Below are 70,051 nucleotides of genomic sequence, written 5' to 3'. Positions count from 1 at the left end.
ACGGCTTTATGTGGTCTTTTCCTCAGCAGCATATTTCCCTGCATGCTCGCCTATACTGAAGACATTCTTGATTACCAGGGTATAAAGTGTTTATTGCACCATAATAATGACAAAGTAGCGGCATCAAAGCCAGACGAGAGGACATAACCCGCGCGTGTCTTTTTTTTTTTTTTTTTCTCCCCAGGATGTGCAACCTCAGTCCTGGTGACAAGCGCGGGCATGGGAGAGATGGTGATGCAGGTTCTGGTTGGCTCAGTAAGTTGAATATCTATCGTCATTATTATAGAAAGAGAGTGTGTGTGTGTGTGTGTGTGCGTATGCAGACGGGGAGGAATGGGCCTATGATTGGGAAAAAAAAAAAAAAAAAAATAGACCGACAGAGATATAGAATCATGTTTAGTGGTTTAATATTGCTGTCTCCTCCCAAGATTATTCAGACCGAAGGCAGCTACAGCTTCCTGCTGTGCGGAATGATAATCGCCTGCATTGGTTTTATCGTCTTCATTGGTCTCCTGCTGTTCCATCGAATGCACAGAAATTACCTCACAGGTACACACGTCAACCACAGTCCTCATACCGCTACTTGTAAATCACTATTTGTAGGCTTCCTGGGAGTTTTTGTCGGCTTTCATTACTCATCACCGGCCCTCGCCAAACCCCTATGCATTGTAACAGGAACGTCGAAGAAGTCGGCCATGGTGGAGGAACCCGCGGCAGAGCAGAACGGTTCGGCCAGGGCAGAGCAGATAGAGGACAAGGAGGCCAGCTGAGTGGGGAGGGGGGGTTGCGGGGGGGCAGCAGTCAATGTTGTAGCCTTCCACAACTGTTCTGGAGTTTAAGTGTTACAACAATCACCATCAACTTTCAAATCTTTTACCAAAACCCCTCAAATAATATTGTGTGAATGTACGTATGTTGTGCAGGAGATCTTGGATTGTTTTAACATCATGTGCTTTATTCGTTTAATTGTAGATTTATCCTCTGTTTGTGTCGCGTCAGGGTTTGACTTCAATATTTCAACTTCTTACCTGTAGAAGAATTGACACGTTGGTTTGTTTTAATCATTGTTTTCATGTATTTCACCCCCCCTGTGTCTTTTGGCTTGTGTATATGCAGTAAATTATGTGTAATAAAATGTTATGCAAAAGCCAAAAATGTAGTTCTGACTTTTTATTGACTGGAACAGAAAAATAAATGTGGTTACTGACGATAAACTATCAACAATACAGGTGTTTGTTTTCTTTCTTTTAAAAAGTCACTTAAAGAGGCAGGCTGGTTTAACCCTTTTTATACATGAAGCTAAATGTCAAGACGGAGAAATAAAAACAGAGAAAATGCTCAAACCAAATAAGATTAAAGGAGACGAGGAGAGACAGTGATGCAGGAGTGGCGTGAAAACACAGTTAATAAGTAAAAGCAATTGAACTCCACTTTATTTCTAGAGCACTTTGAAATCAGCTTTCAACAAAAGCCGTACCTGCGTAAACCCATAAAACATCATGAAGCTCAATGTCAGGACAGAGAAATAAAAACAGAGAAAATGCTAAAACCAAATGAGATTAAAGGAGACGAGAAACAAGACAAAATCCGACAACAATATGCAATTATAAACATAAAAGGGATTAAAAATCACACTCGGGATCCGAGTTTGAATCACAAATCCAGACTTCACTTAAGGGCCATTGACATATAAGTTGAGTTCAAATGTAGGAAAGTGACCAAAATCACACTCATGTCGCTTGAACAATCCTCACTTTGTTTCTGTAAAATCTTGCAGATACATTATTCAGTACTACTGTTTGCGAGTTGCATTGGTTGTGTGTGTGTGTGTGTGTGTGTGTGTGTGTGTAGTTTCCAAATATGGTCACTTTCCCGGTGAGGGGTTACCATCCATCCAGTACATGGAAGGAAAGGACTTTGCACTCTGGAAAGTTACCATATGACAGAAAGTTAAAGATATTCATCACATCCTTAAAACAGTAAGCCGGTCAATCTGTAACTTTACCTTAACATTAAGAAGAAGAGTCTGTGAGAACTAGAACGGCGGCACATGGTCGAAGTAGGTTTTCCCACTGCTGCAGTAGCGCAGTCTGTGCTCGTGTCTGTTGGGCACAGGTATGTGCTGTTAGCCTGTCTAGTGCACAAGCCATTTTTCATGCTGCTGGTACCAGAACGGCTGCCGCCTTCACAAGCGGCGCTCGCTCCGGTGATTGAAGAAAGGCAAGTGGCAGGAGAGGCAGCGGCTGAAGGACTCCACAAATCATTTGTATGTGTTTATCCTTCAGGGCAAAGGTGTCAAATCGTGGTCTGGGAGGGCCACCGTCCTGCTCCAAAACATCCGAATCCACAAAGTGTTTCATCACCGAACTCTGAAGGAAATATCCGGAACGTGTGCGTGGGGGCTGCGGCCCTCCAGGATTAGACGCCTCTCCTTTAGCGTGACGGTGAATTGAAGCCGGTCACATCTGAGACGGGGCAGCAGATAAAGCACAACTCCTTAAGCCTTCGTCGGGAAGTGAACATATTTAATAACTCTTTTCTACATTTTCATTAATAAGCTGACAGCAGTGTTAATATGCATGACAGGGGCTTGAGCCTGAGCGCTGTGCTTATAAGACTGTTAATAATATGACCTCAGTGGCACTCGGCAGTGTGTCGACAATCTTATCATCTAAAATGATCAAATATGTGTGATTTCAGTCAGTTTATGTCTTTTCAACAGATATCGAAGATTATAAAGAAAACCGACGGGTGTTCAGAAGTGATTTTCCATTATTACATACGTCCCCATTATCAATCGCCCATATTGAGGATTTTTTATGGAATTCACTCTGTTTATATTGAGAAACGCTTGTTCTTGCTTATATTGATTTTGGACCATTTTTGTTTCCCATTAATAATGTAAACTTTCATCAAAGTTGGCTTGCTTTGAGTTCTGGTGAGATTGTGTTTGAACCAGAAAGTGTGTACTATGCAGTTTAATTTCTTATGTGCCTTATAAGTAGGACAAGTTTTGTTATTGTTGTCGTTGTTAAGGAACCCAAACTGGCCAACCTGATACCCACAATCTGATTAAAATTTGAGACTAAGTTGAATTTCCGTGAAGGATTTGTTCCAGACAGAGAATTATTGTTAGATGCATTAAAACTGACTTAATCAAATCAAAATGTATTTGAATAGGCCTTTCAACAGCCCAAAGGGAGACCAAAGTGCTTCACAGCTTAAAAAGCAACACATTTACATAGAAAGGAGACAGCTGTAAAATATACAATAAGACTGTAAAAGTAAACAGCACTAAAAGAAATAACATAAAAAGAATTGCATATCTTTTGACAAAAGCCATTTTACCCTTCATTATATTACAGTTCATCAGAGTCTCTAATGGTAAGTAAAGTAATGTCATAATTAAAAATATGTATGACAAGTAATATCAAAGTATTGGAACTTAAATAGACAATATATCAAACACTAAATTCACAGTAATTTGCTGTATTGATAACAGATAAAGAGGTGATGGACTCTGAGGATGAGTTTGAGTGCCTGTTATAATGCTGCTGCTTTATGCAGTGTGGGTGGTTAAAAACATCAATAAATAATCCTCACATTTGGAATACTTGTTTTATTCATGAATTGGGTAAACATGTATCCTTTGCTGAGGTGATACACACTGTAAAAGTAAAAAAAAACCCAACATAGATTTATCTGAATCTGCTTATCTACAAAATTGGACGTATAATGCTATTTTTTCTTCTTTTCTTTGCCGAACCTATCTTGTTCACGCAAGAAAACCACAGATTCTTTTCTTGAGTGAAAGCGATGCACTTCTGGCCTTCCATATCCACAATACAAAAACCTCTAAGGTTCCCTCCTTTCAGCCACACAGCCAGCAGGGAGCGACGTACGCAGCATTTTAACTGCAGCTGCAAACTTAAATTCATCCCAAGACCTCCACAGTGTTTGCTGATAACCTTGTTTAACCTTGCCTATAGAAGGAGGAGTGACATGAAATGCGTAATGCAGCAGAAAAAAAACCAAACAAACAAGCAAACCTGTCCCTGTCATGTTGCCTGCAGTAGCACAGACGGAAAACTCAAGTATTTACTATATACAGAATACTTAAAGCATCTTTTACTGGGTATAGAGATGGAAAGACATTTTTAGCTCAGAGGTATTCCAGCACAGCCAAAGAGACTGTCCTGTCAAACCATAAAACACGCACCCGGTGTATGTGCTACCTTGAAGCTCCTGATGTTGTCACAGCACACCCACTGGTTTGCCTTGTAGGCATATGGCACATCCCGGGCCCGGATCCAAACCCCAGTTGTGCTCCCTCTTTCAGAAAGCCACAGATCTGTAATTTCACAAAGCAATGCATCGATGACAGCCTCAAACTGCATTAAGTGCTTCATCTGGAAGTGTGTACTTGTGTGATTAACCAGCCTACTCTGTCAGCATGCATGCAGGGGAATGTCAGTGAACAGTAATCCATTGAATATTCACACATATAGAGCAAAAAAAAACAAAAAACAAAAAACAAAAAAACAAAAAAAGGCTGCATACTTTGAAACTAAGCATGTGCCTGCTTCTTGTACGCCGTCTATTTTCAAGGAATTTCTGCACCAGCAATAGGCCTTACTCTTGCTATCAGCAGGGCTCCTGAGAGTGAAAGTGTTGCTGTGTGTAGGAAAACCAACTATCTGCTTCTCAGCTGGAGCTCCCTGGATTTTCCACAAGATTATGGTATCAAACTGGAGGAGGAGGAGGAGGAAAAAATGTAAATCCACACATCTCATAACTTACAGATGAAGAAAATGCAGCTGGGTTGTTTTTTTGTTTTTTTCCAACACTAAAACCATCCATCGATCTACTTTCTATCCCCTTTCCACTCAATATAATGCCGAGTAAAGTCAGGGTAAACATCAGGGCGTCACAGGAACAACACACAATAGCAACACGTTTTAGACTTATCAGCGAAACCAACAAGAACATTCTGTGACTGTTGGAGAAAGAAAATGCTCTCTAAGGACATTTATTGACATAGAAAGACAGGGAATTATGTACAAAAGTTCTGTCCCAGAAAAAGGGAGGGATCTTTTTTTCCAGTTTTTCCAAGCAAGTAGTACCATCACCAGTTTCATGACTTACGGGGGGGGGGGGGGTCTCAAACTCAAGCACTTTCAGTATTTGAGTAATATAAACAAAGCACAATTATCTTTGTATAAAGACTGCAAACATTGAGTGCAGAAAACTTTCCAATAAACCTGTAAATAATTAAAATTCTGGCCAAACACAAGGCAGCACTTAAAGTCGACGCATTACTGCATAAGATTACAAGCAAATCCTTAAAACTACATTTTACACTTCTTCTACCGCAAATGACTTTTTCTTCTTCTTTGTCTGCTGCTGATTTTGGGGTTAATCTGAGTTGTGTTTTTTTTTTTTTTTTTTAATGTGAATTTGTCATTATTTGAAATGGAAAATAAATGGTGATTTGAATTATGCTTTTGACATTACGCAGGCCAGGAGTTTACGATCCCTGATTTATGGGTTTTTAACCTTTTGGATGATGGAGGAGCCAGCTGAGGCAGCAAAAATTAGGGCACACCCAGTGAACAGCATCTCTAAACGGTTCCCGAACACCACTGGCTCACTTTGTGTCACTGTGTGTGATTGTGGACCTACATGTTACACACCACATGTACAATAATGTGACGGTAAGGCACTTTGATTTCTTAATTTATAGAAACGCATGATGTAATCTGCATACAAAATGTTCTCAGTTCCCAGTTTAAATGAACATTAATGTCTCAGATTAAGACATGATGGCCCCCGGGTCATGGGAGTCATGAGTGACGACATCGGTTTTCAAAACATGCGGGGCTCCACCACTGGGGGGCGGCAGAGAACTTCAGAGGGGCTTAACAACAGGAAAAAAAACTAAACAGTGAAATAGGTTTTATGGGCTGTGGTCAGCTAACTTCTAGTATGCTTGAAACATTCATTATTTTGTATCTACAGTGTGAGAATAAATTAAATTGAAAGGGAGCAGAGAACAGCTTGAGAACACGATGATAATTCCTCTGAATTTGGATTTTTAGATGAACTGACTCCCCAAGAAATGTGATGTCACATGCACATCACCCTGGGTGTAGTAAATCAACATTTTAAAAAGTAGTTCAGAGTGTTTAAAGGATATTTACAGTTGCTTTTTCTATACATCACCACTACACCTCCACGTACTTTCTTGCCAGAAAAGGCAGAATCAACGGCGTCCTTTTTCTCGGAGACGCTGTAACAGACATCAGTGGACGGGCCTTGTCGCTCTGCTTGGCCTCACTCTCTCCTGTTGAATGCCAACGGTTATAAAATATTAAGGAGTGAACTTCAGATTTCACATTCGGTGATTTGTAATGTTGTTAGCTTGTGAGCTGGACACCCCGCAGGGATTTATCGTAGCATTAAGTCATATTTGCTGTCAAGTGTGAAATTATTTAAACCTCACGGAGGAAAAAGTCAAAGACATTGCAAACAAATCTCCAGGAAAAACAAAGAGTCGATGTGTATCCTGAGCAAGGCTTCTTTTTTTTTTTTTTTTAATCTTGGCTGGGTGCTTCTAGTCAATGTCAAGCTCATTAAATTCACACTTCCTCGGGAGTGTAATGGCTGAACTGACACGGGTCCACCGGTTGGTAGAGCTGGAAACCATTTGTGAGAAGCTAAATCTATTAAAGGTAAATCTATTAAAGCAAAGAAGCCTGGAATGAACATGAAATATGTAATTTTACACTATAGAGTGAAATTTCCCTCAGCAAAGAGACGAGTCCATCCATTCATTTTGTTTCACTCTCAGGAGCAATTCACCAATCAGACTCGGGGGCAGGTTTTTGGCCTGTTATGAGGAAAGCGGAATACCTGGAGACATGAAACCTCCACTCAGAAGGTTTCCTAAAAACCAGCCTGGATTCAAACAAGGGATGTTGTCATCATGAGCACGAGACTAGAGGGAGTAATATTCAGATTGAATGTGCAGCAGAAGAAGTCACAATGGTTTTATTGTTACTGTTGCCAGGATTACAACAAAAAAAATGCATTTTTCTTAACTGGATTAATTAAACATAAGTCACAAAAGTATAAAATGAAAGAAGGGAAAAAAAGTTTTCAGATTTGTATATCAAATCACGAGAAATCTAAATGTATCTTAGACTTTAGTCTTTTCCTCCACAAAACCAAAAAACACAGGAAAAAAAAGTTCTTCATAGTATCGCCGTCCAATTATTGTCTTCTTTTGGTGTCATGTTATGTCGGTTTGATTTAGTTACCCGTTAATTACAGTTGGTAAACCTTCCAGTTTGAAGTTTTCGTGTTCTTCCTGTTCAGCGAATGTGTGTATAACATATAATCTGAGTGGTTGATACAGTTATTTCTAGTGTGGGAGATTATTAAAAGAAACTGCATTAAAAAAAAAAGAAAAGAAACAATGCAGGCTAGATACAAGATTATATCTTGCATCATTTTATGACTTTGAGTCTGATTTCCTGTAACTGGGAAAAGTTATTTTTGAACATAATGAGGAAAAGCGTATTGACGTCATGGTGGCGTAGTGGTTTGTGTTCTCGCCTCACAGCCAGAATGCTCAAGGTTCTCTTCTTGTTTGCATGTGATGGAAAAGCTGCCCTGCATTCACAGATAGTCCGCCGGGATTAACTTTAGGCCTCTGCGGCTTATAATTGGATAAAGAGATGTATATACTGTTCAATGGATAGATGGTTTACATCAGGCCCAATTTGTGCAGCAGCAAAGCTGTATGTAGGGTGAACCTTTACACACACAAATATACTTCATTTAGAACTAAAACATATGATGCATGCTGTTTGCAGCAATAAAAGAGACATAAACACACACACGGGTTGCTTACCAATCTGTGTGTGCAGCGGGGCCGGATCTGTCAAGCGAAAAAGCACGCGGTTGTTTCAGAGCTGAAAGAAACTGCAGAGGGAAATTGGTTGAAATTGTATGGTTATGCATATCAGAATCTCGGACATACCAATTACCGAGCGCTTACTGCACATAAAACTGTTTCAACATACTGCGGCACTGCCTCACCTGCCAGGAACAGTACTTTGCCGATAAGTACCTCCTACAAGAGGGTCTCGTAACACGTTCAGTTCCCTTTCATACACATCCAATTTACTGCAAAACACACCTGCCAAAATGTGTTTATTTGAAAAAAGATTGTTTCGGAGAAGATTATCAAACTTAAAGAGACTATGTGATTACTTCTCAGGCTTTCGGGCATATTCTCCACAGGCACACTTTCTCCTTGTCTGAAGGACTCATTTATCCACGGCAAATACAATTCAGAGTTCCGCAAATAGGCCTGAGATTTATCTAAAACATCGCCACAAGAATATAAAAAAGACCGCTGGAGGACTAGGTCACGAGTGTTTGTTTGGAAAGTGAGAACATCATTTACCAATTACACCTTAACTGGCAAACTATATTGCCATGATTAAAATCCTCATCGAAGAGATCATATTAATTAGGCTTGATACATCGAGACGCAGCAAAACAAGATGACAGACAGGTATTTATGGAGGCATCGGGGATATGAAATATGTCTTTCGTCTCATGCAGTAAATTTGATGTCACTATTGAGCAGTGACACCAGACATTAAAAGTCAACCCACACAAACAACAAGCAAAATTGCCTTTGAGAACCTATTTCGACTTGCGGATACGTGATGATAAATATATTTGACAACGCTAATCGTGCTGAGAGCAGGATCGTGATATGTCATGAAGAACGATTTGCATTGAAACCTAAAGCATTCACGGGGGTAAATGGAGAGCTTATCTAATCATTTAGCTTCCATTACATTGTAGCCTTTATCTTTAACAACGTAATATTTAAAGATACGCCGGTGTCAGCGGAAAGCACCTTGGCTGAGTCACAGCCTGGAAGCAGAACTGATGCTGCTCGGCTTTCCAAAACAAATCTGTCTGCGTCTCATTGAGCAACGCGCAAATGCAAAAAAAAAAAAAAGTCAAAGAAATGTCAGGAGGACCGGGAGTGGGCCGTTTCATCTACCCACTCGTTTTCTTTGTTCCCATTTTTTTAAAGAAAGAAAATCCCATTTAAAACATCGCTAAGTTTATTTAATCATTTCGGGACAGTTCATTTGGCAGCCTAATTGAGAATTCTTTCCTTGAGGTGCAAAATAAAGGCACATTTTTCATTTATTAGACGCACACTCACATTATACATTGTTCAATTACAAAATAAAGATAATCCGGCTCTTCCAATGGTATCCTTAATATTCACAAACCTAAAATGAGCCCCGTAATAGAGCCTCAAAGCTACTGCTGGAGCGATAAGTGACTGCTTTAGAGGAGGTTTTTAAAACATCATTGTGGTTGTGCTGTGGGTGTTGCAGTGTTGTAATCGTATTGCTGACGTTGTCGCAACCACATGTCACCGGTGCAGTTCTGTTTTTGTGTGTGTGTGTGAGCTGACCTCACCACACCAACCAAGCTACAAAGGTTTAGCTCAAAAATCATATCAACAGCTTTTTTTGATTTAAGGGAGGAAAAAAAAAAAAAGTATTGTTTTTTTTTTTTTTTTATATGATGCAATTTCAGTGTCTAGTGTTGTAAATGTCAGTATGCCTTGTGGGAAATGTATTGTGTATTTCCTCCCATTGCCCTCCAACCCTGTGATATTTGCTTTCTACATATTTGGCTATATGTGTTGTTGTTATGATGAAGTTGAACTTCCAGCGACACGCGTCCGATTGGCGCTCCGGTGTCCATCTGAGTCCTGGGAGGGCGACTCTGGGTGCGGTTTGGACCGTCCTCATATAAGATAGGCTCTCTACAAAATGAATAGCTGGTGTAGAGAGAGGATGCCCGCAGAAATTTTAATAAAAGATGATTTTGTTTGTTAATTTAATCCCCCACACAGCTTTTTTTTTTTTTTTTTTCCCAGCCTATAGCATCTTGAACTTACAGATTCATCTTCTTCCATCTTTTTACTGTGTTATTCAACTTCCCAGCAGACTGTGGGGCGAAGGCGGTGTACACCCCGGACTAGTCAGCGGTCCATCGCAGATCAAACCCCTTCTGAAAAAATAAACAGACAAACAAACAACCTAAAGGCAATTTAGATTGACCAATTAACCTCAAAACCATATTTTGGCTTAGAAAACCCCCAAATGCAAACTACGCACTGAAAGGCCCCCCCCCCCCCTAAGCCTGGACTTGGAGTGCTGATGTTGTTCCTGTGAGGAGAGAGTGATAACCACTACACCACTGTGCAGCTCACAGTCTCAGCGTCTTCAACCTCCTCGTGAAAATCCATGATTTTGAGATGAAGGGTGATGTGAGGGGAAGTGCCATCTGCTGCAAGAGTGATCGTTCCTCCTGTGGATGAGGATAGATCTTCACGCCTCTGGCTGTATGTTTTAAATGTAGACACGCTGCTAAATCAATCCGGGAACACTCAGAGGTTTGATCTGATTATTCTGAACGATAGATAAGGATTTTTTTCCCTTTTTTCTTTTTTCCCTCCCAATCCAGCTGGGAGTGAAACAATTTCAAACAATGTCAATTCTTCCAGAAAAATGCCAGAATGAACTAAATAAATAAGTAAATCAGTTTTGTTGTTTGTTTGTTTTTTTTTTTTTTTTATAGATAGAACACATCATAAAGATCAAGCCTATTTCAGAAACTAAACTACCACACAGCCTGCGGAGTGATAAAAGCTTTTATGGAGTCTCCTCAGGTCAGGATGTCCGAACTGCGTCTTGGAAAATGCTGAACTCAAACACCGGGACTGTGTGCACATGAAATAACGAGCCCCAAGAAAGGCAGCACTGCACACATAATCTTTTAGGATAACACTGGCATCAGTTATAATCATTACGAAGCCATTAGAATGCACATTGGCACAGAATGGTAAAGAATCACATTAAAGGGAATGGGAGCCTGCAGAAACAGACAAATGGAATAAGTGTGAAGCAATGGGGCAAAGGATAATATTGCTTGTCCTACAGCCAAATGCAAAAGGTTTTACAAGGTCTGATTAGGTTGTGCTATAGACTGTTGATAAGCTGGGGGAGAAAAGGACCAAATTAGTTGGAAAGACAGACTGTACATTATGTTTTCTAACAGACTGGCCTTTAGTGCCACCTACTGCTGAAGTAAATAGAGCTACTTTAAATTAGTCTGCAGCTGCTTTTTACACACTGAAAAGGCACTGAAGACTGATTTTTTTTTTTGTTGAATCCATCCATCTTAAATGGAATTTGGAATTGTGTCCAAAAATGGGAAAAGATCAAAGGAAGAAATGATTATATTGATGGTTACATTACAGCTGGAGCTAATGTAATAATGGTTTTGAATTGCCAGAGAAAATGCAATAACAGGAAAGCCTCTGGAAAATTAAGTCCAACAACCCAATAAGAGCCTGGAAATGTCACATTGCAAATTTGTGACCAGTTCCATATTTTGTCCTGTGGCTTACGACACTTGGCTGCTGAGAGGTTCGGGGGCAGCTGCGTGTTAATAGTTCATGCGGCATGAGAAGTCAGAGGAGCGTGAGACTGGAGGGCTCATTTTTTTCAAATCAGCGTAAAAGAGCAGAGCGATGCAAGTGAACATATCAAAAAGAGGGACGCATGTAGCCGGCGATGGTTGGGTGCAATTTAAAAAGCAGGTAAGACAACATTTGCCTGAGAAACAAAAAGTTCTCCAGCCGAAAACTCAAGAGAGAACTTGCCAAATGTAACTAAGAGGATTGATGGCGAGATGCAAATTTCTGGAGGGCCACAGAGACTGAAAGTTTCCAAGTTTGCGAGAGGAAAGAAAAAAAAAAAAAGAAAAGAAAAGAAATGAAGGCATGTACGTATAAAACCAGTGGCTCTAAAGAAACCTGCGTATACAGACTGTTAACATAAAAATCAAACTCTATAAAACTGATGAGGAAAGTGCATGAAAGGGAGCATCTCATGGCCCAAAGCATTCTCCCTCATCTGTCAAACACCGAGGAGCCTCCGTTCAGGCTTCGGCATGTGCAGCTGCCAATGAAACTGGCACCTTGGCATTTATTGACGATTTCACTGCTGACAGAAGCAACAGGATGAATGCAGGAGCACTCCGTGTGCTCAGACAGAGCCAAACGCATCAAAATTATTGGACAACATTTCATCATTCAGCAGAACAAGGATTCTAAACAAACGGTCAAAGCAGACCAAGAAGCCTCTCAGGGTGCAACAGGAGCCAAAAGGCTTAGCACGCACGCACACGCACACGCACACGCACGCACACACGCTCAGACTTCGGATACCTTTAGTATGCATTGAGCTTCCCTCTCGTCTACACTTTCCCATATATAGTCCCAATTAAAGTGTCCATAACAAACACAAGCCCACACAAATAAATATTGCAGAAAAGCGGATTTCCCATAAACCGCCTGGTTGCACAACCACAAGGGGGAAGTAAGAAGAAGCCTCTAAATGTTGCACATGTGGCTTCTGCTTCACATTGTTTGTTTGATTCCCAACATGAGGGCAGCGGGGAGTTTTGATTGCTTCTTTAAAGGTAAATAAACTCTTGGCTATGCAGCCGTCTGGAAGCATCGAAACACTGAAGAAATAAGTGATCTTAAAAAAAACCAAAAGTAACGCGTGTCTTTGTTTGACATTTTGCAGCTTTAGTTGTCTGTCTCCTGTGGCTAATGAAGCAGCCAGTGCGCTCATCTCGGCTGTCTGCTCCAGGCGCGGTGACTGGAACGTACGGCGGGTCGGTGACAGTCTCCTGTCAGTACGACCTCAGGTTCAAAGACAACACAAAGTACTGGTGCAGAGGGCCCGTGTACGAGCTGTGTGCGATTGTAGTAAAAACATCCCGGGGCCGGCTTAATGGCAGGAGCTCCATCGTGGATGATAAGGAATCAGGGGTCTTCACCGTCACCATGACTTCACTCCGAGAAAGCGATAAGGACATGTACTGGTGTGTTATCTCGAGACATGGAAGAAATGTCTTCGCCGGCGTCAGACTCTACCTCTCCCATTCAGGTAAAGTTAAAAAAAAAAAAAAGTGTTATCAAATGTGATGTAATCTTATCTAGGCTTTCTCACATTCTTGCATGATTATATTGATTTATGACGTCCTAATGAAGCTAGTCCAGATGGCTTACTCTAATGTTGACTATAGTTTAACACAAATCCTCCTGTTGCATTGGAATTACACATTTCTTTATATACTGTGTTGGGAAATATCCATTGGAGCCACGAGAAAGTTGAACAACACTTGAATCTCAAAGTGATTGAGACATGCCTAAAGAGAAGTGAAAAGAACATTGTGTGAAAGCGGACTATCATCTGCGGAAAAAAAAGCAGTAATGATAATAACAATTTATCTGGTGGCAACAAGTCGATGGAAAGAGGAAAAAGAACTGAACTGACCCCTGAGGTACTACGTACATGAAGGAGTCTCTAACAGACAAACAGTTACAACTGAATGATCAGGCCCAAAATGGACATAAGGGCAGAATTAAAAGTCTAAATAAGATGAGTGAGGACTTTAAGGACTGATGTTTCTGTGCTGTGATAAGGTAATTTCCAGTTTTAATTGAAATTACCTGTTCAATTTCAATATTGTGTGGAAGCTGTTCAAAAGATAATAGCGATAGCGCATGATCATGTATCTAAAAATGACCGAATATCAATGAAATTGTAATAGTTTGTGAGCGAGTTCCACACTCATAGCCTTTATTGCATAAACCAAGAAAACAAAAATCAATTGTTATTGTGGCCTCAAGCTAAAATGAAAAAAAAAAAAGCAATTCTAAGTGGCCAGACTGGGTGTTGAATATATTTAAAGAAGTGGGGGTGATGGATATTAATGGAGCCGTTGTGCAATTGGCTCATGTTACCAGACCGCAGTCACATCTCATCTGATCAGACCACAAAGCCCACACAGTCCTGATGAAACAGTCCGTGAGGAAGAAAAACCTTTTTTTTTCCCTTGACTTCACCTTTGTTGTTTTTTTTATTTTGTATTTTTTTTTTTTTTAGGTTTATAGAAGAAAGAGGAATCAGTGGGATTGGAAACCATTTTTAAGCTGCAGCGGGGCCAAAAAACCCTCAAAGAGCTTTAAACACTGAGGTCAAAAGAAAAGACACAATAGGCTGTATACTATTGATGTTTGACCTTTTTTACTTTGTATTCACTGCGTATACAAACTTTGAGCCAGGAACTATCAATCCCGTCCTGCAGTTTGCTTCTGCACCCGTTTCTAAAATCGCCAGGGTCTTTTCACAATACTCAGACTACTTCAGAGAAACTATTTTGTAAACTTTTGTGAAGGGTAATGTAAATACTGCAATTCCACACACCCGTTTGGTAATCTGTGCCTCCTTCTTCCACAGCGACTTCAATCACCACCACACAGATTAATTCATTACTGACGGTGGAACGGGAGGAAATAGGGTGAGAGGAGTTGGAACATTTCATTTGGATCCATATTCAAGTAAAGCAGCAATAATGACTGGATACGGATCGTGCTGAATGTGCCATTGTTTATTTGCGGTACGCACCAAAGGTCACTCCTTCATAATTGTGTGTGTTTTTCAGGTGGTGGGCGATTCTGCGATGGATTCTTTTTATTTTGATGTTATGTTGTTTGGCCCTGACACACATGGCTGAGAGGAGGATAAAGGCTGCGGGGGGATTGTCGTTGTGAAAACAGTTGGACCGGAAAAGCTCTGAACAGTTATGAAATCAAGTCGGATAATGTCACGGTGACTGATTTATGAACATTTTTAGTCTTCGGACGATTTCTTCCAATGAACATTCATTGGGGCTGTGAACTGAACTGAGGAGGCGGAAAAAAAGAATCAAGTGAAAAGTTGTCAGAGTGTTTTTATATATATAGTTTCCATATTCATGCTTAATCTCAATCTTATTCCTTCTGTCTTTATTTCGCAGCGTAACTCAGACGCTGTTGTTTTAACTTTGTATAAACATGTGTTCTGCCTTGGCAGGGGCACTGTGATGGAGGCTGATAAGCAAGAACACTGCAACCTTGCCTCAGCTGATGTCTCGGTAGAATCCCACGCCTCCATCACACTGCGATTCTCTACAAATGTCTAGCATAGCAATGTGTTTCTTTTTCCTGTGTAAACCCTCCCATTTGTTAATCTAAATAAAAGCGCAGGAGAATGGCAGGGAGCTCAGAGTGGGTCGGAGGTGTAACTTGGGCGCCTCCTGTTCATTCTCCTCGCGAGTAAAACCAATGTTCATTCTTGTTGTCTTCTTCTTTCTTGCAGATTTAATAAATGTCTGTAGCCTAAACCTGACATTTAACTTGGTCCTTCGAGCCGGATGCCAACAACGCCTGGTGGTTCCAGCGCACGCGGTCGTCGCCAGCAAGCCCACGGCCGTGGCGGGCCTCACTAGGTGAGACCCAGCACCTTTTCCAGGAACTGACACTACTTCGTGTGCTGGGACCCGCAGGTTGACGGCATCCAACGGCGAGAGGAAGGAGACTCCGAGGGGTGAGCATTGTTTTGGGTTAAAAAGGAAACTGTGCGACTGAGGGTTGCAGGACAGTAAAACCCTGTGAATTCTAGACTCTGACAGGTAAAATAAAAGACGCTAAGGCAATGGACGCCTGTGAATTGTTCATGTTAAACGGACGGCGGAGTCCACGGTTGAGCGTCTACCGAAAATTCCGCGAGAAAGAAAATAAAAGTGTGCACGTTGAATGAGTGGGTGGACTGTGAACCACTAGGTTACAGCCACCATTTAAAACAACAGGAAAGTAAGTAGTGGGCTGACGTGGAGGCACAGGCAAGAATTCTCCACCTGAAAGGGTTGAAGTGAGAATTACCACGATCAGTAAAGATTAACCACTACCCTGTTGAAAGGTCGACCAACGGTACCATAGACTACCCCAAGTAGTACGGTCCGTCAAAATTTAAAAACAAAATGGGACAAGGGAACACCAAAAAACCTAAACCGCGCGATAAATTAACTTGTAAAGATTGGAAATATGTAGAACGCTGCAGCGAAGAAAATGTAAAACATTTGGATAACTGGATTACAAAATACGACTTCGACGGGAGTCTCAATACACAAAAATAACAGTTTTACAAAATGCGATTAAAGAAAAAACTAAAAAGGATCCTAAAAAGATGCAAAAAGGTTATGACAGCACACAAAAATGGTATGCGTTATATAAATAAAAACAAAAAGTACTCGAGTGACTGTGACTGACCAAAGGACTGTGTGTATGAAGAGAAATTATTTTCGAAACCCAGACGATCAGTAAAACCACACGGTGTCAACTGAGCTCTACCTGGGGAGTAAAAATAACCTCTTATTGCTGACTCATCAGGTGGAATTGTGGGAAAACAGTAAAGCAAAAGAAATACGGATTTAAACGAAAAACTGCAATCAGAAGAGTGTGTAAAATTAGTTATACAACTTTCTACAGGAAAAAGTGTATGAATAAAGTCAATAAACCAATGAATGAACCAACCAGGAAATAAATAGAAAATACTTTAAATCAAAAGTAATGTTGAATTAAAGGTAACAGATTATTTAATGTTTTCTATTTCTGTTATAAAAAGGGGAATGCCAATAAATATATAAAAGCAATAAAAAACATGATGAGAGTTAAAAGATAATCTTCAAAAGATACATTTGGTAAAAAGGAGCACATAGAATAAATTCTAATGACAATAATTTAAAGTCAGTATTTCTTTGGTGGTTGATCATTAATAAAATAATCGAACTGTCTAGTCTGATGTGAGATGTTGCAGGTGTATCCTGAACTGATGTTGCTGCACCGCCAACAAAATCAACTTCAATTGTTTAATATTAATAAATTCAGTTTAAATAACTGTTTAAGGAAAAACAAATGCTTAGTTTACATTTAAATTTTTGGGGAAAATAATTTTCGAGACAGGAACAGATGCCTTAGATCGGAGGTACTTTTGATTTTTTAATTTTATTTCTTTTTAGACATTGTCTCATTGTCAACATATGAAAATGTGCTGTACTGTTATTCCAAACATACTTACTGACTACTTAACTAATGACATAAAAGATACCAGCTGGGGAACTTTAATAGCGGAAGCATCGATCTGATGCAAGAAAACAACCCTGACGCAACCTGCAAACACCGAGACAAAACCTTTCCACTCACAACCATGACAAAGCTCAAGCCACTCTTTCATAACACCGTAGCACCTCAGAACTTCACCTGCATAAACATCACGAGCACAAACCCTAAACATTTCCTTGGAAGCCTAAACAACTTCTGGTGCCTTGAAACAGTTCAAGCTCCAGCCAAATTCACACCATGAGCACGAGCAGACGTGTGGTGGTGGTGTGGCCCAAACAAAATCCATGATGGCCTTCCTAAGCCAGCTCAAGGATTGTGTGCACTAACTTTAATCATTCCAGTAGACTCCTTCCCCTGCAGGTAGCTCAAATCTCTGAGAAATTGTTGCAGACTGATGTTTACATGATTTTTCCTATCACTCCTAATAAAAATGTTGACAGAATAAACTACATTCACTATAATGTCCAGCGTTTGGGGAATTGGACAGAAGTGGGTTTTTCAGCAGTTCATGGGCGGCTTTCAGCAACATCGACAATGGCTTTTCAGACGCGTATCGCAGTTGATGTGTTGTTGGCGGAGAGGGGGGGCGTGTGCGCAAACACAGCAGCAGATGGAACACTCACACGCGCCGTGGAGGGTCTTCGTACTTTGAATAAAAAGATGAAAGATCACTCTGGCGTCGACACATCGATGTGGAATGGTTGGGTTGACCTGTTTGGGAGATACAAAGCTCTAGTAATGTCTGTTTTGATGTCCCTGGCTACCTTCACGGCCATTCTCACTCTGTGTGGTTGTTGTTGTGTTCCATGTATCCGCGCACTTCTCACCCGCCTAATCAACACTGCTATCTCTCCCATGAAACAGGACTTGGCGCCGGCTTATCCATTGTTGGGGAATGCTGACCATAGCTCTGAAATTAGCGAGGATGACGATTTTCCATCCTTGCCCGACCTTTTCCCAGACTCTGAAGATTCCTAGTAAAAGTAACAGTTGTGTTCTTGCAAAAATGATCTTACAGATGAAAAATAATAATAAAAAATAAGTGATGTGAGACTGTAGGCAAGAATATGAAAAACAGGGGGGATATGTCAGAGTGTTTTTATATATATAGTTTCCATATTCATGCTTAATCTCAATCTTATTCCTTCTGTCTTTATTTCGCAGCGTAACTCAGACGCTGTTGTTTTAACTTTGTATAAACATGTGTTCTGCCTTGGCAGGGGCACTGTGATGGAGGCTGATAAGCAAGAACACTGCAACCTTGCCTCAGCTGATGTCTCGGTAGAATCCCACGCCTCCATCACACTGCGATTCTCTACAAATGTCTAGCATAGCAATGTGTTTCTTTTTCCTGTGTAAACCCTCCCATTTGTTAATCTAAATAAAAGCGCAGGAGAATGGCAGGGAGCTCAGAGTGGGTCGGAGGTGTAACTTGGGCGCCTCCTGTTCATTCTCCTCGCGAGTAAAACCAATGTTCATTCTTGTTGTCTTCTTCTTTCTTGCAGATTTAATAAATGTCTGTAGCCTAAACCTGACAAAAGTAGTGGATTGCTACTTTTTTTTCTAATAAAAATTTAAATGATTAAAAACTAATTTCAGTGTCGGGACTTAAGATTACTTCTGAAAGTGCCACACTTGGAGAATTCAGGCTGTTTCGTTTAATTTATTTGCACATCCTGTAAGAAATAAACTGCCGGTTGATTCCTTTAGCAATTAACCTTGAGCATTTCTCCACATTATCTTTGGACTCCAAAGATTAGCAAACAAAACACGACAAAGAAAAAGTGTTTTCTTGTACGAATGAGGGTTAAACTGTTTTGCTGGTTGGATGATGTTTTTGTGCCGCTCACAAAACTGCAGTTTCACACCAATTCAGACGTCTGACGAATAATGTGCTGTGTCGTCTCTCGGGACACCTGCAGCCGAGATGAGCGTCTCTCTCCAAAGCAAATTATGTAAACTGGCAATTTCAAGTCACAATCAAAAGTGAATTACAGTCCGATTTCTGAGGAAAATGTTATACTTTAAATTCTCCGTGAGCGGCGGGGATGATTAGTGATCCTTGTCAAGTAGATTTAATTACCCTGGTGGCTGGAGCTCCAGGAAGTGACACAATCGCAGATTTCTGCTGTCAGATTTTCTGAGGAATATAAATCTGACGGTGGTGGCAAAGAAATCCACAGCGAGAAACTTTGTAGAATCTACAAAGCTGTTATTTTGAACGCTCACGTCTTCGTCGTCTAGTTTTGTAGTTTGCTGGGTATTGAGAAGTGAAATTTTCCCAGAATGACTTGGGTTGCTATCAGATGACTAAGTACAGTCACTTCGATGTGTCATTATGTTACTGACATTTTTATTGTTATGTCTATAAGGGTGGGGTTTTTTTTTTGGTCATCTTTTACAACATCAATGAATGTATTCAGTTACTTTCGCTCTCTGTTTGTTGCACTGACATGTCGGTTCAGGCCACCCTGGACCATTTTTTCAGTTATGATGCTTTAGGTTTCGACTGCTGGGAGACTTTTACTGCACTGAGCTTCTTTACTTTCTCACTCTCCATAGTCATATTTCACCATTACATGTATCACATTACACATACTCTATTCTATGCGCTCTCGTGTTTTCTTTCATAGCTCATTTGGATTCATAATGACACTGTTAATTTCACGTTTTGTGATGTTTATTACTTTTGTGTTGATTTGTTATTTTTATACCGAGCAATCCAAGGTTTGCTGATTTTTTAAAATGTTTGTGACAATAAATCATTCTGCACCTTGCCTGATTCTTTCCTTTCCCTCACCAAACGGCCGATGTATCACTACCAGCTGAGAAACACTGATTTCCACTGATTTCCACTGATTTCCACTGATTTCGGTTCCAAAGCCAAAAAAAACACATCTGCACGAATCATCGCCATACCATTTAATCTTACACATTAGCATCATTTTTATCACAGAGCCACTGAAGTGTTTGGCCCTTAACTGGACAACAGTTTAATTTTGATGGTCTATTGCTTGACAGTATGAATACCAATGAGAGAAACAGCTTTGAGGCCTTGTTCACATCAGATGTTTCGGCTTGCAATAATAGGAAAAGCACAGCTGTTAGTCGTGGGTGTTGCGGCGAGATGTGACACTGTGTCAGCACACACTCGTTCACTACACCCATCAGTATTATCTACACCTGATTGTTTCCTCATATGGAACATGTCACATGTATAGCAGAACACAAGCTGTGGCACCTTTAATTCCATCCATCCGGACTGATCAGTTCTGTTAAAGATTTTGTTGTTGTTGTTTTTTGTGTATGTAGCAGTCACATATAAATGGTCCAATCCTGAGTGGTTGTTTTCCACCTGCAGAGCTGGACTGAGCAGAGGGATGCAAGGTGAGATTTAGGTGACATCACCACTTCTGCTGCATGGACCCGTCGACAAGCTGGAGTCAATGTAAGCAAGTGCGACTTATAGATTCAGCTTTCAGAGTAAAAGCACGAGACCAGACAGAGGACATTGAGCGTGTACTAACCACTACACTGCAATAGAGAGAGCAAGAATTTTGTTGTGGTTGCATGTTTAAAAAAAAATCGACAAAATTAAAAGTTAAAAAATAGAAACTATGCAAAAAAACATATATAATCATTGTACTTGAACACTGTAGTTCTTTGCTGTTGGACATGTGCACTCAGTAGTGAATAATCAGCCATTTAGAACAACATAATGGGCAGTGGACTTGTTCTGATTGATGAGAAAGTTGCTTTTGCTCTATTCGTTTTTGAGCAGATGTTGCTAATCCTCATGTGCAGCCTTTTAATGTGAATTAAACCAGCAGATACGTGAGAAGGTTAAAGCACTTCCCATATTTATTTATTATATTATCTCCTCTGTGGTCCTGTCAAACATGATTATTATCATTATCAAGTATAGTACCCAGTATCGACACTGATCCACCGCCTCCACTGGGGCACCACGGATTGAAGTCGGAACTTGGCATCTCTGCATGCTGGAAGAAAAGGCCATTACACTGGAGGCCTGCAGTTCCCGGGGTCTGTACTGGAGCCAGAGAGCAGCGCAGTGTCATCTGGTGTGTTGTCCTGCCCTGTGGAGGCGCTTCACTGATCCAAATGTTTGTTTTGTCACTGATTCCTCTTTGATCTGTGGGCAACAATTAAGATTTCAAATGATCAGAAAATAAATCTAAACAGGAAAACTCATTTCACAAAAAAAAAAAAAAAAAGATTGTCTCAGAATTGCAAGATGACTAATATTATTGTTTGCTTTTCAATGGAAAATTGTAATGGTCCCAGAGTGATTATATTCTTGAATGACTTGATTATTATGAGAAGTCAAAGATTCTAACCGGAACACAACACTTTCACAAAAGCAGTTTTCTAATCGATCCCTCTACTATGTCACTTCATCCATCTTGGGATCGCAGGATGCTGGAAGCCATCCCAGCTGACAATGTGTCACATTTGCACCTTCAAGCTATTTAGTGTTACTAAAGCATATTTTTTGGAGTGTGGGAGGAAGCCAGAGGACAGAAGAAAATGCACACAGGGAGAACATCCACACAGAAAGACCCACAAGCACAACACAGACTTGAACCTGAGGTCATCTATCAGCACGAACCTCCACATTATTGTTTGTCAAAACAAGACGTGGTTTTATCCGAAATGATTATATTGGATCATGAGCAGCATTTTTGCTATAAATGTATTAAAGAAATACACTAAATGATGTAGGCCAATGGTTTTCACAATGTTAAGTTATAACTGTATTTACATTATAGAGATAAAACTCATTTTCATGTCACAAACACTGACAGAATACCAAATAGGCTAACAGATGGTCATCAAAACTAATTCAGAAAACACTTTTTCCCCTTTTCAGAACATGCTTTTTCAATAATTCTTTGTATTATATTGTGTGTATGAGAAGTGTGGTGGAGGTTTGGTGGTTTTACTGTCTTTGGTATCGGTTTGGTAGTTTTACTGTGTTTGGTAGTTTTACTGAGTTTAGTGCAGGTTTGTTAGTTTTACTGTCTTTGGTATAGGTTTGGTTGTTTTACTATGTCTGGTAGTTTTACTGAGTTTAGTGCAGGTTTGGTAGTTTTACTGTGTTTGGTGCAGGTTTGGCAGTTTTATTATGTTTGGTAGTTTAGTTGTGTTTGGTGCAGGTTTGGCAGTTTTATTATGTTTGGTAGTTTAATTGTGTTTGGTGCAGGTTTGGAAGTTTAATTGTGTTTGGTGCAGGTTTGGTAGTTTTATTGTGTTTGGTGCAGGTTTGGCAGTTTTATTGTGTTTGGTGCAGGTTTGGTAGTTTTATTGTGTTTGGTGCAGGTTTGGTAGTTTTATTATGTTTGGTAGTTTTACTGTGTTCGGTGCAGGTTTGGCAGTTTAATTGTGTTTGGTGCAGGTTTGTTAGTTTTATTATGTTTGGCAGTTTAATTGTGTTTGGTGCAGGTTTAGTAGTTTTATTATGTTTGGAAGTTTAATTGTGTTCGGTGCAGGCTTTGTAATTTTACTGTGTTCGGTGCAGGGTTATGTAGTTTTATTATGTTTGGTAGTTATACTGAGTTTAGTACAGGTTTGGTAGTTTTACTGTGTTTGGTGCAGGTTTGGAAGTTTAATTGTGTTCGGTGCAGGCTTGGTAGTTTTACTGTGTTCGGTGCAGGGTTATGTAGTTTTATTATGTTTAGTTTAGTTTATTAGTTTAGTACAGGTTTGGTAGTTTTACTGAGTTTAGTACAGGTTTGGTAGTTTTACTGTGTTTAGTGCAGGTTTGGTAGTTTTATTATGTTTGGTAGTTTTACTGAGTTTAGTACAGGTTTGGTAGTTTTACTGTGTTTGGTGATTTTGCAGGTCGCGTAGTTCCACGGTGTTTTACTGTGAAGTCGCGCGCCGGTCTCACTCTCTCCAGCCTGACTCTGCTGTGACGCTGAAGCGGCTCTCGGCTCCTCGCGCACTGCTCGCTGGTGCCAACGCCCGGCGAAACACACGGCTAACGTTAGCCAGCAGAGACACAGGTGAATATCGTCCTAACCCCTCTGCGTGTGCGCCTATTACACACATCCACGATACATTCGTTTTTTCACGCGGCCCCGTCTCTTATGGACTGAGGTAACTTTAGCGCTGCGCGAGCTGACGCGCTGCCGATAGCCGGCTGATGCTAAGCTAGCAAACTAGTTAGCATTTTGCTAGGTCTGCATTAGCGTAGCTCGTGAAAATTCTCTACAAGCAGGTTTTCCTGCGCACGAATAAGTATTAAACGTCACATTGTCTGATTGATTTAATCCATATGTTTAAAAAAAACCCTGAACTTATCGAAGTAACCCCACTCGCGTACCCAAGTTATAACGATGTTATTAGCCCCCGTTAGCCATCAGTTGTGGCGATAATGGGGTGTGACACTGAACTAGTTAAGACTAGAAAACTCAGCATTGACCCCTCTGCTGTTATCAAGTTATCACGACTGCGGCTTTCATAATACAATGTCGCTGTTAAAAGAGTCTGTTCGAAGATTCCTTGGCGTGAATTGGCCTAATCTGGTTGAGTTTCCACCCCCTCCTCCTCCCCCCTGCAGCTAACGTCCATTACCAGCAGCAGCAGAAAGCACAACGATGCAGACTATCAAGTGTGTGGTGGTGGGTGATGGAGCAGTGGGAAAAACCTGCCTATTGATTTCTTACACCACCAACAAATTCCCCTCTGAATATGTACCAACAGTAAGTCTCCCTATTCCCCTTAACAGCTTGTAAATAAAGTCCTATCCTGATTGTGACATGCAATTCATTCTTTGATTGCAGGTGTTTGATAACTATGCAGTAACTGTAATGATCGGGGGTGAGCCTTACACCCTCGGCTTATTCGACACAGCAGGTACGACCATTTTTTATTCTTTCAGTTGCAATTTGAACTCTGGAAATCTATTAACTCTTAAGTCTATGCTGTGGTAAATTCATGTGTGTTGTCTGCCTGCAGGTCAGGAGGATTACGACAGGTTACGGCCACTAAGCTACCCACAGACTGACGTCTTCCTAGTCTGCTTTTCAGTTGTTTCCCCTTCCTCGTTTGAGAATGTCAAAGAAAAGGTGAGTGCAGTACATCTATTGCCTAATTGCAAATGTAATTACACCCTCGCTTCATTAAGACACACTTAATCAGAACTAAACTCTGTTCCTTTTGCAAGAGCATCTTCAAAAATGTGTTATTGATTTCTACACTCGCACATCAAGAGGTTTCAACCACTTTTACATTTTAATTATAATAATTATGGTCTTCCGTTTTTAAAAAAATGGCCTGCTCTTATAAAATATATTACTTTAGAGTACGACAGCTTTAAATTCGATGACTCATAAGCTACAATTGTATACAAAAAAGGCCTCCCAATATTTCAGTTTTAGTGTAATAAATAGGCTCTCATATTGTTTATATTATTGGTATGTAGTATTGGTAAATGGTTAAGAATTCCTAAAATAACAATTATCATCCATGTATTAATTAATGGAGTGATCATAATATTAAAGTTGTAAATTAATGAATTAAAATGGATGTTAACTCAAGAGAAAAGTTCATGCAGTATATTGTGCAGTTCAGCATTACTGCAGTTATAAAATGGTAATGCAGACCTGGTTTGCACATATTCAGCTGATGTTTTTCCTTCTGTGTGATCAAATTGCGGACTTCCAGATAAGTAAGTTGTAAAAAGAAACAAAGTGCTTTGAATCAGACCTGTGGTGTTGAGCGTTTCGTCTGCTTTTTTCCGTCTAGTGGGTTCCCGAAATAACTCACCACTGTCCCAAGACCCCGTTCCTGTTGGTCGGCACTCAGATCGACCTGCGTGACGACCCCTCCACAGTGGAGAAGTTAGCCAAGAACAAACAGAAGCCCATCACTCCCGAGACGGCAGAAAAGCTGGCTCGTGACCTCAAGGCGGTGAAATATGTGGAGTGCTCAGCTCTAACACAGGTAAGACCCCACACCAGAGTCCACAGCCAACCGGTGCAAAGGAGGCTACACACTGTGCGATTTTGGCCGTCTCAGACGGAAGAAAGGAAGGAAAGAGCTTGGATCCACTACTGCTACGACAAAAAAAAGAAATTGGAGAAAGGCATGTAATAATGTGCAAATGTAGGAAAGTGACTGGTGACTTGATTTCTCTGTAGAGTAAATTAAAATTTTAATTAAGACGGGTTGTTTTGTGTGAAAAGAAGTAAAATGCTCAGAAAATAGTCACAATTAGCATGGAATAAACAGTCAAGTAGTTTAAACATCTTCCCCGAAATATCTTGAGTGTACCAGATTTTCTGGACTTTAAGTCGTATCTGTCAAACAGTGCACCATAAGGAGGAAAACTAAATGTATAATACGCATTCAGTTTTCCTTGCCGAGATGTAGCCAGTTCCAGAAACATCCGTGGATTTGTTCCGCAGCTCTTTAGTCAGCCGCGCTTTTAGCTCACGATCCGTTATCCTGTTCTCATACAGTGACATCTTGTGGTCCGTGACGGTATGCGCCAGGATATTTTGATTTAGTTTTGAGACTTTTTTAATATAGGCCACGTGACGACCCAAACAAAACAAGTGCCAGAAAAGGAAGCCTTTATTCCATGTCTTCAATCACGATCAGATTTAAAAGGCTGCTGAAGTACGAGACGCTGTGCTCCGTGCGTTCAGGCTGAACATAATCACTTCATTGAAGTCTTTACTTTCAACTATGTTTAAGCGGATCTTGCAACATCATTGTTGTCAGATCAGAGGTGATAAAGGCTTAAATATGACAAACTAGCCTGCGTGTGGCTCGCATCAAATGCTTCAGTTGAGGTTGTGCGTTTCTCCTGTGGATTGATTATATCCCATTTTTTTCTGACACAGAATACAAACTACTGTTGTTATTTTCTTGTGTGATGACAGATGACTACATCTCTGGGTTTCCTGTAGCTCTGGTTTTAACTGCTGTCTGACAGCGCTGTAGTTCCTGCTGGTGGCTGGCTGGCGGATGACAATGAAGGCGGCGTCTCCTTAGTAGATTAAACACTAAGTTAATACCGACAAATTAAAAAGCCAGAGCTCTGACCAGTCATGTGCATCCTGAATACATAAATACTAAGAAAACAATGCATCCATTCTTGGCTTGCTGTATTTATTTCCTGAAGGCACCTGCATTGTATGTAGATTACTTGCAGCATTTATTTATTTCTTTTACTTTTTGATCAACTTTTAATGAACAGCTAACTTTTGTGTAAGATCCTCTTGGCTGGAATTCTCTCTGAGACTTATGTGAGCAAAGGGCTTTCACATCTCGGGTCACATGATCTCTGCAGCCTTCAGCATGCATGTTTGCACAAATTCTCAGACGGAATGGATTTGACGGTAAATTCAGTAGCACAAATGCAGCATTCACTACAGCATATTGCTGCAAGGGGTTATGTGGTGTCAAAACGGTGCATGCAGCAAAGGGAAAATTAGCAGTGGCCGTTGCATTCAATGAAACAGGAATTCCTTTTTCGTCGATCGACTTGTTCTTCAATTGTTTTGTTGGTGCACCTGTGAAAGCTCCTTTCAGTTTCGATCATACTGACCCAGCAGACGTATCGGACACCGAACCAGCTTGCAGAAACAATAGCAGGATACCAGATGTGACGATAAAGCTGTCGACAGCGCATTTCTTGGCCCAATGGATGGAATGTTTATGTTCAAAAAGCTGCGATAGAAGTGTTGGTAGGAGAACGGATCTGTGCTAAATATGGAACAAAGGATGAATTGTATATCAATCAAGCCTTTAGTATCATCTCAATGCTAAACATGTCGCTATGGTTTTACTTTCCCAGGACAGACTGGATAGTGTTGTTCTTGCGTATTAAGTCGTAGAAAGTGGTGTATGATGTCATCCAGCTTGCAGTTGAGCAATAAAAGTATAAGACTGCTAAAATCGCACAGTCCGTAGGCGCCAGACCACGCATGTACCTCAAACAGCTTTCTTCTAACTCGTGTGGAAACTGCTCTTCTGCTCTTTTGCTAACAGCACTGAGTTGAAAAAAAAAAACCCCATCCTCTAACTCTTAACTCTTATTGTGTGTCTGTCTTTCCCCCTTCTTTTCTTCTTTCTCCAGCGGGGATTGAAGAACGTATTTGATGAGGCTATCCTAGCCGCGTTAGAGCCCCCTGAAACTCAGAGAAAGAGAAAATGCTGTTTGTTCTGATGTCTTCTTGCATCTCGCATCGCCTCTGCTGCTTAGTCATTGTAAACCAATGTCTATCACTGAAATAACCACCACGCTCTTCTCAACTTTGAAACTTGGTGCCCATTAACTTCGGTTTCCTTTTCCTTCTGTTCATGTGTGCTTTTCTTTTTCAACTCGGCCTAATCATGATTGCCCATGCTGCCTAAGATAATACAGTGCCAATGTTCAGTTTTCCCTTTCTGTTTGTGTGTGTGTGTGTGTGTGTGCAAATCTGTGTAATGGACACGACTGAGTTTGTTTTTTCCAAACTGACATTCTGTTATTATCTCAGTATTGAGCTCATGACTTTTACCCCACAGAAGCATTTAAGCTGCCTTCTGTCTTAAACAGTAATCACTCTTCTTTCCTACTGCGGCGTCAAAATTTTCCACCGGCTTTTGTCTTTCCTCCGACTGCTTGATCATGAGAGGGAGGAATCTTGTGTAAAAAAAAAAAATTAATTTGAATAAAGGAAAATTTTGATCGCTCCGCTCCACTTCCACTCCGCTTTTCTTCCGCACTCACTCGGAGAAGATGTGAATTTGTATTTGGAGTTAGCTTGTGCTTTCAATATTAATATTTTGTTTCCACAGAAAGGATTAAAGAATGTGTTTGATGAGGCAATACTGGCTGCCCTGGAGCCTCCCGAACCTAAGAAAAGACGTAAATGCGTTCTGCTCTAAGTTTCCTCGCAGTCCTCTTCACACACCAGAGGGAGTTTTTTTTTTTTTTTTTCCCCTTCTTCTTTTTCTTTTTTTTTTTTTCCCTGCACAAACACATTCCGTCACGAAATGAGATGTCGTTAAATATTCTGACTCACTTCACCTAAAAGCATATTCAGTGTGTTTTCTGACGTCGGCTAACCTCTGATGCCGTTTGCGACACGCCGAATGCCTAAACTGTATCTACAAAATGTAACAGACACTTTTGAGACGATGTTATGGAGTGACCATGTGATGTTAATTCACTTTGAATACGTGTGATGTGAAAAAAAAAAAACCCCGACTGTTATGGTATTTTAGGAGAGATACTGTTTCAAGAAAGAAGAGGTGCTAATGATCGGCTAGTTCATCAGTTCTCAGAGCCGGGGGGAGGGGGGGGGGGATGAATCCACCCCCCCCCTCACAGTGCTTCAACTATTAGTAGAAATGTTATTCCTTTCACATTATGAGCGATACTGTAATTAACTGTTGCAATCCACCGAATGAATTTTAAACCTTTTCGGGTCTTTATATGTAGTCTGCAACTGGCAGTTCAATTTCTGGTTCTAAATAATTCATGGTCTCGCCCTCCACTTTGATTTTCATCATGATTTTGTTGGGGAAAAAAGGCATTTCTCCTGCTTTTGCCACTCTGACGCTCCCCCAGAGGAGGTCCAACCCCACACTTTGAGAACCACTGGACTCTCAAAACTTTTTTTCCTTTTGCTTCAAGTCTTTTTCCCTCGAGCTGTTTTTGTATCCTTTGCTGCATTTGGTTGGCAGCGACTCATCTTCATCTACAGTAGAGCTCCTACCGCAGCAATATAAATCCCGCAAACGTCATTGACTTCAAATACTTTCTGTTTTCAGAGTCTTTTAAAAAAGGGTTGTTTTTTTTTTTGGCTTCCGGGCAGACGGAGGAAATATGATGGAATATGACATTTTCAGGCTACGCTCTTTTCCTCGCTCTATATTTTGCCAAAAAAACGAGGCCCGATAAAATGACACCTGGAAAAAGGTGCAGACACCCGAGAGCAAACAAACGTATCGCGCGCATCACAGAGTCAGTTAAAGAAGCTGGAGCACAAGTGTAACTCGTCACTTAAGTAATTGTATCAGAAGTGATTCAATAAAAAAGACACTCGCGTGGCTCCAATGATGATCAAATTGTGCCCGTTTGGAGGCGCGTATCCACTTTCACTGCTCGGGCTAATTAACCACTTTGTAAAGTGAACCTTCCTGGTGCATCACTAACGGCGTGAGATCCTGTGAAATGACTGAACTAGTGAGGTTTGCCTCCCGTCTCCCACGACACGCGTGCCTCGATTGTGGGCTTGAATTCCATTTGTAAATAATAGTGAGAGTAACTCATAACTTATTGACTGAATGAAATATGCGCATCACCGATAACAAGATTCAGAGGAGCTGATATGACACTGAAATCAAATTAACCAAGAAACCGAGTCTGAGTTGGGTTTTTTTTGTTTTTTTTTATTTTATTATTCGATTTGACAGAGTTGTACTGTATCTTGCTTGTAATAAAGCATCACAATAAACCAGTATTATGATTAAACCATACTTCAGACATTACCGTTTTTCTTTTTGTTACATGAACTTTACAAGCTGTATATTTAGTGCACATCATGGAACGGAAGCATAATCTTTTTGGAGGGGAGGAACTGGTTCATCAGCAACATAAAAATAGGGTCATTAGTTCTGCTGGGGCATTAAAAAAAAAATGTATCGATAGAAATACTAGTAATCTGAGAAGTTAGCATTACCGATTCCCCTCATGTTCACACGAACTGAAATACTTTTTTCCTACTTTTTCATGTAGAAAAAAAGCGAGGTGGGATGGGTTAGTTTGACTCTCTGACAACTGGTTTCATCACAAATATATGCACAAAAGACGATCTATAACATCTTTTTACACCAGGCACAGAAGTAGTGATGGTTTGAGCAAAGCAAATCATTCTACATACATTTCATCTTTTCAGTGCCAAGATCTGACAAAAGCATCCACAAGCAAATGTCTTCTCATTGCAGCAACGCAAGATTCTTTAAATCATATTTAAAGCACATTGTTTTCTAGCACAATGAAAGCATGAAAGGTGGGAGCGTTGATATTACAGCACATACCGTCACCTTCCCGTCTGTACGGCGGTGACGAGTTGAACCCATTTTCACGATAACTTTTCAAAGTTGAGACTCGCCTCGATGAATACGAAAGTAAATTATTTCACATTCAGGCGCCACGAGAACTCGTCAGCCTATTCCCACGTAAACCTACCCGTCTTCTCAAAGTGCAACAATAGACATTTCTTCAAATTGCATTTTATATTCAGATTGACACTTTTTAACCTCAATAAAAAAAAAAGTGGATGTAGGTGTCACAATATTCATTTGACAATTACTTGTGACTGTCATTACATCAAGCAAAGTTAGAAGATGAAGTTTATGAGGACTTTTCTGCTAAAAGCTAAAGTGGAGCGGCTGGAATGGCTCTTTGGTAGTCTGACAAATAGTTTCATCATGAAGATGTGCACGGAAATCTTATATCATCAATAAACCTTCAGTCACATGTACTTAAGGTCGGAACATTTCAAATAGCCCCCTTCAAGTGATTCGACTTCATTATATCGCGGAAGAAACTAGCTTCACGTGTAGAAGAGCTTTTCAGTGCCACTTAAACTCACGATCCTTTTCTTTCAACAGAGATATTATGCTAATATAAGTCGCCCTTTAATGCAACGTTGGAAGTTCCTTGAGATGGTGTTTAAAATTGAAGCACATCCAGTAATCATCACTTTTTCTTTTTTTAATTAAATAACAAGGTACTTTTAATTTTATAGACGAGAATGACAGACGCCATTGCATGAAAACAAAGAGGCTACGTGTCCACTGCGGGACATATCTCCACGCTGCTGTCCGTCACACGAACTCCGTACCATCCCGCCCAGAACTGCGCGTCCTTGCCGCCGTGGATAAAGCGGACGTATCTCACTCCCGGCCCGTAGTCCCGGAATACGTAGACCAGCTGGAAAAGTTAAACCATCTCATGTCTCCAGTTGTAATTTGGACTGCGAAACCTTTAACTTGAACTCCCCGTGTCAATTCGTTTAGTGGCACGCACCTGATTCCACTGCTGGTCGTTCCACTGTTGAAAGTAAATGGTGTCCGGCGTGTATCGCTCCACCACTTCCTTCCTTTGATTGAGCAGCTGCACAAAGATGCCATATTCACTGCCGCAGTCATATCGAGGCGCATACCTGATAACACACATGCAGATCTGAGATCAGAATTCAACCCCAGCTGTGTTTTTTTTTTTTTTTTCTAAATTGAAAATAGCAGTTACACATCTAAGTTTGACAATAAGAGCACAAATATTAAATATGCAATTATAACCAAGAGTTTAAACCGTTGCCTATGGATCCCAACAGCCAATAATAAGAAGTTCTAATGTTAAAATGTTTTGTAAAGCCAGTTCAACTCAATATGAATACATAGCATGAGAATTGCCGGGGCAACGGAAACGTGAAACAAATGCAAGGAGCAGCGATTCATAAAGAGTTGGCAAAGTTTCAATCGGTGGAAGCCACACACTCGGCTCTGCTGTTAATCTCACAAATGCACAATGGTAGAATTTTGAGGGGGAAATAAACAAGCTTTCCAATAATTAATCAAAGAGAAATAACCTACCAAAGACCAATTTCCTTATGTTTTGCGGATAGTTTATACTTAGTCGCTGCATACTGCTTGTTTAGATTTATTAGCAATTACTTGAATATTGCTTTACAGTAAAGTTTCAAATCATTTTTCGAAATTGTAGAAAAAGTGTTCAAATGTGTATTGTGTTTTTCCCCCCCCCCAGATCTGAGATTTGAAAGCTAATAAAGGATGACCTAATGAGCAGTGAAATCGTGTCGCGTATTCTCACCAATCAGTTATTTTGATGTCCGGCTGGAACTCGTCCATAAACGCAGCGTTGTAACCTTCCTTCTTCAGATCAATCAACTGCGCCTTCCTGCACATCCTGCCCAGGGGAGGGGGGCGGCGCAAGGGTCGTTACCACAGCAACAGAATGAGCCATATGAAATAATTACTAAATATTTTCTGGACGACTGCCGGCGAATACTCACCCATAGGAAGTCACAAAGTTCATCTTCACTTTGTCGTTTGGGTGTGGCACCATAGGTTCCTCTATTTTCCACCTGTCACCGCCATTCTCCAATATCTGCCAACCTTTCATTTTTTCTATTAAAGGGGTTAGAGGTGTGAGCATTTGCGTCGTTAATTTTATTTCTCAGCAGAACAAATAAAAATGTTAATGAAGCTCACTCATCTGGGCGCCTCACCTTCACCCCTCGGATTCTTGAGAAGATTTCGCCGCTTCTTGCACAAAAAGTAAAACATCCTCCAGTCCGTGGGGACCTTCGAAGCGTCGCGGAGGCGATATCCTTCTCTTCTGCACCTCTCCTTCCACAAGGATTCCGTGTCCGCCGCTTCCTTCCACTGTTGGCACACTAACCGGCAAACGCAAACCACCTGCTCGTAGGAAAGATTGAGGAAAATTTCTTCCAGGATTTCCAGAGGAACTGGGAAGTACTGAAAAGGAGAAGAAAATGGTGAGGAGCCAAAGTTTCAGACATACAAAAGTCAAAAAGTTGACTTATTTATGAAGCAACCAAGAGAGTTTCATTGTGAAAAGTGGGGGCTTGGTCAAAGAGATCATTTTAATGGGTTAGATTTTGCAATTATTTAGAGACTTCCTGATTCTGTCATCGATTATGTAATAAAAGGCTCCAAAAATAAATCAAAACAATCATTTCGGGGCCATATTTGACCATCAGTGCATTTCCTTTTGGTCCGTGTTGGTCGAGCCCTAACGCCCAGTCAACTTGAGGGGTGCTGCCCTTTTCACAAAGTTCACATTTTTACACGTACACATAATTACACTTCAGTTTCACCGACGGTGATTAAACTAGCTTCAAGAATGAAATCTGGAATATACTCGGCCTGGCTTGGCAATGTCTTATTGTTGAACTTTTCTTGACACGCGCAAAACCCCCCGGCCCCCCCCTCCCGAGAGGAAACTTGGTTTGTTCCAGCCGGACAGCCACAGAAGTATGAGAGGCGCCTCTCAAACAGCTGGAAAATAACTTCGACTAGAAGCAGTGTGAACAATCAATAACCTCCATCAGCTCACACCAGGAAAACAGCACGACTTTAATATGGTTTCTGAATGACTAAGGGATTTACGTTTCCTATTTTTGAAGTGCTGTCAATGCGAGTGCTCAAGAAATCTATTGTTTTGGGGGTTTTTTTTGAGGGGGGTTGGGGGGGGGGGGGGGTAGCCACCAAAAGACGAATGAAGTTAACTAAAGTCAGTTAAAAAAAAAAAAAAAACGGGAAAGTAAAATGCTGACAATATCAACTGTGTCTTGTGGCGGTGTTGCATAAGCATTTCAGTCCGAAAACGCCCAAAGTGAAGCCCCTTGTTGTTGTTATTTACTCACAGTTTCATTTGAAGACGAGGCTGGAGACACAGTCCAACTGTCAGAGCTTTGAGCTGCACCCATAGCTTTAGCTTTCCTCTTCATGCCTGGGACCAATCCAGGGTAAAAAACCGTCTCTTTAGGCGCAGTCCAGCCTAATGTGCATTTACTATTTTAAACGGCACCGAAGTGCCAGAGTGTCAAGGCTTTTAAATCGCCACAACACCACGAGCGTTTAAGGCGCCAGTTAAAATGTCCGACAACGCGGAAGTGCAGCTCGAGGTGAAGATGCTTTGACTGATAAAGTGACGCTTAAAGCCGATCGTTTTACTTACAGGCCTGAATTAAACCCGTGGCCAGCGATTGGAGTCATTTGCAGATTAAACGTGGGGTATTTTTCGGGTCTCCGGGGTGTCACGGTGTTTTCCCGTAAGACGCGAACGTCAGTTTCACAGGGATGCGCTTGTTATTCACTCCAAGACAGCCCCGTCAAACCCCGGGAGGGTGGAGCTTCTTGTTATAATCACTTTAGGGGAGGGAAAACATGAGAGGAGACTCTGTTCTTCACAAAAGGAGCGAGAATAGAATTACTGATGGATGAGCGGCAAATATCGACGCTGCAAAGTCTCAAAAAGAGACGGCTTTATCGGTTAGAAGTATACCGGTGTACGCCGGACAGAGTTTATAACGAACCCTGACGAAGCGGTCTTAAAGGAAACTTGTATGTGTCATTGGATGATTCAGAGCATGGGCGGAAATTAAATCGTGGCAGAGGGGGTCAGAACCCCGCCCTCCCTTTGAAGGAAAGTGAAAGTTGTCCTGTCCAGTATTCAATTTAAACATAATTAAATATTTTTAATAGAAGTGTCGATTTTTACAAGTGGGCCGAGGCACCCCTATAAGACTTTAGACAGTTTGTCTGTGTAAAGCAGTGAAAATATCTATATACTGCGTGGTCGTGAACCACCCAAATTTAAATGTTTGATCTTGTGGTAACCTCAGTGAAACACACGTGATTTAAAAAATTTTTTTATATATATATATATTTTTTTTTTAATATGACCTTTCTTTACTGGCAAATGCACACTGGAGAGATTGCCTATCCATCGCAGGGCAAACAGAAAGAGACAGACGATCAATTTACTCACTCGATGCAAATGTTCTTATGGAAGCAAATCAGAATAACACGCATGCACAGGGAGAACATACAAACTCCATATAGAGACTTGACATATGCCAGACTTGAACATTCTCCCCATGAGACGAGAACACGTACGGCCACAAAAAAACCATGCAGTCCTATAATGAATTCGTTTTACTGGAAGTAAGTCAGTCTGATTATCACATTACACATGCAATTCTTTACATTCAAATATCTACATATTGCAGGCACTTACAGTTGATCAGATTCGAGGTAACCAATGTCACATTTACCTATTGACACAACAGATACTAAGCAAAGAGTGATTGGGCCTAGAAAACTGCTTGTATCTGCGAAAATGATGGTATCATTCCTGCTAAGATATAAATAAAGACAGAGTTAAATAGTTTTACTTAAACATTTTTAATGTTTTTATTTGAATTTTATAATTAACATTGCATCTTTACCTTAAAATATATAATACAAAATCACATTTATACTCAATTTGGCTAGAACCAGAATAAACAGTCGGTTTTGTTGGTTCAGTCAGAAAATCACAACTTGGTATCAAATCATTCATTACATTCAGTAACAATTAAGACAATAACGTTTCCCTTGAATAAAGGTACTTAAACATGTGTGATAACGTGCATAATGACCACAGATCAAGACGTTGGATTCGTCCCGAAGGGCTACGAGTCTCCAGTGGGAAACAGCTCGACGCGGCTGTCTGCGATATGAATCCCACAATATTCGTCCCAGAAACGTCTGACCTTGCCACCGTGGATGAAATGGATGTACCTGACTCCCGGACCGTAGCCCCGGAATACGTGGATCAGCTAAAATAGCAAACATCACAAGTCCGGAGTTATGCTCAGGGCGCAAGAAACTCCTCCGTCAGCACTTCATTACGATTCGAACTTTGTACACACCTGATTCCAACCCTGATAATCCAATCGTTCAGAGACAATAGGGTCAGGAGTAAACCCGGCAACAACCTCCTTTCTTTCATTAAGCAGCTCCACGCAGATGGTATATTCACTCCCGAGGTCCCACAGTGCCGAGTACCTTCCATAACCCAGACATGCACACTTTATTTCTCACATTTGAACACAAGATACAAAACTTTCTCAGGCTGCCTCATTGAATGCTAACAATATTGTAACAAGCAGGTGTTTCCGTGGGAAGTTACTATATCACGTCCATTTTATTATTTTTTTTTGTTCTGTTCATTACTGATTCGGGTGTTTCTGCCAAGTAAATAATTAATGAGCACTGAAAGTGTAGGTGGGGCATTCTCACCAATCGGTTACTTTGATGTCCGGCTGGAACTCGTCCATAAACGCGCCGCCGTAACCTTCCTTCCCCAGATCAATCAGCTGCGCCTTCCTGCACATCCTGCACTCATCACACAGGGTCCGAGGGTCGTTACTACATCGTTTGCATACGCTGTATAATTGTAATTGCCGTTGATTTTCTGGACGACCGCTCTGCGAACGCTCACCCATAAGAGGTTGCAAAGTTTGTCTGGACTTTCTGGTTTGGATGTGGCTGTCTAAGTCCTTTTACGATCCACTTGTTACGGCCTCTCTCCAACATCAGCCAGCCCTTCAGTTTATCTACAAGTACAAACACGAGGCTTTGTGACGCAGGGAAAACAACGTTAATTCAACTCGTGCACGTCGCGTCTCACCTTCTCCACTGGGATTCTTCAGAAGGTTTCTTCTGTTTTTGCACAAAAAGTAAAAAGTCCTCCAGTCCGGCGGTACTCCGGTGGCGTCACGGAGGCGATATCGCTCTCTTCTACATCTCTCCCTCCACAAAGACTCGGTGTCAGCCACGTCCCTCCATCGCCGGCACACCAACCGACATACACAAACCACTTGACGGTGGGGAATGTTGAGGAAGATTTCTTCTAAAATCTTTAGTGGAGGAAGAAGGAGGAGAAGAACAAGAGGTTACATGATGCAAAAAAAAAAACACAACTCAACAATAATGTGTACACTGGGATGCATTTTGGTTTCTGAGAGACAGCAAAAATAAATATTGCTCAAAAAATGTCAAATCTTTACTTTTTGGATTTCCACTATCAATAGCTTGGTAAAATATGTAGGCTTGAAATTAAAGGACACCGTTACTGATTAAATGAACCCGAAACCTGTTTCTAATCATAACTTCAATGAAAACTCAATTTCTGAGTTGATATAAATACTTTTATTTAAGTGTCTTTTATTTCTTTCACTTTATTTACCAGAGGAGTTCTGTCTGAAACATTCTGAACCGTGAAAACACTTCAGGCTGGGATGGTACACAGAGAATTTAATTTCAGTCTGATAATAAGTCTGTTGATTTGTAATTTTTTTGTAAAAGAAAAATTAGGAAACAAAGTCCAATACTTTCCACTTTCCCTCTTGTTTGTCCATTTTGTTTATTACAGCAACAACAACAAAATAGAAGCTCTTCCAGTAAGAAACATCCGGGAAACTTAAAATTAAACTGTGGCGCTCTGGGCAGTGTGGTGTATTAATGACCCCAGAATAACTTCAATATGAGAATTTTTTTTTTTAATCATAATTTTAAATGCTTTAAAGTAAAGTGTTCGGCACTCAAGCAATTCCCTCCGAGTCAAAGAAGCTGAGTTGGCAAAAGTATACTCACATGATTTACTTCAATATTAGTCGATAGTTGAGAAATAAAGAAAAATAGACTTTGAAAAGAGTGAAAGTATCAACTTAATTCTTTAAAAGAGTGCGAATGAAGGTATTCATTAACTTAATTGATACGCAACGCATTTTTTTTGGCAAGGTATTTAAAATCTTTTGTTTTGATGGACACATTTTAAAACTACCATCACTGTCATCATGGGGCCATAGATGCTGATATAGTGTGGTATTGATTGATCTGTGGTAAACTTGATCGATCAGGTGTTTTTTTTTTTTTTTTCTCACTCCAAGTCTGAATCGTCTTCAAAAAGCACCAAGACAGTTTTGTTTAAACATAAGGAGTTCATTCGAGGTGACTCACATTCTGGTTTAAGAGACAGGCTGGTGGTGGTCCTGCTGCTGGTCTCCTGCTGTGAGTTACGCCCATAATAGCTTTCCTCTCCGAAACAACACAAGACGCGGAAAGTGCAGTCCAAAACTTTGGCGCATAAAGAGACGATACCTCGTTTCAAATGTAAACATGCGACCAAAGATTCCCATACTTTCCTCAGCTTGTCTCGTCAACCCGGCTGCGCCTCTTTTCTCATAATAAAGTCCGAAACGCAACCATCCACTGCATCCAAATACGTCTTTAAAAAAAAAAAAAAAAATCCTTTTCTCGTTTCGTTTCGTTAACTCGGGAACTTTTTAATGGTGCAAAAAAAAACAACGAGCAAGACGCTAGAAAGTGCCCTCACAGGAAATAGGAGTGTGTTATCCGGTGGTAAACAAACACCGAACCAGACCGTCCCTGAACGCATCACACCATCGCCCAACCCCAAGACGAACACGCCAGGTCAAATGTGTCGTGGTGCGTTCAGGATCAGCTCGGAAAATTGGAAGACTGGAAAAACGTGAAATGTGAAACTGAAAACTATTCACTGGAGAAGTGGGAAGCTTTCGTGAGATCCGAGAAGCAACAAGTCAGATATATGACAATACATGAGTAAAAGGCATTCCTTGAAAAATAACAAATAAACCAAAGTTCTCACAGATTAAATCAAAGACAGAAATCACATAGAATTAAAGGTACTGAAAGTGCCGGAGGACACTACTTAATGCATTTTTGAGAGGGCCTAAACGTACAAAACTTTTTGCGACACTCATCAGGCCTGGAAAAGAAATGTGATAATTTAGGGGATTTATACATGACTGGCAAATTGGCTCAACAGCGCCACCTGCAAAATTAGCCCAAGAGGTAGCCCAAGAAGCCCGTTTCATCCAAAGCTACGTAAATTGGCACATATATGTCACACCCAAAAACATCTCACACACTAAAAACTCAACAGGAAGTCTGCTATTTTGAAATATATATTGGATTTTCACCAATTTTGTGCCAAATTGAATTTTCTAGAGTGAACTAGTCTTAGAGGGTAATTCCAATTTACCTCAAAACTGGCATGGTAATAGAAAAATAGAAAAGGGATTGTTGAGCAAAGCTTATTCAAATTGTTGCAAAATATCTGAGGACGGGGCCAAAAATGTTATAATTATATTATTTTTTGACTTTTTAATTCTTCAGCCTATACTTCTTTAAAATCTCCACCAATTTAAACAATTCCACTTTTAAGTATTAGTCTGGAGTAGCTTGAGCAAATGAGCAGAACATGCAAACTCCAGACAACAACCTGGACTTGACCTGAGGAAATTCTCTCCATGAAGCAAGGATGCTCATTATGAATCATTCATCCGCTGAGCAGCCCCGGGCTTCACTTTTGTTCTTTTGTTTAATTACATTCTAATCAAACTTTTTTCTTGTTACTGTTAAGTGACATTTTCTATCTACAGTTTGTCCCTGTGGCAATCAGTCATTGCTGTGCCGATTCCACTTTGTTCATGTCGATAAGTCCTTTCTTCCGTCGACTGCATCATCCACAACATTCACTTTGTCATGCTTTACTCCTCCCCTTTTCTGCATGAAAAAGATGTGGCAGGCCTCCAGACAAAACTCAAGTATTTTGGTTTAACCGAAATAATCAGCATAACAAGCTTTAATAGTGTGGTTTGTGTAGATTTGCATGTCGTCGCTTAAAATAATCATAAAATCATTAACACGGATGTCATTTCTATGTAAATCTGCATGTGGGAACTTCAGGGAGGAGAAACTGCAACCCAGTTTAAACAAAAGTGTCAAAATAGTTGCGCAACATGAGAGACAACTTTTAATAATATGGCAAATAGTCAGAGGTGCATTCATCTTATTTCACATAGGCACTGCAGTTTGTTTTTTTTCCCGTACAGTCGGTACATAGGACTCTGTCATATGTTACAAGCCATACCAAAAATAAATGGGTACCGATGAGGCGAGGAGACCTGGGAATTGCGATGGTCGCCATTGATTTTGATGTCACATTAGAATTTTAAGCAGGCCACAACCATGTCCATAAATCCTGGTTCAGATCGATCCAGTCTGTGATGCTTTGACTCCACTCTGCATATTTAGATGAATACAAAGATGAAAAAAAAAAAAAAAAAAAGAAGGTAAATGCACATTTTCTGAGTAACGAGGACTGAAATCCAAGTCGTATCTAAAATGGAGGTTTATCCATCTTCTGTCAAACAGTCGAGAGACGAGTCCTTTTTCTTTTTCCTTTTTCTAATTTGGTCAGCAGGCGAGCTTCTATGTGTCTGCGTCGATCCTGTGAGCTGTGCAGTGGAGGCAAGAACAGAGAAGTCAGAGCTTTCGTTAATGTGGGGAGGAAATATCCTGCAATGTGCGACTCTGGACCGCATCTACAAAAAGCTGGGGTCTAAGAGTAAGATGTTCCCGCAACATGCGAGCCACACGGGGCCCCGTCCAAGCCTCTTACATTGCTTTGGTATCCTGAGCGGTTCGGCGTCTCCTGACAGGACTTGATGCATGACTCCACGGAACTGATACAGCACCTTCAGGCTCTTCTCCTCCCCCACGCAGGGGTCGTAAAAGCCAGGGAGCCCCGACTGGGGAGACAACATCAAGTCACACAGCAGCAGCCGGCTGAATCATCGCCCCGCAAAATGTTGAGGACACAAGTTTCTTACTATTCATTCAACGTTTACACAACACAAATGAATCACACTGTATAGCAATTATAGACATTAAAATAATCTTACAGCCTGTTTTGGATTGAGAGAGAAAAAAAATACGGTTATTGAGTTTTCCCCGAGTTTACAAGTCCAACAGAAACACTTCAGATTGTGTGTGTTTCTGGATATGCAGTGGTGCAGCCAGCGGGAGGTCGAACGCTACGACCGTCACCACGGTCTCCGACATGTGCTCTCGGTCAACTTAGTGTCAGGGCGGAGCTCTGCTGTGCGTAACGCAGTGGTCAGAGCGGAATTACAAACAGGCGATCATGTCGAGGAAGAGGGTAAAGTAAAAAAAGACGTATGTTCAGGAGACGTTGGGGAAAAAAGCCTTTTGGAGGCCACTGATAAATTCTTTTTTAAATCTTACGACCTCATTGTTATAGATGTTTTTACATGTTGTAGTGGCTTAAAAAACTATTAAGAATTGTATTTGATCAAATGTTGGCACGCAGTTTTATGTTATTTCTTAAAAATGTCTCCAAATGGAATGTTTTTACCACATTTAATACCCCGAGTACTGGTGTACAACATAATGATGTGTAAATTACACAGACACACACACACACAAAAAACTGTCTAAATAAAACCTTAAGGATGCATTGGGTACATGACTGACAAATTACATAATGTAACTCAGTTTTTTTGTTCACAGTGTGCATAAATAATAAGTAAAAAAAAAAAATCAACTAACTCACAATCATTAGTTTTGGAGTTTGAAGAAGAAATGCAATAGTTGTGAAATAGGGTCGCTTGCCTGATAAAGATTTGACATAATTACCTTGGTGGCCTCAGTCAGGATGAGCTTTGAGTCTTTCACCAGACACTGAAGAGGCACGGTGACGTCGATGACCTTTGCCCTCTCGTGTCTCCTGCTGTTGTCCGTCACAAACTTGCCGTACCAGGCGTTGAGGATGATGAGCCCTGAGCGAGGATAGCGGCAGTGACATTGCAGTATGTTAATACAAAGTGTTTTATGATGCAAATTTGTCAACAGAGCTGCCTGTTTGGTTTGATTTAGGAGCTTCGGAGTTCAGAAATGCAAAGATGGCAGATAAACTGTTTTCGAATTGTTTTTTTTCCAGCTTGCCAACAACTTGCGGCCCTAGAGTTTTAATGACACCACTTAACAACACTTGTGCAGCCCCCTCCCCAAAAAAAATAAAAATCACTCAGCAAGTATGCAACAAAAAGACAGCATAATTTATTTTAATCACAAGCTGCATAAACAATACAGTAACCATTTCACAGAGTGCCGTCCATTAAAATAGAGCAGAGCAGCTGCGTGTCAGTCGCTTATTAACTGTTACTTCATAAGTGCAAAGTCAAGGGGACCTCTGATGCCACTAAAATCAAAGCCGCTTCTACGGTGACAGGTGTCATACGCCAATTATCACATGCCAAACTCCCTCAGGTGAAAATTACACTGTCTGCTGAGAGCTTTTTGTTACTCCGCTCATCAAGCGGAAACTAAAAGCCTCCAATTATCACCGGTTAAAAAGAACGCCGGAGGATCATTAAAAACCCAATGAAATGTACAGTACTTCTCTATTAACCGTTTTAACCCCGCTTGGATGGGCGACCGCCATTTCGACGAGACGCCTCCGGAGCGTAGCTCGCGGCTGCGCTAGCGCGGGCCACGGGTAATCCGATTAGAAGTGGGTCGTGTAAACGCTTCTATCTGATTAGGCTGGAAATACGATGAGGTGATTTGGGGTTATACCGGTTGTGATCCAGTCAGAGTTCACGTCAACATTACATCGGATTGCGAGATCGGGGTCGGAGCTTACGGTTACAGTTTAGAGCCACGTGGGATTAAGCCAGTGGCTGAATTGGACGATGATCTTGGTGTTTAGAATCCCAACAAATCAAGACTGATTGGCCTTCATGTCAAACAGGTTGAGCCGATTGACAAAACCGTCGCCATGTGACTGCGTCTTAGCGTTCAGGGTGAATTTCTTCATACTACAAAGGAAAGGCAACACAACCCAGTTGGATTTCAATAAACTGCTGAAGAAGATCACTGCAGTGTTTTTTTTTTTCTTCTTCTTCTTTTGATGTCTGAGGTGGGATTTTGAAAGTAGTGAAGCGGAGAAGTTTTGTTTCGCGGAGCAAAAAAACAGCACGGTGTGTGTGTGTGTGTGCGAAATTACACTTCAGACATCAATAGATTTCACCCAAAAATGTATGAAAAACAGCTCCGAGTCGACGGGAATTAAAATACTGTAGTTTAACAACCTGCTTAAGAAAACATTATTTTCCCAGGATAAGCTCGCGCCTTAAAATATTACTGCTCTTACCCATTCGGGACTCCTCAGCCTCGATAATCCTGCGCACAGACTCCTGCATGAGCAAGACCTTTGGAGATGAAAGACACACAGAGGAGGATACAAACAGTGAGATTTCACATCATATGGATTATACTAATGAATTTTTTCTTTCTTCTAATGCTTTCCATCTGATCTAATCCCATCTCTGCCCTTCATTTAACTGTTTTGGTGAGACTAATATTTCTTAATAGTTTGACACGGAAACCCGCGTCTTCCAATCGAACGCTGAACCCCCGGCTGCAGGTCTGGCGCTGCAGATTCACATAAGCCTGCAAAAAAAAATACTCACAGCAGATTCCGCCTCCTGTTTCTTCCGGGCGATATTAGAGGCCGAGCTCTCCCTTTGCTTCTCCAGGTCTCTGTTGGGTTAAAAGATAAATGGGAGGAATAAAATGAGCTCGTAAAAAAGCCGAGCCATAATAATACATGTGGTGCTCCTTCCCATAACATCGTTTGCATGAAACAACCCGACGTGGAGTGAAGAGTTTCTTACTGTTCCTTCTGGGCCCGCACGTAGGGCCGAATAATAAGCTGCCGGATGGCGAGGTAGAAAACCAGCGGTCCGACTGTGGCGTAAAACACCGCGCTAGGCAGGAGCTGGTCAGTCAGGTGTATAGGGAAGAAATACGTCTGGCTGGCTCTGTTTAGTCTGCAGGCGAGAGAGAGTCGGTTTTATTATTGCCATCTGTGGCTAAAAGCTGAAAAGGCGGCCGAGTGAAAAACGCAAGTCATTTCTCAGCTCGGGATGACACTGAGCCGTTTGTTTTGAAGATGGCAAATTTCTGTGAAATATTTATTTTCAGACATCTAAATGTGTCTGAAATTAAGAAAAAAAAAAAAAACTAAACAACTTGTGTGTACACATGCTTTGAAAATCTTATCCCAGGAAGGGGGTATGTGCTCGAAGCCAAGGCCCCGATTCAGACGCAAGCGTAGAAAATTAATTTCATCGGGCTGGCGCGGTGTTACGTCTTTCATTCCTATGGGCGCCGTGGCAACAAGCACCGTGCTGAAAAGCCTCCGGAAGCATCACGGTGGAGCGAGGAGCCGCGCTTACTTGATCTTCAGGGAAACACCTTGGGGCACTCCCACGCTGACGGTGGCCCCCAGGACACTGTGTCGACTGATCTTCCTCTCGGCACCGTACTCTACCACAGTCCCAAAGAAACCTGATCTGGAAGAGAAAAAAACAAAAAAAAACAAAAAGCCAAAGCTTCACTACTTTTCAATCCTAACAAGAACGGCATAATACACGTCAAATTGTTGATTCTTTCAAACTGGTTTAGTCTTTAACTGTCTGAGCTATACTGCTGTAAAAAAAAAAAAAAGTAACTTGCACATGTTTTCACACTTTTTTGATATGCTCACAAAATACTGACACAATTAGATAGCTGCATATTGGCGCAATGGTGAGTACATGACATACTTTTTAGATTAAACGTTACTTCTAAATGACCCGGATGTGTGAGTGTGAGACAAACATCAGCAGTCTGGTAATGTAATTCGGAAAAGTGGGTCGGAAGAAATACAGTAGTTGCTGTAATTTAGCCCTCAAAATGGTTATAATTGAATATGATCATATCGGAACTTTATCACATTATCAGCCTTTCTGTGTAGTTTACATGTATGAGTTAGTTTTCTTTGAGTCCTCTGATTTTCTCCCACAAGTCCAAAAGTCACACATTTGAGCACAATCGTTGACAACAAACTGTCCGTAGTTGGAATGTGAGTGTGTGGTTTGTCTCTCTGTGTTTGCACTGTGATTGATAGGCTGTATCCCACTTTCACTAAGTTGGATAAAACGAGGATGCATGGATCCCGCAAAAAAAACAAACCCAAAACATCTTCCAACCGCAAAAACGAAACGAATCTTTGTTTAGATTGATACTGAGCAAACGTCAACGTGATCTACAACTGTTATATAATGTAAATTCAAGAGAACATCCTGTAGATAACACATATTAAACTTTTGACGCCATACTTTACGGAGCCCTTGATCTTGGTCTGATCGTCATCCTGGAACTTGTACTGGTAGCTCATCATCATAAAAGTGTGAGGAATGCCAAGCTGCAGAGACAAAAAAAAAAAAAAAAAGAAGTAAATAATCATTTTTGGCAGAACCACTGACAAGCTTGTTGATTTAAATTGCAGCCTGGCTAAATAAATAAAATAAAATAAAGCTGAATATAACCTGCATTGCGAAGGTGAAGTGGCTGCTCTTGGTGTCCCTCACGACGCTGGTGTTCATGGAGGACTGGATCCCCCAGCGCCACTGCAGGTAGCCCATAGTGTTCTTGTCTAAATGGCGAGCCAGCACCGTGGTCACCCCGGGGCGCACGCCCCGAGAAGAGAACTGCAGCCCACACTGAGCAGTCAGGAAGCTGAGGTGGAAGACAGACACATCTGTTTGTGTGACTGCGAAGACACGACGCATCGCTTTATAGGCTTTTTTTTTTTTTTTACCATCGTGACGTTAGGTTGCGGAATATCTTCATTCCAAAGAGAGGTCCATGAGTGTCTCCAGCTCCAACTTCTATCTGCATGAACACAAATAACAGAGAGCCTTTCACACCTTTTTTGAAAAAAAAAAAAAAGATGTCTGCGCATTTAAAAACAAGGACAGCTGTTTTGTGGGAGAAACAATAAAAGTGTGCCACTTTACAGTCTCGTTGCAGAGTGTGTATATGTGGTGCTCGGTGAGAACGCAGCATACCTCGCCCCACCCCTTCGCTGAGGTGACTCTTCTCAAGGCCAAGTTAATGGTGCCACCTCCGTTTCCATTGTGTGTTGACAGGGAGCCAGACAAAATGGCTGTGTCTTTTGTGGTAAGAGGAGCCTGAAGCAAAGAGTATTTGACGCAAATCAAATCAAGCGTCCTCCGCCGAGAGCGATCGCAGACTTGGCGTCCCTTCAACCCGAAACGTCACAGGCAAAACATTGCTTCGAAACTCGTCACCTCTATGGACTGCGATATGTGCATCCTGTTGATTTCCACGTGTGGAACGCCGCCTCCGACCACATCCTCGTAGTCTTCTTCATATCGGTCAAACAGGTCTGTGGCGTCAATTCCCACACTGATTGTCCCCTGAAAGATAAATCAAGATTGAATTAGCCACAGCATTTCACTTTTTTCTATCGCATTTTAACGACTTAATTTGTGATGAATTGAGTCGACTGGACAAAATCTGAGAAAACCAACTCCTGTCTATGAAAGGACTAATATTAATATGACAAAACCGGTCATGAAACTTTGAAAAATTGAAGCACTGGGAATATTTTGCACTGGAATCACGATACCTACATTGTGCTCAGTTAAGTACGAGTCCGGTTATCTTCCTGTAAACAAACCTTTGGGTTCGTCCTCTGCTGAAGCCTTCTCTCCTCTCGCTCGACCTGAAGCCGCTCGTACTCTTCTCGGATCTCAGCAGGGGTCCTCTTCCTCTCCACCACCTGCAGGAGGAAGACATGTTGTGAGTACAAAGCCAACACTGATTTGGCTGCTTCACATTCTGCAGATGAAGACTTTTTTTTTTTTTCTTCCTACGAACAGATGTTTATAGGTGTTTATACAAAACAATAGATTCTAACAGAAGGACGTTAAAAACATCTGCTGCAAATCTTTGTTCCACTTAAAAGCTATCACCGACGCTTTGCTAAAGCTAACATACCACTGATAAATTATGGATGCCTGGAGATCAGCCTGTTTTTTTGATTGCAATCATTCTCAAAGTTTGAATTCGCCAACACAAATCAGTCGTTTTTTTTTTTTTAAAGTACATTTCTTTTAGTTGAATGGTATTTGCACGTTTGCATTTGGCGTACAACACATATGACATTCACAATCAATTCAACATGAGTTTTTAAAAAATGTATGAGGTAAGCCAGACAATCATGTAGCTGCTCCCACTAAGATTTTCCAGGAATCATATCAAAGTGTATATATGAATAAATAAGATATATTTGACTGTATTTGGAGGCCCAGAGGAACAATAATTGACCACTATAGACTTTCGCAGTCTCACCTCCCATCCATCAACATCAAGTCCTCGCTTGCCATAGATATCGTAGATCGCTCGAGCCTGTGGATCACTCAGCACTAGAAAGAAACATAAAGCTCCATATGATACTACAGTGGGGAAATGAATTTTTTTCTCAAAATACATTCAAGCAGATGGCAGGATATTTAGATTAAAACGTCAGTGAATGATCAAATCGTGGTTTTGTTTCGTACCTTCATAAGCTTCGTGCACGAGGTTAAAAAGCTGCTCCGCTTGTGTCTTCAGTTCAGGATCCCGGTGTTTATCTGGATGGTACAGCATGCACAGTCGCCTGTACGCCGCCTTCAGCTCATCATGTGTGGCCTGGAGCACAGGAATGAAATTTACCACAGCCCCACCATAAAAACAAGTACGGTACTCCCTGACCAGGACTGCTGATGCTGCAGAACGAGGAACGATGCTGCTTTACTGCATTTTTAATTATGTATAAAAATAACACTGCAATGCGGGACACTTATATTAAACATGACCAAGATTAAAATAAAGTAGTATACATAATGTACATAATAATTACTGAGTAAAAATGCACTGGATTCAGATTCCTCTGACCACTGGATGAACTCAGTTCAAGCATCTTTATCAGATACAAACAGCAGCAGGTAGTAGAACCAGTGAGCGGGAGGGTTAATCTACAACCCAGAAACTCCAGCTGGCATGAGTGTAGCACTTTCAAAAGTTACTCTGTCAATCAGTACAAAATGGATAATGATAAGTATGCCAAGATATAATATTGTAGCAAGAGTATGCAGGCTTTATTCGAGCAGAAATGCTGCTAAAAGCAGCAAAACCAACTTCTTTTACACAAGTAAAAATATACCCTCTGCTATCATTTCTTCCCGACAGAATTCAGCACCACCTTTTTCTCATGGTCACAAAGCAGCAAACCCTTTCCTAGTTAACTGGAAGTGATACTGATTTTGCAGGGCCGTTTGTATGAATGCTGTTCCAACACACTGAATCGACTGAAGGTGGAGAAAGTTTGACAGTGAGCTACACATTAAAAACAGATTGCAGATGTTACGTTAGGAAGACACGGATAACATGCAGGACTGTGGGATTTGATAATGTTGACATAAGGTGTAAAAGTAGAAAAAGTGGTCCGAGAAATTATCCCCCCCCTGTTGTGACTGTACAGCTTGTGGATCATGTCAGACTTCGTCACGTTAAGCATCGAGTACTACTACTTTTGTAGAGTTGCAGTTAATTAAAAATAAAAAAAAGTCCTTGGAATTTGCATATTAAGGCTTGAAATTCATTCATACACACTGTCAATCATCATAGTTAGGATATAATATTCATAATACAGCAGGATAGTTTACTGTCAAACCAAATCCTTTTATATCACTGTCAAGAAGTCACCAACAGCCTTACCGCTTAAAAGAAGATATGTATACTGTACCTTCAGAAGATCTGACTGTATGCAAGTGAAAAGTAAATATAGGCAGCAGTATATTTAGCCCTGCCTATCCATATGACACGCATACCTTTTGCTGAGAAATAATAGGTCGTGTACGGACCAACGCAACTGCTGCTGCAAATAACCAAAAAGTCTAAAATCCTCACAAACTGTAATCAAAAACACCCCCCTGTTGCTCCATGGAGCCGACGTTACTTTTTAGCATTAGCTCGTTAGCAACCTCTCACAGACCATGCGATCCAACCGAAAGTGGGGAAAAAAACCACATTTTCTCATCGATCCCCGGTCTGCGACACGATCACACCCAACTCAATCCCAGGTTTATGAAGGACAGCTGATGTCGGCAGAGCCGCGGAGCCACGATCTGCACGCTGTCATTCATGTTTTGGTTTTTTTTTTTTCCAGAGGAGTCACAGCACCTGAACCAAAGTCGAGGGTCACAGGCTAGCCCCATAGCTAACGTCACAGTACATTATACCGGCGGCCGCTGCGTTTCAAGCGGGGAAAGTTGATGGGATGACTGACAAACACATGCGCACAGACACTAATTCGAAGCGCGGCCACGCATTGTACCTCTCTCCTGACATTAAGCAGGGAATAGTAATCATCACTGCTGATATCATCATCGTCCAAGGCAGACGCCATGTTTACACCCGGTCATCTCTTCCTCGTGGCGTTAACGTGTGTGAACGAGCTCTCTGCTGCCCCCTCCTGTCCGGGGAGGACGCATCGCTCCGCAACGCTACACATATACTCAATAAAGTTAATTAAAATTTCTATAATTCATTGTTTTTGAGGACTTTTTAACAAATAGTGTAGCTATACTCCACCAATGTGTTTCTAAAAGGATAATAAAAACCCAGAGGTACCAACACTGCTGCAGCTAAAGACCGGTACTTTTTTTTTCTTTTTCTTTTTTTTTGTTTTTAATAATTCCATTCATTTAATTTCACTTGATTTATTTATAAAGACAGCACACATTAATCAACATTTATTTGAATGCACAAGTCTGAGCCAGTTGGCAAATCTTCAACTGTGGTCCTTTGGCAAGATGTTTTGAAACCTTCAATTACTTTCAGCGTTCATTAAATGCATTTTTTCTTGCAAATGACAACATAGCGAGGGTGTATAATCTTGGGGGAAAACATATTAGGCGTGTTTGGATATACATTTTAAATTGTAGGGGAATGAATAAGCCCCATACTGAGCTTATAATAGAGAAGCACGTGTAAGCCTTAATTCTAAAGGGATGTTGTCTGCATATCATATCCAGCTCGAAGCAATTAAGGCGAGGGAGGGGCGAGAAAAATCACCTCAATACATTAGGTCTTTCATTAGTTTATTATTACTGTCTTCGCAATAACAACAGGCCGTTGACTGCACAGGGCGCACTTGCAGCAGGCGGCAGGGGAGCTGTTCTTTCAGCACCACCACCTCAAACTATACACTGCCTTTCAGCACTGACGGTCAGCAGCAGTGCAGCCGGTCCTAAAGTGCCAGAGCCGACGCGATTAAGCACAATGATCAGATTGCCCGGGGCCATTTAACATATCGTCAAGTGATTGCGCCAAACTGATAGTGTCTGAATGTCTAGGTACAGGCAGAGTTCTAAAGCACTGACTGTGTGGACATGGCCTCATCCCCCAACTCAGACAAGAACTGTTTTCATGAACTGGACCAACAGTCTCCAGTAATTGCACAAGAGATGGGATCCACATCTCCCGGACATCCCTTCAGTCTTCAGCATTATGGTGCCACAATCCGAAATCACTGAGACAAGTCGACACGGCGGGGAGAAAATAGTCTGCAGGCACTCAAATGTAAACTGACATCTGGACACTTGATTGATGGAGTGTTACTACTGTGTGATATCTCTCAAATGTTTTATCATTCGTGTTTAATAGGCTATATGCGCCTCTGTCTCCTTGGAAAAGACATCTCATATTCTGCTTGCAAAACTAAAAATAAAGCAGAATGGAGGTTTATGGTATACAACCACACTCTGTGGTGGTTGAGCATAATGCCTCTGCAGCCATCAGCTGTTGCATTCAACAGATCATATCTCCTATCAGATTAAATAAGCATCCTTGCATCCGATTAAAAACAACCTAATGGAGGCTTTTAAACAGTTAATTTACCCGTATATGGGCTCGATTACTATCACCCGTGGAATCAAATTGTCCATCAACTTTAGGAGGGGAGACTTCAAGTGAAACATTTAATAGCTTGTTTACAATCTAATTAGTTTTAATAAATGAGAAAATATGAAGTCAAGCTGCAATTGTTGCTGAGTGCATGTGTCATGGACATTGAGCAAGCCACAACTGATACTCAGTGTGGTTCACTAAGGTGAAATGAACCTCTAAATTCGGCCTGCGGTCAACAAATGGCTAAACCGGCCAATCCAGCATCCAAGAGTAGCACACATAAGAAAAGGGTGTGGTTTGGGGAACTGCCACCATATTTAGTAGATGTAAAAAAATGTAGAATTGCACTTATATTTCTTTCATATTTAAAATATAATAAATCAATTCACACAGTCTTTTGAGTTGTCCAAAATGTTGCATTCAAAGGTCATTATGCTACCGTTTTATTAGTACACATAACTCAATATGATAGAAGGAATCTGACATCCCTGCTTTACAGTTAAACTAAGGGACACCAAAACTAACATCATATTGGATGATTGTGTAAAATATATACAAATGGCTCATTAAAACAAATGGGTTGGTTGCGTTTAACACCTTTATGGCCCATTACTCATACATTCATTAGGTGAGGAGCTGCTTTTGGGTCTTCCTTGAGAGTATGGTGAAACATAATCATTAGATTGAAGTGTATTGAGTCAAGAAGACATCTAAAACATACATGAATAGGTTTTGACACCACGAGGTCACATATCACTGACTAAAGCATGAATAAAAAAATCAATCAAATCAGGTTATTATCTTAATATTGACAAGATTTGTATCCACAATGAAGGACAGTGTACAAAACAACTTTAGCAGGAATCATTTCCAATCTGATAATGTATGATTTATGCAGCCAAGTTGCGAAACGTCGAGTTCTGAATGTCAGTTTTCTTTTTTTTTTTTTTCTAAAGGGATGGACATTATGTTTTAAAAGGCGTCAATGGGGAGCAGCAGCGTCTCCGAGCTGTTTTAAATTCAGCGTTTAAAAAAAAAAAAAAATTAAATAAAGAATAAAGCAGTCGGCTGGCGGTGCCAAGGTGAGGGGAGCTGTGTTGTTTCTCATCCCGGAGCCCCTCTGTCAGTCACCGCCTCGCAGCCAATGGTAAGTTCTCCTCGGCCGGACCGACTCGCCGCGTGCTCCTCCGGTCCCTCCTCGTGCTGTCCTCGCCGTGCACGCGCGTGGTACCCACGGTCGTGAGGAGGAGGAGGATGTTGCGCGTGAAGGGGAAATGGCTGCCGAAAACAAGCCGGAAGGTAAGAGAAATATAATGGGATTAATTTACTAGTATGACCGCCGTGTGCTTGTGTGTGTGTTTATTTTCTCCAATAATCTAAAAAAAAACAAAAAAAAAAAAAACAGTTGCAACTCCGTGCGGAGACGCCGCTCGCGCGGGGACGAGCGAGGTTTTTTATTTATTTATTTATTTTTTTTATTTATTTTTTTCGGTCGGAAAACGGGCTCCGCTGAAACGTGGAGAGATCACCTAGCCAGCTAATATTAGCTTGTATTCTAGCCAGCTACTATTCCCGTCGTAGCCCAACGTGCAAAGCTCATCACGGGGATGAACGGGCCAGCGTGGTCCGGGGGCACAACCGTTGTTCACCGCGTATTGTGCTCCGGCGGATCGTGGTCGAGAAGAGACGAGCCGTTTTCAAGTTGTGAACAACAAGGCTAAGTTAATGACAACATGTCATTGGCATCGACTAACTTCTTCCCTTATTACCCAGCTTTTTAACGCGCCTCGCGTGTGTTAGTTTATCTGTCAGCGCGCGCCGCTTCCGCAGCAGCTTGTTTTGGCCGCATTGTAATAATAATCACGGCTTGTCAGTTAAAAAAAAAAAAAAAATGTGTAGTTTATTTATTTCTTATTCTGTTAAAAACGGGGCTCGAGCGCTTCTCGCCACCCCCCCCACCCCCAACCCCCCCCACCCCACCCCTCTTCTCCTCCTCATTGAAGTGCGAGCCTTTTATTTATTTATTTATTTATTTTTTGTTTACGATCCCGAAGTGATGTATCCCAAAATATTAGGATTTCCAAACGCCAATTGACACTACTTGGCCTATATTTGTATTGAGAGACACGGACATCAAAACGTTTGTAAATGCCTGCTCCGCTTTCAATTGCCCCATCGCACTTGAAATGCCATCACAGAGGAAACAGAAGGGGGGGGGGGGGGGGGGGGGGGTTAGAAGGATGGAGAGTAGGATTTCCAGCAGCCTGCCCATTACACTACTTTATACATAGGAGCCAAATCATGACTTTTCCCCCCCTCCTCTCTTCTCTCCTTCTTCCTCAGCTGCTTTCTTACGGCTCGCTAACTTGAAATGAAATGCATTAGACTTCATTTCTAGTGGGATATTTTATTGCAACCCATATGCATGAGGGATCTGTTCCCATTCAGGCAGGCCCATGGAAATTTTGGGTGAGTAATTAAACAATGCTTTGCATGAAAATGAAGAATTAGGAATAAGGACATGTTTGGGTTTTTTTGTTGTTGCAGAGGCTCTTACTTGAAGCAGATATAAGTCAATTAACTGTTTGCTTCAAGTAATTTGCATACAATAAAAAATAGATTCAAAGCTAAAATACCTCAGCTTGATTTCATTGTCTGCTTGTTTCATTACTATATTTACTGTCTCCCTTACCTTTCCTGCAAACGCCAGTGTTGTCTGTCTCCTGTTTTAATTCATTGAAATAGGAATACTTTAGTGCAATGATGGGACATTTATACAGTGTATGCATGTTTTTTTTTCTTCCGAGCTATTGATTTATGTTGCGCCCTAGGATGCAGCGAAACACTCATCCCACACTTTTAAAACTGGCTGCATAAATTGAGAAAGAGAGGAAAACTATTTCTGCATAAATCGTCAGTTCCAGCTGTTTCTCAGCTCTCCCTGTAATGTTTTGTTGCAGGCTTCAAAATTAAACAGTCCCCCCCCCCCTCCCTCCCTCCCTCCCTCCCACACCCCCACCCCGTCAGACTTTGATGTCCGTAACCTCAAACACAATTTCTTTCTGATGTAGAATTACTGTAATGTTTCAAATTCCCTCTGTCCATATGAGGGGAAATGATAAAACACTGGGATTTGAGCTGTTTGCATGTCAGTGTGCCAACCACTAAACCGAGTCCCACCAGGGGGTGATATTGAGCTACAGAAGCACACACTTATGAGGGATCTGTCTGTGCCATGACAAAAAAAAAAAAAAATGAAGACATCTGGTTTGTGATAGTAATGACTTCACTGTGGTGTATAGTCCTAATGTATTCATCCACATAGCCCAACTTAACAAATACGCTGTAGTTGATAATCTCCATGCCTCTCCAACGCGGCGAGCTCTCGCTGAAAACCCTGACTTGAAAGTCCCATTGCTGAGCCGGTCAAGTTATTTTCAGTGCTCCTGTGAGGCCGGTCAGTGGAAAAAGGAGGAGGAGGAGGAGGAGGAGGAGGAGGAAGGGGAGTGTAGAGAGAGAGAGAGAGAGACAGAGAGAGAGCGAGAAAGAGTGAGAGTGTGCCTCACACCTTTATGTAAATGTAATGTCGTTTCATGCAAAACCCAGACCTTGAAGCTTGTACATGAAGCTGTCATGAGTCTTTGCTCCTGCACTTAGTTGTCCCTCACTTTTAAGTTGCTCACTTTTATAGAGCGCGGCTCACACGACGCACTTCATATTTTCCAGTGTCTAGGTGACGTGCTCCTTATCGCTCAGCAGCCACTGACCTTTTGTCCTTGTGGTAGGCGGGCAATTCTGGTCGCTTTTAGCTGTTTGGCAGGTCTTATGATGGTCCGCAACAACTGAGGGTTGCATCTTGTGTTAAAACCCAGGGGCCATGACCCAGTCTCACTCTGTGGTGTAATGTTTACATCCTGGGGTATTTCTCTCCAGTCTAACTGATTGTCCGGGCCCTTGGGGGTATTTTTTTTCCCTTCACACTCATAAAAAGCTCTCTGTGTCCGTTACTTTAAGTACAAGGCCTGGAGGGCAGTGAAAGGACAGGCTTGATATGTCTTACACCGACACTTCTCTGGATGAAACTACAGCCAGTGGTCTTATGAAGAGCAAAGTCTCACACTACTAAGTCTGTGCTTGAGGCGAGGAATCTGAGGAATTAGTATGAGGAGATTTATAAAGAAAATTGCATTAAATTTGCTTGCATTTTCCCTCTAAAATTGCATCTCGATACTGGCAGGTTTTTTTTTATCCTGTAGATATGGCATATTTCCTTTAATTCGAAATCTGATAAATGCAAATCTCACGACGGTGGATGCCAAACGCTCACACAGGTGAGTTTAAAGATAAATCCGAGGGTAATTTAGTTGAGACTTTGGTGACCAAAGAAACAATCAACAAAAAATCGATCTGCAAAATGTGGCAAATTAGGTCTGGAGCGTCTGCCACGCAGGAAGTAATTTTCCTCCTTTATTTTCGAAGTGAGTGCAGTTTGAAGAAAAAAAAAAAAAAAAAAACTTTCACGATGTTATCATTTCACTCAAAAGTTCAGGGTGAAGCGCCAGCAAAACATCAAGTAAGCACGCAGTCAGCCATTAACTCACAAAAGTGCTTGTGCAGCATTGGTATAAATATTTCTCTGCTGTTTTGTAAAGAAGGATGAATTTAACCCCCTCACCCCCCCTCACAACCCCCCTCCCCCTCCCCCCCACATCATGTCGGACCACTTTCTCTCGCAGTTTTGTGTCGAATCAGGCGCTACATTTTTCCTCCCTTCCCTTTTAATTGAATCAGTGAGGTATGGATGGATGGGACGCCGGTCCAGTCTGTGCTTGCTGAGACGTATCATTCCTAATGCTGGCGTGTAATAGACCTTTACCGACTGCTTTGCAACGGCCCTCCTCTGATTGATTGTATTGATTCATCCAGTTTGCCCATTGATACAATAAGAAATGTTACTGACCCGTATCAAAGCAGGCCGGGGCGACAGCCGCCCTTATTAAGACCCCCCCCTTCCCCCCCTCCCTCTCTCTCTCTCTCTCCGGTGAGGACACAAATATTCAGTTCACGGAGAACTTTACTGTTTCAAAGCCACACGACAGGAAAATTCAGTGGGATTTATTCACTTTACTATCTTTATTATTGTTAATACTATTTGCATCGTATTTTTCTTCCCCCCGCAGCTCCTGTGTGTTTTAAATGTATTTCATCATACTGTCTGGTTTCTGTTGATATTGCTTGCATGGGGACTTTGCTTGGTTATCACAGACTGGGAGAATGCTTCTTTTCCTCGATTTTCTCTACTTTTCTCTTTGCCTCCTGAAGGACTGAAGAAAGTTCGTAATCCGGATCGAATGTACAGATCAGCAGTGTGTTATGCTGGCCACGGTCCACCTAAGAGTATCAGTGATGACACAGAGACGAACAGTAAGAGTCAGTTATTAATACTGCATCGCTGCTCCGAGAGGCCACTAGCTGGCCAATCTATTATTCATTCATCAATTCATTTATTTACTTCTTGATTTCATTCTTCCCCATGCCCCCCTCCTCCTCCTTTTTTTTTTTTTTTTAATTTATTTTATTCCCCCCCCTCCAACACAACACCTCCTCCGGCTGCTCTGTTGATTGAAGTGTCTGCTTTACGGGATCACGCTGTCAATAGCTGAAGTGTTGTCGTTAACTAAGAGTGATTGTTTCAGGTTGAGGCCAGGGGATCAGGACCTGAGCAGACCCTCTGAGAGAAAGCTTAAGCTCTGAACCATCAATTATGGCCCTGTACTTGCCTTTTTCTTTGCTTTCCCTAAACCTGCCTGTGATTGACGGCGTGGTGGGGGGTATCAAGTCGAGTTAACAATTTAGCTCTGAAATCTTGCCAAATTTTCTTTTTGTATGAATGAAAAATTCATGCCTTGCTCGGAAAATTAGCGCCCTGTGATATTTTGTGCCTTCAAATGAGTTAATATAGATATATTTTCCTGTCGCCTTTGCATCCCTCTCATTACACTGGTGAAGTATGAGGAGTGTCGACCAGGGGGCAAAGAACAAAGACAAACACAACATCAGAGCAGAGGTTTTTATGACTTGTTAAAAGCGGCTTCTTTGGGAATTGCTTCAGTGCTCTTACGAGTCTGTGCACAAGTGCTATTTTCTGTCACCACCAAAACAAATCAGTCAGAAATATAGGTCAAGTCTCGACTTTATTTGTGGTGATTTTCCCTTCATTCCTCTTTAGAGAATGTGTCTGAGTTTTAGCCTCCGTCTGTAGCTTTGAGAAGAAAAAAAAAGAAATAGAAAAAGAAAGTGCCCCCCCCCCCCCCCCTTCCCTCTAAAGCAGATTGTTTCTCAGCCCCTTCATTGTTAATGAATACACCAGTCTCCTCACTGCTGGAAGACTCTGTTGATCTAGACTAGAGACTGGGTAATTAAGTGTGCTCATGTATTGTCATATTTAAATAGAGAGTCTAAAATCACCCCCAACCCCTTGTTAGTCTCTTCACTCGGTGTCTTGCCACTGGAAGAGCTCTGCTGCGCCGCATTTCTTTCTGGTATTTTTAGCGTGTTTTGAGAGATTTAATGGCAGGGGACTGCTCGCGCAGATCTATGACACTGGGATGCGGGCTGTAACAGCCACATTGTTGATAGACTTTTGCGTTACCCCCTCATGTGTGACAGCTGTGACTGACAATACGTTTTGCCGGTCTTGCTCCCCCCCCCCCCCCCCCCCACAGACGTTATTGCATGATATTACAGTATCCCACACCCATGTCAGACAACCCCGTTTTTAATGTGTTCAGCCTGGAGCCTTTTTCTTTTCTGGATACCGGGGACGCTTTTGTAGGAGCAGAGTTACCGAGGCTCAAACAGGCAGGTAGTCCATTGATCTGAGTAATCGTCTGAGTAATTGTGAGAGTAGTTATGATACAGAAAGGAGGGCTTTGTTTGTGTGCATGTGTAAGCAAGAGGGAGAAAGTGAAAGGGAACAGGAGAGAGAGAGAGAGGGAGAGAGAGGGACCTCACCTCTGCTCTCCTTGAGATGGGATTTTTATGGATGGGTGAGCTTGGTGAGGGCTGAGAACACATAAAGAGTCATTTTCAGTTTGTTGCAGGCAGTTAACCGTGTGTGCATGTTTGTTGAACTTCCAGTAATAGGCCCAGGCTCTTTTTTTTTTTCTTTCTTTCTTTCTTTTTTTTTTAGCTGTTTGACTTTTTGACAGTCTTTCCTTATTACGCCATATTAGACCATGCTATTATAACCACACAGAGACGTGGTGTTTCCAGTGTGTAGCCATTGAGGGAACGAGAACAGTGTAATTGCAAACAGTGAAATCTGCCACGCTGCACATGTTGCCTCTTGTCTCGCCGTGGCACAGTTGCATAAGAAATGTTGTCCAGTGAGATTTTAGTGTAATGCAGACCTCTCACTGCCACGCTGACACCTCCTGTCGTCCTCGGCGGGAGGGAAAAAGAGAGAGAGAGAGAGAGAGAGAAAAACTCCACCTTTTTGTATCTTTAACAACAGCTGTTGTGTGATTTTCAGGTCAAACACTCACCCTAGATGCTATCGCTAGAAGCCATGTTAGCCTCTCTTTGTTTTTGCTTGTCTTGTAATATGGAAAAGCTCCAGTGAAGTTCCGTAACTTCTCTCTCTCTCTTTTTTTTTTTTTTGTTGTCGCTTGTGGGCGACTAGTAATTTCACTCTATGTAAGAGCGTTATCGAACAGGCTAGCAGCCAAATGATAAAGATAATTGGTTTCCCCAGTCCTACACTAACACATGGCTATTTTGAGTCTACGTACTCCTCCCCGTGTCCCCATCAAGAGCCATCAGGCTGTAGGGAGACCGGCCCCCTGAACGATAGGAATCATTGTCATTACTGCCAGGGAAATCTGACACAGTTTAAATTGTCCTGTGTTTGTTGTAGAGCTCGGATCAGGAGCTCCCACAAGTACCAGCCGATAGACATTTGGTCTAATCAAGTGTTGTGTTCACTGGTGGCCAAGTACCATCAGTCCTCCTCATAGACGCAGTATGGAATCAATTATGTACGTATTGAAGTTCAATGCAAATTAAATGGAGTTGTTGTAGCACCCAGTGACGTAAACCTCTTGAAATAAGTGATTTTTTTTTTTTTTTTTTTTTTTTTTACACTTCGTGAAGGGAAAACATGTTTTTCATATTTGTGAACTGGATGAAATAATGGATATTTTTTTTTCTGTTAAAAAAACAAAACACAAAAAAAAACCCGATTACATTTCCAGTCATGAAATTCGATCTCAGATAGTTTATGATGTCAGCTGATGTTTGTGGGGACTCGGCAACAGGGAAGTGTCCTAATCTGAAGCGTACACCCGCAGGTTAAACTCCCCCCTTTCCATTTCCTCATTCTTTCACGTCTCGCAACCGGATTGATTGCTTTCAGCTGACAGCATGCCGGCAGTTGACCGCTTCCGCTCGGCTGTCTGAGTTCATCTCTGCTTCACATGTGGCCACATTGCTTTTTGTCGAGGTAGTTTACGCCATGCGCCGAGCTTTCGGATCCACCCCGTCGACGTACTGGTTTGACACCTGGCCTCCTATAGATCCCGCCATTACACCGCCTGCATGACAGATTGTGCACGCTCCAACGACAGATTGTCACATCCCATAGATTTTCTTTTTTTCCTTTTCCATTCATCATTAGGCCTATAGTTTGCATGCAAGTAAATCCATGCAATGCTTTCTTTAGAGTGCTAAAACATTTTTTAAATGAAAAGACAGTTATATCTTATCGTTGCTACTTCTGCTATTGTAAACCTATGCTCTTTTGTTTTTTTGGTGTGCATGCACGTTTTTTTTTCTGTACACAGTGAAGTCCTCTGCTAATGATTCCAATAATAAGTGCCTCTGATCCTTTTTTTTCCCCTTCCTCCTCAGTCTGTATAAACAGTGCAGTGATCAGAATGTATGTTGCTCCTTTAAAAGCTATGAGAGCAGACATCACTGTCTGGTTTCCAGTGGCGCAACACACAAGAGCATCAGTGTTTGGATGCCGCTCATTTCATCCTTAAAAGACACCTGTGTTGTCAAATGAAAGGAGTTTATGTCAGTTTAGATGCCGTCAGTTATATGTGGGATGTACAAATAACAGACAAATGAAGAATCCTTTATAACACGTCGCATGCAAAAACAACCCCCCCCCCAAAAAAAAACAAAAAACAAAAAAAAACAAACCATGAAAGTGTTGTATATTTGTTTCTTGTGGTTTGGCATTTTGTCACCCCTGCTGATGAAATAATCTCATTTGGCTGATTTCAGAGCTCCACTCTAAGGGGCATTTTAGGTCCTGGCCAGAGGATGGCCGTCGTCCAACGTAACGATAAGAAACATTGCCACGGCCCTGATTTAGTTTCACAGCACTCCTTACTGGACGCAGATGAGAGCCAAATGTTTATTCGCAGGACTGTTTGTTCTTGTGTGATTCGCCCTCCCACGTGTCCCAGGTATAGCTTACGCGAGGAAGCACTCGCGCCGCTCTTCACATCCATGAGCCACATTAGCCACTGAACTCTTGTGGAAACTGTTTGCATTCAAACAGTTACTTTGGATATGCACCGCCAGCAGCGATTTGTTGAATGATCTATAGCCAAAACATTAGCTTGCAATTTCTCCACAATGTGGGCACAGATTAAAAAGAAAAACTGTCACTCCCAGAGCGCTCCCAGACAGAGACGGAAGAGAGAGGGTTTTGCGTTCAGGGCTCAGATATTGATTAAAGATTTGTTTTTGTCAGCCTTTCCAGTCTCATGACCCTCGCTCTCATCTCTAGGGTGGGGCTGGAGCAAGCTAGCATGACAGATACCCCTAAATTCGGCCCAAGTGTTTGCTTAGCAGCCAGGATCAGTGATAATCCAAACATCAGCGCGCAGAAAAAAATATATCTTTATACTCATTCGGGCAGGGGGCGACGTGAATTATGGAGCAGCGTGCACAGAAACGCCGCCGTTTTGGCGTGCGCGGGGGCCCGCCGTGGCGCCACGAGAGCCGCGGACCTCTCGTCTCGGCACCGAAGGCGTTTCTCCCCTTGTTTAGCCTTTTTAGACCTGGAATGTAATTGGCTCCAGTGTGCCAGCTCAGCTCGGCACATCCTCTCATGTAACAAGCTCCAGTATCAGCCTGTCTTGCACTTTAGTGTTTTACAACCAAATAGTAGTTTTCCTGTGTATCCCTCGCTTGGCTAATGCACAGGCATTCATTAAGCCTGCTGTTTAAACTCCAAAATAAATATTAAACCTTACAAGGGAGGAAATGTAAAACAGCGGAGCAGTTTTTTTAGGCTTTCATCAGTTCTGGTTTGAAGAGAAAAAAAAAAAAGACAGAGGCTCCATTTACATTTTCAGAGCTATAGTGTGTGTGGGTAATTTGTTGTTTATGCACTGATCAAATCCGACAATTTGATTAGGAAGAGCTTGTCCATATTCTGTAAACTTGCTATTTCCCTCGGGGCTGTTTACAGCTGATGCACAAACTATATGTGGATTTCCATGCGACGGTGGACAGAGCTTTAATTAGTAAGCAATACTTTGTTGGTGTGCACACATCAGTGGAAAGGCGACGTTTTGTGCAGCCGCTAAAATATTATTAGTTGTGGATAAACAGCAGCAGGAAGAACAAAACAGTTTAGAGTTATGAGCGCGCGAGGCTGTAAAAAAGAAAAGAAAAAAAAAGGAAACCTCAGACACGTCGAGTTCACTATTGTTTGTTTTGAGTGCCTCGTAGTGGTGTAAAAACAAAACCTCCTTCAAATTAGACAAGGACTCCCAGATTACAGAGAGCCAACGCGAAACATCTGAAGAAGACATGCCTCATCTGAAACACATGGTTTATTTAAAAGCGAAGCACTCTGCTCATAACATGGACAGCAGCTTTGCCTGCCCCTCAAAGAAACACAGTCGCCCGTGTCTGAGATGGATCATACCTTGACTACAATGGCTCCACGCTGTTAGTGTACACACATTGTTTGTGTCGTTAGGAATTAACAGACTTTGTTTTGTTTTGTTTTTTTCTCACATATTGTATCGGGAAGCATCAATATCCACACGGCCCCCTCTTGGTTTGTCTAAATGTCATTAATTCTTTATAAGGAATTCATTGAAATTGAGTGTTATAGGGATATTTCTACACTTTAATGCCAGTGTAAAACACCCTTAACGCGTGATACTTTATGAAACGCATTACGATGACCAAAATCACATCTGTTTTACTGTTTCGAGCTTAAAACATCTCTATATTGGATACATTTCTCAGTGGAAAGATATTAGATGCATGTCATACTATATAATGTATTATTCACAGCAAAAATACACTAAATATGACGGACTGATTGTTTTGCTCAGGGACAATTACCTTCAGATATGCTTTGTAAGAGCAAAGGAGGGAAAACATCCCGGCAGCGGCAGCGGCAGCACCTGTCTCAATATTTAGCACAACAATCTAATGTAATGTATGATTGTCATCAGTGTGCTGTTATTATTCCGAAAGAAACAGAACGAATGCCAGAAAAGGATTATTATAAATGAAACACAATGTAATCCGTCTGTACGGTTGAATCGTGAATATCTGGCCTGATTACAACATTGTTAAATGGCACCGCGCATTCATCAAGTTAAAAATTCAGATATTTCAGTTTCTGCTCCGTGACTTGGAACGGCAGACATATACTGTTAAATATTTTGGTTGCAAATCTACCCGTCAATGGCTGTCTGAAATCCATGATCCATAGACGTCAACAGACACTTGGCGTGTTCCCTCGCGATGCTCTGCCAAGCCTGTGCCGCAGCCATACTCATTTCTTGCTTGTTTTGGGGGCTTTTTTGCCTTCAGTCTGGTCTTCAGCGAGTGGAACACATGCTCGGTTGGATTGAGGTCAGCTGACTGACTTGGCCAGTCAGGAACATTGCATAGACGATCAAATACTGAAACTCAGCACTTTAAAAAAGAAAAAACACAGTTTTTTTGTTTTTTTTCCTCTTCTTTTTTTTTTTTGTTCCATATCAGATGCAGTGTGCTGGAGGGACACTTCTGACTGAAATATCCGAGGAGTCCCTTAGATTTGAAGTGCTGTACGACGTAGAAGCCATGAAAATACTGCTCGTGTGACGAGTCAAGTAAATGTATCCAAGAAATATCGCAGACAAGATAATATCTGACTACGCAGCGGACTCCTTTGATGATATCTTACAAGCCCCATTGTGTGTTTTTAAATTCGGCATGTGTACACTTGCATTAGTAACCCAGTCATTTTCCAATTTAGGTGTTAACCTGATTACAGAAGTGTCCATGTAAGGTTAAGAGAAACCCAGTTAACACCTTGTTAGTCCTGCGGGGTTTACATAGGTTGCTTTTGTTGCTCAGGGGGGGGGGGGGGTTGTTAGCTGACAAAATACAAGACTGGCATTTGAGAGTAAAATGCAGTTATGTTGCAGTTGTGTCACCTTTTCGTGTGCACAGCATACTGAGCTGACACGCACTTTGCATAATTCAAGGATCCGTGGCAGAGTTGTGCAGCCAAAAGTGCTTTGCGCCAAAAAAAAAAAAGCGAGAGAAAAAACATGTTGTGCATTGACCAGTGTAATTTTAAGGTTATGAAGTGATTAAAAGCAAGTGAGAGATTTACTCCATTCGTCAAGTTTTTTTCCTTCCTGCCTCTGTGCTGTTCTCATCCCCAAATATTTTAGCCTGCTGGCACATCGAGTAGACATATCCTGCTCCTGTAGATCTCTATCTCAACTTTCCTCAGCGAGAAAATCCTCAACATACTTGAGACTGGTGTTGATGGTGTCATAGGAGGGTGTGCCAGAGGGTAGCATTAAATCCTGAATAATCTGTGCAGAGACCGGCTTTCGCCATATGTATCTGCTGCTACTGCTGTCTGTCAGGAAATCTTCACAGTACACGGTGAAAAATGGGAGCCGGCCAAGACTTTGTACTGACCCCTGAGTGTGAATCCACTGTTTTTTTTTTTTTTCTTTTTTCTTCTTTCTCCCTGTTCCGTTCCTGCAGGAGTTTACATCGCAGCTATATAATAAATCATCGACTTATTAAAAACAACTCCCCCTTTTCTTTTCTACCTCTTGTGACCCTTCAGTTGTTTTTTTTCCGGTTTTGGCGGCAGAAACCGCTCCGGTGGCACCTCGGAGCAGATGCCGCGTGCGTTTCCTAATTGGGCGAAGCGAGTGATTACAGATACCTCGCATTAAAAAACAAAACAAAAAACAAAACCCCCCCCCCCAAAACTGCGTCTACATGTAGAAATGTAGTTACGGATGGGATTGTACTGCAGATATTACACGTCTCCAGTGCGTTCCTGTGGGAGCTATGGCGTTCCACCTTACGCGCTCCACTCAAAGGCGCCAAACTGGCTTCATCTCTACGGATCAGCCAAGTTGAGGTTTATGGGCACTTTTTCCTGTGATATACAGCAAACAAACTACAGCATCCTTTGATGCACCCTCATAATGAAGCGCTCTCCTGGATTATTTTTATTGGCTTTAAAGTGTTATTTTGCTTTAGTTGAAGTTTTTTCTCTCTCCAGTCAACCACTGATATCTGCTACCCCGGGGACCCATCGTCGGCACTCATATTCTCTCGCTTTTACTTGCCCATTTTCCTCTAACCTATAGTTACATAAATGTGAAAGAGTGCAGCTCAGTATATGATGTTTGTTTTCCTCCGTGAATTATATCCAAGCTGCGTTGCATTACAGACACATGCGGCATTTTGCATTACCTTTAGTGAATTCATTTACATTCAATTTACACACATTAAACCTGAATAATAGATCCGTTTTCACATGGTGGAACATTACCTGGATTAACTAACTCCACGTCGGAGATTTGCAGTGTTACAGTCTTTAAATGCATTAGAGGTGTGATAGTAGTAGTATAAAAAAAGATTAGAGGCTCACTCTCGGTTAATGCAGGAGACAGGAATAATACAAACTTCTCTGGCAGCTACCGAGACAAGAAAAACCTCGTCTTATACTCCTTCTTGATACCAAAATATTTCTCCGGTGTCACAGCCTGACATAAATCTGAATCCACTTTTTTTTTTTTTTTTTTTTGGATGAACCATTTAGTTTTCCTCACAGTCAGTCATGTTCCACCGATTTAAAAAAACAACAACAAAAAAACATTTTTTCCTGGCTGTGTAGAACCGTCAATTTTAAAAAGGTTCCCCTGTCATCCCATTGTGCATCCTTCTGCATTCAACTAATTGTCACTGATAATATCTTTTGCTCAATTATCTCTACTTGTAGTGTAAATGATTGAAACTCAAGCCTGTGTGTCATGTTGTGATTACAAAAACCACCAAGGATTAATATAAGATTCCTCATAATAGTGTAAATTTAAGATTTTTTCTTTTTCCCCCCCACACCCGCTTCCTAAACAAATATAATTTGTTCCCACTTAAGCCATCTGCATGTTTGAGTAAGAGGGTAGCAAAAGAATGAAGTGAACATTTGATAGCGTTCATGCAAGTGGGCGTCTCTAAGCATTACCATTTTATAATTCTTGTGGACTGATTGTGAAATGTAAATTATAGATCAAACTACACGCATTATGATGTAAGCATTGGGCCCGGTAATTGCAGTTATTTCCCTGAATAATATAATACACATCGTGGTGTGGAGCGCACTGATTCTCATACTAAATCTCCATACACTATAAAATCACTCAAGGGTGTTTATTGTGTCTAAATAATGAATAGACACAGCCTTTACAAGTTGACAGTGAAAAATTTCTGCTGAACTCCCCTGGTAGAATACGTTTCACAGTAAAATAATTTGGCCGACCACAAAATAAAATGTATGCAATATTCTGTGCTTAAATTAATTTCCTAATTCAGTCAGGGGATTGTCATTTTTTTTTTTTTTACGTCAGCATTTTGCAGCAGAGAGACTGATAGACTGATAATGCGAGTCAATAAGGGATGAAGCCCCTGTTAAATATTCCTTTTTTTTTTCTGTCTCTTTTCTTTTTTGTAGATGAACACGGACATTTGAAAATATACCTGCCCAAGAAGCTGCTTGAATGTCTACCAAAATGCACCTCGCTGCCAAAGGAGAGACACCGGTGGAACACTAATGAGGTAAGGACAGCGCTCCTTATCGTGCCTCTTTCTGCTAAATCCATCTCTCCCCGCAAAGATACCCGTCTGTAAGACACGCTGTTCTCTCGGGGGCCCCTTTCAGACAGATGTGTAAGTCATGTGGACCTTCTGCAAAACAACGCAACTCGTATCTGCGAGATTTCCCACAAAAATATATTTGCTCGGAGTGGGAAAAAAAAAAAAAAAAAAAGTAGTCCAAAGCAGCAGTGTCAAACCTTTTTTAGTTCAGGGGGCCACATGCAGCAAAATATATCATGTCTCGCTGGTTCTGGACTGTGAAAATGAAAACGTGTCAACCTGTAAATCACAACAAATCCAAATGCAATTTTTTTCATTTTTTTTTTTAGATTTACAAAATCTATGAAATAAACCACATGGAGATCAAAGCTGCCGCAGTGTTTCTCTTCAACACACAGATTCTCTCTTTTCTAGGAATACAGGACGGAGCGAACGCGTTTTCACAAACTCTCTCGAACGGCGTGGCTTTGATGCTAATGCTGTTTCACTAGCCTACTTGAGACGCTTCTCACAGCTAAGGTGATTCACCTACACGGCTCATTTATGCTCTACATTAGATATGCGTACGGATATACACGGAGCCACCTGCGTTCATTATGTGCGTCTCGAGGAAGCTTGCGGACACGGACCAAACGCTGCGGTACCTCCGGGAGTTGCGGAGGCAGTCACGAGATGAGGAGCGATAAACACAAATGGCAGAGAGCCTTAAAGGGAATTTGGTTTCCTGGAAGTATTTAACAGCCTCACAAACCACCGTAAGTATCAGCATCACCCCCCCCTACCCTACCCTACCCCCCCTCTGCCGTCAAAATATCAGCTCATCATTGACTTTCGAGAAAAATACTCTATTCTGATATTTGGCCTGTTAATTCTGAGCCCTCTGGCGGATAGATTGAACACTCAATGCCAATTCAATGGACACTATGAAAGGGCCCCGTTCAGACCTGGCGTTGACGTGGGCTTCCCGTGATCAGATCACACGTGGCGGAAGTGTGAACGGGCACCAAAGCGATTTCACTCGAACCACGTCAGATGTCATATGCAAGCATCACCAGGGCACGCCGTGTTTTTATTTTAGAGAACACAACTTTCCAAAGGCGCTACGGAAAAGAACATTGACGTCCGTGCCTCGGGGGGGGGTTCTGCAGAGACACGATGTCGGGGTGCGAGCCAGTCCAATGTGTAAAAGGTGCCGACTCGGCATTGTTTTGCCGCCGTAGAGCATAAATGAGTTCCTGCGAGCCGGGCGTACAGTGCCGCGTAGCTCGTGGCGACTGTTCGGCAACGTCTGTCACCAGGTTTCAGTTATGACCTCGAAGGGTTAACGTCTTCTCGGACGCCCCGGCAGGGCTGATTTTAATCCACGGGCCGTAGGTTTGACACCCCCTGTTTTAAACTGCCCCGGGTTTACGTTCAACAGATCATCTTGTGACACATTTATGGCACGACGACAGTGAGTTAATACCGTTCTGTTACCTCTACGTCTATTGGATGAGTCACCGTGAATGTTAAAGGTGTTTAATGGATTTCAGAGTACTTTCTATTCCCTGTATTTACCTTTCCCTTTATATTTAGTGTTTGTTATTTATTACGCTGGGGGAGACGTTTCTACCGGCCTCACCTTTTGCCGGAGTTTTGACCGAAATGATTTTCACACTGACTTCCATCGACCCAAAGATTTCGCTGATATAGTTAATTAATAAAGCCCTTCTTGGCTACGCTGAGTGTGATGCGCCTGTGTTTCCGTGGTCGAACTTCAGAACGAGGCACTGAATTGACACGTTGTGCTCCCGCTCGCCTCGTGTTCAGACTGAGACAATTGGAAAAAGCCTCTGAGCTTGTATTTTGTGCTCGCCGTAGCTACAACAGTAACCCGTTTCTGCCAGAAAGCTCCCGGTAGACGTAAATCCAAGGTTAAAGTCAATTGAATGTTGAGTCTTATTCTGAGAACTTCACTCCTGCTGAATACAGCCGGCAGTATGACGGGCTTCCTCGTGCAAATATGAAGAGGGTTTATTGTTGGTGCCGCGAAAGCTCAAGGTGCCTCACGTGTCACTGCTGCCTCGCGTTAGGGAAGGATAACGTACCACTTAACATTTCTGCATCAGAAATGTTTTGCTTCTTGTGAGATGTCACAGATGGCCTTTGTTTTTCTTCTCTTCTGCCTAAAGACCAGACATTTACATTATATAGAAATTTGGAGACTGCTTGAGAGAGATTCTTCTGTCTAATTTGCTTTTTTTAAATATGAATTCTTGCAAAAACAAAGAAAACATGAACATTTTCTTTTTTTTTTGGTGTTTTTTTTTGTTGCACTTTTACACCGTCCCTTCGTGATCGATTAATCTCGAATTTATCCGTGATTGTTTTAAAGCGAATGGAACCAAAGATCTTAAACATGTTACACTGTATTTCCCTAACGGGGACTCGTGCTGCTTCATTTGCCTCAGAACTCATTTGTCAGCCTGCTCGCTTTTCTCCAGGGACAGGTTGATGAATTTATCGCTTTCATTTCCACTATTGATAGATGAAAAACCGGTTCCTCCTCTCGCGGAATAACTGGTAGTAATTAGACCTAAATACACTCCATGACAAATCTTAAAACCAATATGCAAAAATCAACCATCCATGCTTTTGATTAACAAATTGTGACCATATAAATATAGTCATCTGCAGTGATGAAAGTTAATTGAGTGAAAAACAACCAGATGATAAGGCACCAGACAGGCTCATTTCTAAGAAACAGGATATTCAAAAAGACAATCTGTCACTGACATGCACTTAAATGTTATTTTGCAGGAGTTTTATGTCGTCGGTATATTGCGGGGAGTGGAAAAACTTAAATAAGGAGACAAAATTAAAGCGCTGATTAATGTGGAAGGAATAAAAAAAAAAAAACCCCCCCCCCCAAAAAAACAGTTTCTTATTGCTTCTCTTGTCGCCTCCATCTGAGAGTCTATCTGTCATATTTCTGCTCGCTGGCCCTGCTTTAGCTATGAAAAAAAAAAAATGCATGGCGCTTGTGTGTTTCTAATTGGCTGCTGTTGTAAGTTGTTTGCCCCGTTTGACCTGCATTGTGCCGCAAGCGGTCTAAATTAATTAACACGGCTTTGAAATTGATCTCAAAATGTAAGTCCAAGCATTTGCTGGGGAATGCTGTCGGCCACAGTTGTTAGCATGTTCTGTCATTTATTAGGAAATGAAACCATAACAGACATTTGGGGGTGGTGGTGGTGGTGGTGGGGGGGGGGGGGGGGTCGTGTTAGGGGGCTGCAGATTCTTCTGGATGTTTAACAAACTGTTGGGAAATAGGACAAAAATTACCCCCCCCCCCAAAAAAAAAAAAAAAAAAAAAGTGCCCCGGTGTTGGAGTATGCATGCCAATCGTGTTTTTCAGGGCTGAAGAGAGTAAGGCAACCTTTTCCAAAACCAAGGACGTTTTTTTTTTCTTTTTTGTGCAGACCATGCAAATCAGTGTGTTTGTGCCTCATTGGTGGCAGACAGGCAGGAAGGGAGGGATCAGAGCGCCTCTTGTCGGTGCAATTGTGTGACTCTTAGTGAAAGTGACACCTCATCAATTCTGTGCATATTTCTGGCACCAGCCCGGCATGCTTAATGCACTAATTTCCCCCCCTTTTTTTTCTTCTTTTAAAACGTTTAAGGAATCGGAGCATTCTGTTGAGTTGGCTGCTGAAGTTCATTTGGGCAATTATTGTGTCACGTACACAAAAGTTATTTCCCGTCTGCTGCACTATTTCGGCAGTGAAGGTGTTTTGGAAACTCTGGTCACTTATATGGCTGGTGTTGTTAAGAGCATCTTATGTTTTTAATCAAAAGTCTGCTGTGTGCATCACCGTTAAAGCAGAGATTTTAATTCAGCAGCCGCATACAGTCCAGTTTGATCTCAGCTTGGAGAGACGACTATAAACCCCCCCCCCCCCCCAAAAAAAAAAAAAAAACCATAATAAACCAGAAATGCCAGCTACAAAAAAAAATCCCCTTCAGAGGCAAGAGTACATCCTGAAAATGTTGACATTTAATTCACATCTTACAAAGTATATCATGAAATCTCTCAGTAGAAAGAAAGAAAGAAAGAAAGAAAAAAAAAGGCAATCTGACGTCTGCTTTGTTTTTGTTCAGACTGCTGTGAGAACAATCCAGACACTTCCCATACAGTTTTCTTTACATATTTTCTGCAGAATTGATGCTACTTTATTAGCATTAAGGAAGCTATCAATCAAAGCTGCGTCGCTGGTCTATTTCATTGTTTCCATCAGCTGTTCAATTTTGGCTGTGTTATGGTTTATTCTCCTAAAAGTTCTTGCGGAAAGAATAAAAAAAGGGCAGTGAGTTTCGTCGACAAAATTGCAGTGAAATTATTTTAAACCACTTGCCAAATAACCCTGTACTCGATTAGTAATCCTGGACTGGATAACGCGTAACACAATTGGAGTGTTATTGGCCTGCAGGGTCTGACAC

At 41.5% G+C, this 70,051-nt stretch overlaps 5 protein-coding genes across 8 annotated transcripts in view; 2 read left to right on the top strand and 3 right to left on the bottom strand.

Moving 5' to 3' along the window:
* The window catches only part of mfsd4ab (major facilitator superfamily domain containing 4Ab), a gene marked incomplete at both ends in the record, with an annotated part of 3,087 nt that extends 2,317 nt beyond the window's left edge, over nucleotides 1-770 (top strand). The window contains 4 exons of the mRNA XM_080496254.1: nucleotides 1-79; nucleotides 185-255; nucleotides 429-549; nucleotides 676-770. The exon at nucleotides 1-79 is cut by the window's left edge and continues 69 nt beyond it. Of these exons, the coding sequence (XP_080352380.1) occupies nucleotides 1-79; nucleotides 185-255; nucleotides 429-549; nucleotides 676-770 (366 nt within the window). The remainder of the gene's footprint in view (nucleotides 80-184; nucleotides 256-428; nucleotides 550-675) is intronic.
* Nucleotides 771-23,070: 22,300 nt separating this feature from the next.
* On the top strand, nucleotides 23,071-29,632 carry LOC308130421 (cell division control protein 42 homolog). Of its 2 annotated transcripts, none has more exons than XM_080496794.1 (6): nucleotides 23,071-23,157; nucleotides 23,715-23,856; nucleotides 23,938-24,010; nucleotides 24,113-24,222; nucleotides 24,902-25,099; nucleotides 27,947-29,632. In XM_080496794.1, exons 2-6 carry the CDS (start codon nucleotides 23,752-23,754, stop codon nucleotides 28,034-28,036), a joined length of 576 nt encoding a protein of 191 aa, XP_080352920.1. In that variant the 5' UTR covers nucleotides 23,071-23,157; nucleotides 23,715-23,751; the 3' UTR covers nucleotides 28,037-29,632. The 2 variants fall into 2 exon arrangements, with proteins under 2 accessions (XP_080352920.1, XP_080352921.1); XM_080496795.1 differs by having other exon boundaries at nucleotides 27,243-29,632.
* Nucleotides 29,633-29,753: 121 nt separating this feature from the next.
* On the bottom strand, nucleotides 29,754-33,997 carry LOC308130420 (F-box only protein 6-like). Of its 3 annotated transcripts, XM_080496792.1 has the most exons (7): nucleotides 33,885-33,960; nucleotides 33,571-33,656; nucleotides 32,410-32,659; nucleotides 32,194-32,308; nucleotides 31,992-32,087; nucleotides 31,188-31,323; nucleotides 29,754-31,091 (listed from the first exon to the last, which is right to left on the bottom strand). In XM_080496792.1, the coding sequence occupies exons 2-7, from the start codon at nucleotides 33,652-33,654 to the stop codon at nucleotides 30,945-30,947; spliced, it is 828 nt and encodes a 275-aa protein (XP_080352918.1). In that variant the 5' UTR covers nucleotides 33,655-33,656; nucleotides 33,885-33,960; the 3' UTR covers nucleotides 29,754-30,944. The 3 variants fall into 3 exon arrangements, with proteins under 3 accessions (XP_080352918.1, XP_080352917.1, XP_080352919.1); XM_080496791.1 differs by having other exon boundaries at nucleotides 33,571-33,997; XM_080496793.1 differs by having other exon boundaries at nucleotides 31,188-31,274; nucleotides 33,571-33,997.
* Nucleotides 33,998-34,940: 943 nt separating this feature from the next.
* Nucleotides 34,941-37,842, bottom strand: LOC308130038 (F-box only protein 6-like). The gene is made up of 6 exons (XM_080496216.1): nucleotides 37,715-37,842; nucleotides 36,384-36,612; nucleotides 36,195-36,309; nucleotides 35,993-36,088; nucleotides 35,623-35,758; nucleotides 34,941-35,529 (listed from the first exon to the last, which is right to left on the bottom strand). The coding sequence occupies exons 1-6, from the start codon at nucleotides 37,778-37,780 to the stop codon at nucleotides 35,383-35,385; spliced, it is 789 nt and encodes a 262-aa protein (XP_080352342.1). The 5' UTR covers nucleotides 37,781-37,842; the 3' UTR covers nucleotides 34,941-35,382.
* A 1,667-nt stretch (nucleotides 37,843-39,509) lies between these two features.
* Nucleotides 39,510-48,916, bottom strand: dnajc11a (DnaJ (Hsp40) homolog, subfamily C, member 11a). Its single transcript, XM_080496153.1, has 16 exons — nucleotides 48,837-48,916; nucleotides 47,020-47,149; nucleotides 46,811-46,884; nucleotides 46,137-46,238; nucleotides 45,745-45,873; nucleotides 45,502-45,624; nucleotides 45,252-45,325; nucleotides 44,980-45,169; nucleotides 44,770-44,855; nucleotides 43,846-43,962; nucleotides 43,282-43,437; nucleotides 43,078-43,147; nucleotides 42,759-42,816; nucleotides 41,240-41,382; nucleotides 40,203-40,332; nucleotides 39,510-40,038 (listed from the first exon to the last, which is right to left on the bottom strand). The coding sequence occupies exons 1-16, from the start codon at nucleotides 48,906-48,908 to the stop codon at nucleotides 40,013-40,015; spliced, it is 1,680 nt and encodes a 559-aa protein (XP_080352279.1). The 5' UTR covers nucleotides 48,909-48,916; the 3' UTR covers nucleotides 39,510-40,012.
* Between the last annotated feature and the right edge of the window lie 21,135 nt (nucleotides 48,917-70,051).

This window comes from Blennius ocellaris (genome assembly GCF_963422515.1).
Source record: "Blennius ocellaris genome assembly, chromosome: 5".
In the NCBI taxonomy this organism is placed as follows: Eukaryota; Metazoa; Chordata; class Actinopteri; order Blenniiformes; family Blenniidae; genus Blennius; species Blennius ocellaris.
Note: the sequence above shows the minus strand (reverse complement) of the source record. Positions and strands in the feature narration are given on the sequence as shown.

Excerpts from the sequence above, each read along its gene's own strand:
- LOC308130038 (XM_080496216.1), bottom strand. The coding sequence starts at position 37,780 with ATGGGCGTAACTCACAGCAGGAGACCAGCAGCAGGACCACCACCAGCC. Across the intron at positions 36,310-36,383 it reads GAAGAATCCCAGTGGAGAAG|ATAAACTGAAGGGCTGGCTG; the intron begins GTGAGACGCGAC and ends TTGTACTTGTAG. Across the intron at positions 36,089-36,194 it reads AACTTTGCAACCTCTTATGG|GATGTGCAGGAAGGCGCAGC; the intron begins GTGAGCGTTCGC and ends TGATGAGTGCAG.
- LOC308130421 (XM_080496794.1), top strand. The coding sequence starts at position 23,752 with ATGCAGACTATCAAGTGTGTGGTGGTGGGTGATGGAGCAGTGGGAAAA. Across the intron at positions 24,011-24,112 it reads CGGCTTATTCGACACAGCAG|GTCAGGAGGATTACGACAGG; the intron begins GTACGACCATTT and ends GTCTGCCTGCAG. Across the intron at positions 24,223-24,901 it reads TTGAGAATGTCAAAGAAAAG|TGGGTTCCCGAAATAACTCA; the intron begins GTGAGTGCAGTA and ends TTTTCCGTCTAG.
- LOC308130420 (XM_080496791.1), bottom strand. The coding sequence starts at position 33,654 with ATGAAGAGGAAAGCTAAAGCTATGGGTGCAGCTCAAAGCTCTGACAGT. Across the intron at positions 32,660-33,570 it reads CCTCGTCTTCAAATGAAACT|TACTTCCCAGTTCCTCTGGA; the intron begins GTGAGTAAATAA and ends TCTCCTTTTCAG. Across the intron at positions 31,092-31,187 it reads ACGACCAGCAGTGGAATCAG|CTGGTCTACGTATTCCGGGA; the intron begins GTGCGTGCCACT and ends TAACTTTTCCAG.
- dnajc11a (XM_080496153.1), bottom strand. The coding sequence starts at position 48,908 with ATGGCGTCTGCCTTGGACGATGATGATATCAGCAGTGATGATTACTAT. Across the intron at positions 45,170-45,251 it reads CGCAACCTAACGTCACGATG|CTTCCTGACTGCTCAGTGTG; the intron begins GTAAAAAAAAAA and ends CTTCCACCTCAG. Across the intron at positions 43,148-43,281 it reads GTGCGGGCCCAGAAGGAACA|AGACCTGGAGAAGCAAAGGG; the intron begins GTAAGAAACTCT and ends TTAACCCAACAG.